Source organism: Melanerpes formicivorus, unplaced genomic scaffold (genome assembly GCF_026170545.1).
Source record: "Melanerpes formicivorus ecotype bairdi unplaced genomic scaffold, bMelFor1.0.p_v2 SCAF_58, whole genome shotgun sequence".
Taxonomy (NCBI): domain Eukaryota; kingdom Metazoa; phylum Chordata; class Aves; order Piciformes; family Picidae; genus Melanerpes; species Melanerpes formicivorus.
In genome coordinates, this window is record NW_027142410.1 from 2393718 (window position 1) to 2463182 (window position 69465).

At 54.3% G+C, this 69465-nt stretch overlaps 2 protein-coding genes across 8 annotated transcripts in view; one reads left to right on the forward strand and one right to left on the reverse strand.

Moving 5' to 3' along the window:
- LOC137452772 (transmembrane protein 263-like) overlaps window positions 1–14914 on the forward strand; it is a 308150-nt gene extending 293236 nt beyond the window's left edge. For 3 of the 4 annotated variants that reach the window (XM_068161461.1, XM_068161460.1, XM_068161462.1), the window contains one exon: window positions 9789–14714. In XM_068161461.1, coding sequence (XP_068017562.1) covers window positions 9789–10075 — 287 coding nt within the window. In that variant the 3' untranslated portion in view covers window positions 10076–14714. Of the gene's footprint in view, window positions 1–9788; window positions 14715–14745 lie in introns of those variants that run through there. The other variant, XR_010990165.1, reaches the window with a different exon arrangement.
- Window positions 14915–17339: 2425 nt separating this feature from the next.
- CHST1 (carbohydrate sulfotransferase 1) lies at window positions 17340–31336 on the reverse strand. 4 transcript variants are annotated; one of them, XM_068161459.1, is made up of 2 exons: window positions 31320–31336; window positions 17340–19454 (listed from the first exon to the last, which is right to left on the reverse strand). In XM_068161459.1, the coding sequence occupies exon 2, from the start codon at window positions 19408–19410 to the stop codon at window positions 18151–18153; it is 1260 nt and encodes a 419-aa protein (XP_068017560.1). In that variant the 5' UTR covers window positions 19411–19454; window positions 31320–31336; the 3' UTR covers window positions 17340–18150. The 4 variants fall into 4 exon arrangements, with proteins under 4 accessions (XP_068017560.1, XP_068017557.1, XP_068017556.1 ...); XM_068161456.1 differs by lacking the exon at window positions 31320–31336 and adding an exon at window positions 26690–26883; XM_068161455.1 differs by lacking the exon at window positions 31320–31336 and adding an exon at window positions 26261–26594.
- Between the last annotated feature and the right edge of the window lie 38129 nt (window positions 31337–69465).

Consider the following 69465-nt stretch of genomic DNA (forward strand, 5'->3'; position numbering starts at 1 on the left):
TACCTGAAGGGAGGTTGCACCCAGGTGGGGCTTGGTCTCTTCTCCCAGTCAACCAGCACCAGAACAAGAAGACACAGTCTCAAGCTGTGCCAGGGGAACTTTAGGCTGGAGGTGTGGAGAAAGTTCTTCACAGAGAGAGTAATTGGCCATTGGAATGTGCTGCCCAGGGAGGTGGTGGAGTCACCATCCCTGGAGGTGTTCAAGAAGGGATTGGACATGGCACTTGGTGCCATGGTTTAGTAGTCATGAGGTGTTGGGTATTAGGTAATAGATTGGACTTGATGATCTCTGAGGTCTTCCTGTGTGATTCTGCGTGTAATACTGAGAACAGAGCTGGGTCTCTGAGCCACATCATTTCTAGCAGACAATGCTGTCCTGCAACTCGTGTTTTTGTAGAGGAGAAAGAGCATTACCTCTGGGCTGTAGGCCATCCTGGTCTGCAGGATCACTAGAAACCATGTCAATGCCACCAGAGTAACTGAAGTCTTGTAAAGCTAGAGGGAAAATAAGGAATTAAGAATCAAAAGGGTCCCAGTGTATCCTCACTGGAGGAAGCCCTGCCTGTTCCTTGCAGGCTGTTACAGCTAAATAAAAGTGGTGTTTCTGGATCAAGGAAAGAGTTGTCTGCTGCAGGAGGGCAAAGCAAAGAGACTGCCCATTTTTCCAAGAATAAGAAAGCCACCTCAGGGCAGATCTTGGGTCTGGTGTTGAAAGCACTTGGGAAGGGAGAGGACAAGTTCATGTTCCTCCTCCAATTATCTCTTCTTGCAGAGCAAAACAGTTCAATGGAAACAGCACTGGGGGGCTGCCGGGGCCATTTAGCAGGCATGCGGCGGGCTGGGGAGTGTCCTTGGGCTGGCTCGGGGCTGGGGAGATGCTTTAACCGCTGGGGTATTAGCTCCTCTGAGGCTGATCTCCCTGAATTCTCTGTTCATTGAAAGATTCAGCAACACCACCACGTCTTTACAAACTGCTCCTGGTTTAGTGGCACGATGCCTCCCAACAAAAAGAGTCAGAAAACTCCCAGCCAACTCTAAGCCTTGCACTTAAGAGTCAGAGCTTCAGCTGAGTGTCCCTGAAGGCTCAGCTGAGGAAAACAAGCCACTCTAGATCACTTCTCGTTTACCCTCCTGAACCCAGTCTCTCAGTGCTTCGAGGTAGATGCTTCAGCAGTTAATACTGCTCCTGGGGCATGTGCAAGGAACAATTAAAGCTCGTTGTGCCACTGAAGAGCCCTGGGGTGAGGCAGGCTGTGGAGACAGCTGCCCCTGTTTTGCTGTGTGCAGCAGCTTCCTAAACAATCCCGGTGCAGAGGGAGGCGAGGATGTCTTGCTGATTGCAGAGTTAAAGGTTTAAAACTCAAGGGCTGAACTCAATGTGGCATTTCTAGGCTTTTTGCTGGTAGCAACCCTCCGAGTCTGTAGCATTCGGCACCCGGGCAGAGCAGGGCTGGGGAGAGCACAGCTGCTGAGCCTGCAAAGATGTTCCTAACCAGCTGCAGCAAGGGACTGGTGGCAGGAGTGAGGCACCAGTGTTTAAAGAGCAAACTCTTTGTACTGTTCCCTTGAACGTGTTGCCCGTGACACTGCAGGATCTCGATCTTTCATCCTAAAATGACAGAAAGGACATGGACAGCATTTCCTTCATCTTGGACATAAATCCTCGCTTTGGCTGTACCCTCAAAGATCAGCTAGGCTCTCGCCAGCTGCAGGCAGGAGGCTTGGAAGAGGGTGGTGTTGGTCAGGTACTGTGTCCAGTTCTGGGCCCCTCAGTTTAGGAAAGATGTTGAGATGCTGGAAGGTGTCCAGAGAAGGGCAACAAAACTGGGGAGGGGTTGGGAGCACAGCCCTATCAGGAGAGACTGAGGGAGCTGGGGTTGCTTAGCCTGCAGAAGAGGAGGCTCAGGGGAGACCTCATTGCTGTGTACAACTACCTGAAGGGAGGTTGTAGCCAGGTGGGGGTTGGTCTCTTCTCCCAGGTAATGAGCACCAGAACAAGAGGACACAGTCTCAAGCTGTGGGAGGTTTAGCCTGGAGGTGAGGAGAAAGTTCTTCATAGAAAGAGAGATTGGCCATTGGATTGTACTGCCCAGGGAGGTGGTGGAGTCACCGTCACTGGAGGTGTTTAGGAAGAGACTGGATGGGGTGCTTGGTGCCATGGTTTAGTTGATTAGATGGTGTTGGGTGATAGGTTGGACTCGATGATCTTTTCCAACCTGGTCTGGTCTGGTCTGTTCCGTTCCGTTCCATTCCATTCCATTCCATTCCATTCCATTCCGTTCCGTTCCGTTCCGTTCCCTGGAGAAGGATCTTGCTGGGTGGTGTACAGCAAGACTTTGTTTTTGCCCAGCAATCAGAGTGAGCTCTACCTGCCTCAGCTGCTTGTGTTAGAAGAGTATCACCCAAATGGAAAGTCTCAGCTTCAGAAGAAACTTCTGTGACCCCACAACAACAGCCCTAGAGCAGGGAGGGAAGCTCTTGCCTTTGAGACTTATCTGGAAATTGGAAGCCTCTCCAGAGATAAATTGGAAGCTGTCATTGGCATCTCGACTGAGAATGTCAACAGGACCCTGTCAGTGCCAGTCACGACGATACAAACACAATTTCCTCGTTTAAAGCACTGCACTAACTGTACCTAATTAACCTCCCTGACAGCACAGCAATGCAAGGAAATAGGGTTCATTAACTTCAGCTTCCCTCTGCAGAAGGGGGAGAGAAGCAGCAAGGCCAGCCCCCCTGCGTTTCAAATTGAGGTAGGCTCAGGAAAACCACAAGGTTAAAAAAATAGCACGAATCCATTTGGGGTGCTCAGAGCCTCAAGAACACACTTGAATCACACTTGCAGGTTTCTCTCCAAGAAACATCACCACTGGAAACTTCTCTCCCATGCAGGCTTGTTTGTCACTCAAGACAAGACTTAAAACAAAAAACCCTAACAGCCCACACGTTCTCAATCACAGTGGTGTAGAGGCAATAAAGGGCAGAATGATTTGTACAGTGTTGCTTAAAAATCAGCTGGGCAAAGCCGGGACCAGACTGTGTGAGTAGCTGACCCTCCAGCCCTCGCTTGTTCTTCCAGACCTAACATTTTTTCCAGGTGGGAGAACCTGCCTGAATCCACCAGTGGTCACTTAATAGCTGCCAGAGGCATATTTCAGGCTTGAACTAGTGACCTCATCCCTTCCTCTCAGCCTGCTGAGGGACAGACTGATGACATTGACTGTTTACATTCTGGTCTCTGAGCCAGCCCAGCTCCTTCGCCTGGGGCCCAACAGGGATAGAAAGGTCCTGAAGATGCAAAGGCAGTGCTGCTCCCTGACACTGCTTTCCTGGCTTGGGGCTGGTGGTGTAAGTCAGTAGGAAAGAACAACTTGTACAAGAGCTTTTTAAAGCAAAAGGTTCTTCTTGTTTGTTGTTATCACCTGCTGGTAGGGGCCAAGGGGAAGGATTCACACCTGTGCCACTTGTACTGGGCACCAGTGCAGGCTGTTCTACACAGAAAGAGTGATTGCCCATTGGAATGGGCTACCTGAGGAGGTGGTGGAGTTGCCATCACTGGAGGTGCTCAGGGGGAGACTTGACAGGGTGCTTGGTTGCATGGTTTAGTTGATTAGGTGGTGTTGGATGATAGGTTGGACGTGATGATCTTGAAGGTCTCTTCCAACCTGGTCTGGTCTATTCTATTCTATTCTATTCTATTCTATTCCATTCCATTCCATTCCATTCCATTCCATTCCGTTCCGTTCTATTCTGTCGTTCTGCTTCACCAGATAAATGCAGTGCAAAGTCCTGAGGAGCTGCTGTGGCAGCTTTGAAAGTTGTATCTGTTAGTACCAACAAACTGGTCTCACTTGTGCCCTGAGTCATAGATTCTGACAGGACCAGCTGAGAAGACCCAGGTTTGTCTGGAGCCCCAGCAGGCAGGACTCTGCTCTGGAGGGAAGCCAGTGGGGACTGCCGAGGTGGAGAGCCTGTTGTGTGGGGTGCCAGCCCCAGCCCACAGAGCTGGCATTCAAACAGCAGTGCATTTTGTTAATCTCTTCTCCTTCTGCGTCTGTTCTAAGTTGACATGAGGTGAAGTGAAGGTGAAGGGACCCTTGAAAAGGCCAGGGCATTGATGGAAAGGAAGAGGGCTTGGCAGATGCTGCTGAAGAGCTTTGCTGACAGCGTGCGCTGCGGCCGTCTCCAGGGAAGGGAATCATGCCCCTGCTCAGGCTGGTGTCTGTCTCTCTGATTATTTGGTGTATTTCATCCCTGCTGTCTGTCTCACCCTTAATCTGGGCTCCTCTGTGCCAACAAAATGCTTAGCTCACTCCATTGTCTGAGAGACTAATTTGCACTGTAAATCTGATGCTTATCTTACATGACAGCTTACTGTAGGGTTTATTGCAGTCCTGAAGACAAACTAACCAGGGAGAGCTAGAAAGCCCTCGACCCATCATCTGGAAGAACAGAACAAGTAAGACTTATCCCAGCTTGCTGCCAGGTTAGGGTGTGGCCCCTTGTCACTGGGGCCACGAGGGATTTCTCTTTTCATATCTATTCAAACTTGAGTTTGTTTGATTTGGGGGTTTGTGACGATACAGCCTCTGTCCTGGAGCTGTTGGAGTGCTTCTGGAACAGTCTCCCACCCTCCTAGGGCCATCCTTCCTGCTACCTGTGGAGTTTCAAGGACTGTGAGAGTGGCTGCAGAGCAGGTGCTGGCAGTGTGCAAGCACTGGTGCTCCAGTGTGCTGCAGCTTCATTGTCTGTGCCCAGGTTCATCAGAAAGAACCTTTGTCCTTGTCTTTCTTCGTTAGTATTTCCTGACACTTTCTGCGACGTCTTAGCGCTTTGCTGTCAGGGTAATGTCCCCCCTCGATCTCATCTGCAGCTGCCTCCTTCTTTCTGGTCCCTGGGCTATCCACCTGCAGGTATTCACATAGCCATCCAAGAGATTTCCACACTGGTGGTGCTCAGATAGCTGGGCAGCCCTAGGAGCCTAAGTCCTTCTACAGAGGAGCTCCATGTAGCCTCAGATGCAGGTTTACCTGGGGAGAGGCAGGAAGATTATTTCTGCTTTGAGGTAGCTCTTAGTTCTGCAGCTAAGTAGGTGTTTAAAGCCCAGAGCTTCTGCACTGCAGTCTTCTGGGGTCCTGCTTCTCTGAGAAGAATAGTGGGAACACAAGACCTGCCATCCTCAGAGGATGGTGTTTGGAGGACCAGTCTGACTTTCACTGAGTGGGGTCCTGCTTTACAGTTCATTTGCTTTCTAGACCCCTCTGTTCTTTCCCACCCTTGATCTGAAGACAAACCACAGAAATGGGCATAGTGGGTAAGCTGTGTGCAGGGAGGGTGACAAGCAGCTGAAAGTGGAGCCATGGGGTCTCTGTAGCATTGAGGGAGAGGAGAAAAAAAGTGCTTGGAGAAATTGTTGAGGATAGGCAAGCAATACATCATATCCTGGGTAAAACTGTAGCTGCTTAGGCTACACCACAAACTCTGTGCAGGCCCCTCTCAAACTCCATTTTACTGCCTAGATTATCAGACAGATGTGTAACCTAAGGCATATTTCAAGTCATCAGAGCTGGTGAACACCTTACAGACACTGTCCTGCCAACCTGCCCAGAAGAGAGCTCTGTGCAGCCTAGGAGAAGCTCAAGGGAAAACACAGGCTTGAGAAGACTCCAAAATCAGCAGAATTTTAAAAGAATCTGGGACAAAAGTACCTAGGAATGGATCATCACACCACCTAGTCCAGGCTCCTGCCTAGTCTGGGTAAGGCTGCTGTGCACAGCCTCCTCTGAAGAAGCCCCCTTCTCTTCCCTGCCTAGGAATAGAGTCAGAGGAGTCAGACCACCTTAAACTTGTGTTAAGTGCCTGAAAGTGAGCACGAAGAATTTGAAGATGTCTTAATTTGTTTCCAGAGAGGCCTGGAAAATTCCCCTTCCCCGCAGGTAACAGTCAGACAGACCCCAGGGGGAGTAGCTGGCCTCCCTTCTGCCCCAGACAGCAGCTCTCATCCGGTCAGCAAGGTCAGGTTGTCCTGCTTCAGCCTTGTGCATCCAGCACCCTGGGGCAGCTGGTGCTGCCAAGGAAACATCCATGCCCTGCTGCTGCTGCTGTGTAGTTTCTGTCAGACTTCTGGTTGGTTTGTTTAAAAAGGAAAAAGAGGGGGGGGAAGCTTGTTTTGCAGCAGCATTTAGAGACCCTACTGTGCTGCATGACACACAGACAAGGAGAAGATAGTCTCTGCTCCAGAGGATTCACAGGGTAGCTTGGCAGAATTACCCTGAATAGCAGATCTGAAGACACTGCATGAGACAAGTTAGTAAGAGGAAGATGTTTGCTTAGACTGACTGGGGCTGACATCTCCATCAGCCAGGGCATGCAGCCTGGGAAGGGCCCACAACTTGCTGAGCAGTTGGACCAGCCTCCCAACACTCCCAAGGTGTGTGCTTTCTGGCAATGGAAATCCACTGACTACATCAGTGTTGGCTCTAATCTGCCTGAAAATGAAAGTGGGTGAAGACATCAAAGTAGGGTTTCCAGGTAGAGTTTTCTGCTGCCTAGAATATTAATCAAGGAAGGAAGCTGCTGCTGGGCTGGCTAAACAAGGGACTTTCTTCTTGGGTAGCAGAGAGTTCTTGAGAAATGGGGTGGGGGAAGCTGAGAGTGCAGGAGAGTGTGGTGAAAGGTCTGGGATCCCAGAAGATGAAGTGCATTCAGCTCTCAGCACTGCTCTCAGCTACCTGCCATTAGCTGTATCAAGTTTGTCCACCTGCTTAGGTCAGCAGCACATCCCTTTGGGCAGCCCAGACTGGGCCAGCAGCTGAACTGGGATACTGCAGTTGGGATGTCTCCCTCTCCAGTCCCAGGGACAGATGCCAGGCCTGTCTCCATGCCTGTGCTAGGGCTGTGCTGTGCAGGCTGGCTCCTTCCTTGAGGTTCTGGTGGAGCCTCTGCAGTGCTCTGCTGTGAGGCAGCAGCTGAGACTGACACAGTCCCCGGCCTGGGCTCTCTGCAGATGTGTGACTGCACCACGTTTTCACGTGGACTCTGAGAAAGCCATTTCCACCCCTGTCATTTCCCCACTTCTCAGGAAACGAGGTGCACATTTAGCAGGGGCCTAAAGCCCTCCTGCTGCACCAGCATTGTGCAACTTCTCTTCCAAGTAGGTAATGAGTTAGAAGGGCTGCTGCAGCTCCAGAGATCCTGTATTCCCAGCTGGTGCCTGCTTTTTTTCCCTGCCAGGATGGCTTTGTTAGATATTTTTGCAGTTATTAGTGACTCGTCTCGTGCATGGAGCTGGCAGTGAATCAGAAGTCAGAGGATCCAAAATACCTCAGCCCACAAAGGGAGCAGCTCCTCCTCTGCTGCCTGCGCGCAGCATTGTTCGCTGACGCAAAGGCAGAGGGTGGTGTGGGGGCCAGCAGGAGAGCTGTCAGGTTTGAATCCCGTGAGGAGCAGCAGTTTCCAGTCAGCCCTCTCCTGAGAGGCGGCGAGCTGTGAACGTTCCGTCAACAGTGCCGCGTGGAGGTGCGAGGGCAGCTCGGGTGGGTTTGTCACGCTGGCCTCCACCCAGCTGGCGCAGGTAAGCCGGCAGGGGCAGCGTGCAGCTACTTCAGCACTGTCTTAACACTATTAACTATGTAGCCAACAGAGCTTGTACCACCCGAGGTGACGTTTGTGTCACTGTCTCTCCACTGGTGTTTGCTATCTGCGCTAGTGTGGTGGGTTGAACATTCCCTCCCCCCCACACACACATAAAATTGGCAGAGCAGCTCGGTTAGAAAGCAAATGAATCTATATTTACAAGCAAAACTGCAATCTAAATACGAAATGCAATGAATATGTACAAAATATACAGTGTTTATATATATGTACAATGTATAACCAGCACTAGAATCCCGCTGGACAAACCAGGGGGCTACTAATAGCTTCCCTGCTCCCTTCCCTACCCCGCTGTACACAGGACAAGAGAAAGAGCAGAGGGTTGCTGTTGGTTGGGTTGCTGTGGTGGGTTGAAAATTTCCCCCAATGTTACCACAGTTACTTAATCACAACAAGAATGAATTCATAGAATCAATAATGTTGGAAAAGACCTCAAAGATCATCAAGTCCAACCTGTCACCCAGCGCCTCATGACTAACTAAACCATGGCGCCAAGTGCACATTCAATCCCCTCTTGAACACCTCCAGGCATGGTGACTCCACCACCTCCCTGGGCAGCACATTCCAATGGCCAACAACTCTTTCTGTGAAGAACTTTCTCCTCACCTGAAGCCTAAACTTCCCCTGGTGCAGCTTGAGACTGTGTCCTCTTGTTCTGTTGCTGGTTGCCTGGGAGAATTCAAGGTCAGCAAAGCCAGCAGAAGCCAGAAGTTAGTATCTGCCAGAGTGAGGAAGCCAAAAAGACAGAAAGTTTGTTTATACATGCCAACTGTGTTGGTAGTCTGTCCAATGGGATTATTTAGAACTCAGCATGATTTTCCCTTTTACACCCAATGGCAATTTATTTATATTCTATCACTTTCTGCTCAAGATCTGTGGAAAATTTTTGGGATACAGCCTAAAACTACCACAGCTAGCTCCATTACGGTTCCCACAGACAGGTCTGTGCTGGGCCTCGGTCCACAGAGTATCATAGAATCAAGCAGGTTGGAAAAGACCTCAGAGATTATCCAGTCCAGCCTATTGCCTAATACCCAACACCTCATGACAACCAAACCATGGCTCCAAGTGCCACATCCAATCCTTTTTGGAGCACCTCCAGGGATGGTGACTCCACACCTCCCTGGGCAGCCCAGTCTTCTTTCTGTGAAGCCTAAACTTTCCCTGGCACAGCTTGAGACTGTGTCCTTGTGTTCTGCCACTGGTTGGCTGGGAGAAGAGACCAAGCCCCACCTGGCTACAACCTCCTTTCAGGAAGTTGTAGACAGCAATAAGGTCTCCCCAGAGCCTCCTCTTCTCCAGGCTAAGCAACCCCAGCTCCCTCAGCCTCTCCTCACAGGGCTTGTGCTCCAGACCTCTCACCAGTCTTGTTCAAGTGTCTCAATGTCCTTCTTAAATTGAGAAGCCCAGAACTGGACACAGTACTCAAAGTGTGGCCTAACCACGTCTCATATTGGCACAGACCTGCCTCCAGACAGATGCTCTTGAGGACCAAACCATGCAGCCATCAGCTGTTGCTGTCTGCAGTACATTGCTTCCCGTGCTGTCTCTGTGATTTACTGGCGTTAACCAGCACCAGGGGTAGGGAGCTGCATCTCTTCCTTTGCAGTGCAGCACTGAAGCCTGGGGGTTTGGGGTTGTAATTCAACCCCCTCCTTCCCTTCTCTGTCATGTGGGAAATTCTGCTCCCCTTCCCAAAGTTGTCTCCTGCTGTGCTGTACTCCTCGGGTCTGGAGCATAGATGGTTCCATGTGAAAAGGAAAAACTTTTCCACTGTGAGGGTGACAAAGCATGGGAACAGGCTGCCCAGAGAGGTTGTGGAGTTTGCTTCTCTGGAGACATTCAAAACCCACCTGGACACATTCCTGTGTGACCTACTGGAGGTGATCCTGCCCTGGCAGGGGGGATGGACTAGATGATCTTTCGAGTTCCCCTCCAACCTCTAATGTTCTGTGGCTCTGTGATTTCCCTGCTTTGCCCTTCAGGCACTGAGAGGTCTGGGGCTGCAAGGCACCATGCATACAGGAGCATATGCTGTGACAGACAACCCTGCTGGGCTGGCAGAGGTGCCCAGGGATAAGGCCTTCAGTGTGGACACTTCCAACTTTCCCTCTCTCTCTCTGTGTCTCTCTGCAGATGCCAGCAAGGACCATCCGCAGCAGCAGGCAGGGGTAATCTGGAGAGTGACCGGCGGCCTGTTCAGTATCACCCGGGGAGCGGTGGGGGCCACTCTGGGAGGAGTTGCCTGGGTGGGCAGCAAGAGCCTGGAGCTCACCAAAACAGCTGTGACCAGCGTGCCCGCGGCTGGCGTCGGACTGGTGAAGGGCAGCGTCTCGGCGGTGACCGGCGGCGTCGGGGCCGTGGGCAGCGCGGTCGCCGGCAAAGTCCCTTTCGCTGCAAAGAAGAAGGACAAGGCTGACTAATCCCCACCGCGGCTCCCTTCCAGAAGATCGACCTGCCCATACTCTCCCCTACACAGCACCTCTTTGAGTTGGAACCAGCCGCTTCAGGGAGGGTCAAGCACCCCAGCAGACTCCGGCTGCAGCCTGCTCAGCACCGCCTGCCTGGCTCAGAGCTCACAGAGCCGCTGTCAATGCCTTTCACTCCCATCACCTACTGGGAACCACCTTTACTCTGAGGACTTTAAAGGCATCATTGTCTCTGTCTTTCCGTTTCCTTCTTCCCTTCTTGCTCTTATAGGCACAGGGGATGGGAGAGGGTATTCATCTACCTGGAGGTGGGCAGGAGTAACAGGGGAGGGGGGAAGAATTATGCCTGGCTTGAAGTGTGGGTTGTGTAGTCAAATTCGACTTCAACTGGGAGGACAGTCTGTGAAACACTCCTTCCCTTGGCTTTGGGAGGTGTGTTTTGGGGGTCTGCCTGGTAAAGAACTGTAGGAAAAGGTCCCATTGACACAAAGGAGAGATACTGTGAAGAGGAGGAAGCCTCTCTCCTGCCCTGCACCTCTTACTTTTTCTTTGCAGGGCCCATCCCACGAGCTGCTCCAAATCACTTTCTCCCTGGCAGAATTGCACCCTTCAGAGAAGGATCCCTCAAGCTCAGCAGAGCAGGTCTGGGGATGATGCCACACAAGAATATGGTATGTGCTGGGCCATCAACTTCTGCACAGAGGTTCTTGGTGAGAGGCAGGAGAGTGAAAGCTGCTGTACATTCCCATTTGGGGAGGGAGGTGACAGTGGCATCTGCCAGGCTTCTGTGATACTGCAGCACAGGTAGAGATGCTCCACAGAGAGACACAGGCCTTTGGGTTTGAGCCTTGAAGCATTTGCAGTATCCCCATTTGCAGCAGGGGCATTTTGACTCTGGGCCACACTCTCATTCTCAGACATCACTGATAACCATGAGCAAGCATGTTCCCAAATGCCACCCAAGTTCTGCCACAGGGAAGGAGGCCAAGAGCATTGCTCCCCCTGTGACTCAGCACCCCAGGAGCTGCGGCTGGGGTGTAAGAGAGCTGTTGCTGTGTTGGAGAATGCTTCCCTGAGGTGCTGAGCATGCTCCAGCAGCAGCCAGCCTGCACGGGGACACCAGCAGCTCCTCCTCCACACGCTGCTCCTGGGGCTGCTCTAAATGACTGTGTTGCACTAAAGAGGCCACCCACGCTTGCTGTGCCGCAGAAACCCAGACACCTGCATCCATCTGGGACTCTCAGCCATCCTCAGCCTGGCCTGTGATGCTCAAGGGGCCATGTGGCATCACACACACACAGTTGCACACACACAGACACTCACCCCGAGGTCCCCTGCGACCCTCAGGATGAGGAAAGCCACAGGCTCCACCACTAACTCCCCTGCTCCCGCCCTTGCCAGGTGGTTAGCCTGGGTGGTTAGGTGTTGGATGCATAGCCAAGTGCAACAGTGCTTGTGCTGTAGCTGGTAAATGTGTCTGTGTTAGTGTGTGTCTGTGTCAGTCCACGGGCATGTCTTCAGCCAGGGAAGCAAAACTGTGCCACTGCCCCAGAGGAGCTTGCAGGCTCACCCTCAGTACTTCCAGCTTCTGTTTTTTTTAATATGGTAGGATCCTGGTCAAAACAAAAATCATGTTGTAGAGGATGCTTTCCCCTCTGTTGCCCAAGAGTGTAGTTTATTGAAACCAAAGGAATATGAACATTCATTCCCCTCTCTCCCATCTATGCTGTTTGTTTACCTTCTGCCCTATCTCTTGGACATCGAAGCCAACTTCCCTGATCTTCATTTCCTTTGGAGGTCGTCACACTTCCTGGCTGCTCTCTTGTGCTTAGGACTCAGACATCAGGGAATATTTAAGTACAACCCCACCACCACCACCCTGCTACCATTTCTGCTGAATGTTGTTGAGCTTGTGAAGCAGTTTTCATTCTGACCTTCATGAAATCCTCACTTTGGGCTAACATAGTCACTGTGTCCCTGTGTTAGTCACGGCAGTGTTAGTCTCTCTCCGTACCCTTCTCTGGGTAGTCCCTGCTGTTTGCAGTGGCAAGAAGTTGCTGATCTCCACAGTGTGTTATTCTCGATAGCATGAGAGTGGTTTAACCCACATCTTTGTTTCTGAAGAGGAAGCAGCATTTGGTATGTGTCTGCATCTCCTTGCTCTGTCTCTTTTGTTCTGGTGAAGGCCAAGCTGACCCAGACGTGTCGGGTTTGTCTCTGAAGGCAGCGGCTTCATAGAAAGATCAAGCCTTGATGTGTGCTTGCCCTTTGCTGGGATGCTCATGGCAGTTGGCAAGGCCAGGAGAAGCCTTGTCTGTTCTCCCTTTGTCTCAGATGCTCTGCAGAGCAGGAGGACAGTTTGCAATGCTCACTGCTCTCCCTAGGCACGTCTCACTTCTTGTTCCAGATCACAGGCTGCTGCTGCAGCCAGCTCTAACCCCAAAGCTAAAAGCTGCTTGTGCATAACTAGCTGTGCTGTCACCAGCCCTCTTAAAAAGATAGTTTCTTACTAATTGTGACAGAAGACAGTCTTCTTCCTAACTGCCTTTACCAGGCCTTGGGCAGGAGAGGATAGTATCTAAGGGGCTTTACTTCACCAGTGACCCCTGGGCTATTGGGAAGATCACCATGATTTTGGCTAGCCAGTCTCCCACACAGGTTCTTGCTGGGGGAGGCAATACCTCCTTCCCAAGCTGTTGTCTTCAGGCACTGTGTGTGCAGAGCAGGCATGGAAGATGGGATAAAGGTGCATTAAGGAAAGCCATAGGAGTCCTGAGGGTTTCCCATCTTTTTATTTCTCTCTCCTGTGCATCCTTGCAGGAAATGGAGTAAAGCTTCCACTTGTCTGGAATGGTTATTTCCTTGTGGGATGGCCTGGAGGACAGGAGAGGAGGTGTGAGGGGAATTCGCACCCTAAATCACTGTTCTCACAGCCCAGCTAACAGAGAACTTGTGAATCATAAACAGCAGAAGAGATCAAATTAGCAGGCAGGGGTAGAAGATTAAATCTACTCCAAAACCAGGGCCTCACACCGCTTGATAGGCATCCAGGAATCCCTAACTGCAGGACTCAAAGGCCTCTGGGATGTATGTCTCTGTCAGTGTGCAAGGCCAGCTCGCTTCATCCAGGTGACCCAGCCCAGGGCTGCTTCCCTGGGCCACTCTGCAGCAGAGCAGAAGGAAAGCAGGGTTGGTGATACCAATCTAAGAACAAAGGCATCTCCTGACAGCTCTGGTTGCAGGGTGGTAGGGTCTGAATCAGATGGGGAAGCTGTTGGCTCTGGACAGGCAACCTATCTTTCCTCTTCTCCCACTCCAGCCACTCCAGCCAGCTCAGAGGCCAGCTGGGCCACTGGTGCAGCTCTTCTCCCACCACCCCTTCATGGCAAGAAGGGCAAGAACTACACTGCTGACTAATTGCATAAATGCTGGTGGTACTGGTACTAGATGGGGGTGCTCAGTACCAAATAGGGGTGAGAGAACAACACCAAGGTAGGAAGGATTGATGGGAGATGTTACAAGGAAGACCACCTGTTTTCAGGTGACACGGAGAAGATGAGGAGGGAGTGGTGACAGGAGGAGATGAGTGGGGGAGCAAGAAAAAACATTGAGGGAATTTGTTTCTTAGGATGGGCTCTGAATCAGGGAATGAACACAATGGAGTTTGTCCTAGGGAAGAGCACAGAGAGAGAAGTGGATGTGCTTGGGTTGGAATGGGGGGGTGGTGGTGGTCTATGCTTGGCTGGTGCCCAGCTTCCATAGTAGTGATGATTGCTAAGGATTTCCATTTAGATAGATCAGTGTGCCCAACAGATGGTCCAAGCAGCATATTATCTTCCTCCTTACCACCACCCCCTCCTTCCCAGATCTCCTGCAGGCTGTTGCTATGATCTCCCTGTGGTGAGGCTGGGTCTTTCCCAAAGCGGAGGCGGGATGTGGCTGTCCATGCAGACCTGCCCCCACCATGGCTGGATGTTCCCTATGCCCAGGGTTTGTGCCCTGGCTGAGGGGATAGCCCACAGACACGTCCTGCCTCTTCCCTTTGCTCATCTCATTCTTTTTTATCCTCACTCCTGGAAACAAAGCTCTCACCAAGACCTTTGTTACAAACATCCACACTCAGGCTGGCTGAGCGGGCAGAGAGGCCAGCTCTGCCCCCGCAGCTCCCCTGGCGAGGAGAGATGCGCTTGTCTTCCGCCCCTCTCTGTCCCCTTGTGTTTGCCGTGTGGAAACTCTTAACCCACTGCTTTTCCTCTGGGTTCCCTTGTTGGCTCTCATCCCTGTGGGTGGGTCATTTCTGTGTCTCCATTGCAAAGTCATCCTGGTGAAAACAGCAGCCTGAGTGGGAACGTGGAGATGGCTGGAGAGAGCCGCAGAGCTACCGGGACGGATGCCAGGGACAGACTCTGCTTCTCTGGGGGCCTAAAGAGCCCTTTGGCAACCCAGAAACCGTCGCTGCGGCCACGCAGTCCCCTGCACGGTGCTGGGCTCTGGAGAACACTTTTGTTCTTTATCATTTCATTGTCTGTAATTGGTTTCCTACTGAATTTGTTTGCTTGGTTTGTTTTGCAGTGTGTTTCTGGGAATATTCTGCATCTCTGTATTTTAATTACAGTAAAATTTGAGGATAAAACCCCTTGGTTACGCTTGGCTCTTGTTTCCAGTGGGGCGAAATGAGGAGAGGAAGTGCAGTTGAAGGAAGATGTTAGAGATTCCTTGGGAAATCAGATCTCTCCCCTAAGGGCTCTACATGAGGCACCGAGCAGGGCTGAACCTCTGTCCCTGCTAAAACTAGGACATGGCTTTCAACCACGATTCAAAAGCCGTTTTGCTGCAGGCGCGTCTCCTGATCGGAGCGGTAAGAACAGTTTGGATAAGACTTCTAAACTCAGTTTCTTGTGTTGGTTTAAAGACCACTGCATGAGAGGACTTTCTGGGTGGGTACAGCTGGCCCAAGCCTTCAAAGTGGGATCTCAGCAGCTGAAGACAGAAAATTTTGCCTATGCAGCCACTGTTCCTTCACGCGGGTTTGTGCAGCTGCCTTTCTCTGACCGGGAAGCAAGGGCCAGCCCTGCTCCCCCTGCAGCAGCCTGCCCTTTCTGCAGAAGGCAGTGGGACAGCCCACCCCAGCGTTGCCCGGGAGCCTCACAGAGCAGCCAGAGTCTCTGCCTTTGCTTGCTGGTTGGTGGGCAGTGCAGATGTTGGGGGGGGCACAGCTGGCCACCCTGGTCACCTCACCCATTCCATGGGCAGTCTTGCACAGGGAAGAGCTACCTGATGCTCCTGGGAAGTCCCTGTCCCTGGGGACATTCAAGATCAGAGTTGATGTGGCCCTCGACAGCTTGAATCTAGCTGGAGGTGTCCCTGCTAACTGCAGGGGGGTTTGGACAAGATGACTTTTGAGGGTCCCTTCCAACCTGATGCAATCTGTTGCGTGCAGAGCCCTGATGTTGGGAGGACTGCAGCCTAATGCCAGGCAGTGTGGGACTGGGCCCCAGACAGGGTGTCCCTTTCACTGGGCTGAGGCCAGGAGCCAACAGCTCAACGTTTAAGTGCTGACAAAAGGATTAATTTAGTGACTAATAACAGGGCAATCAAGCCATTTATTTGGTTGACATTTTGCTGCCAGCTGCTTGGTCAGAGTGGCCTGCAGTGCGCTGATGAGGCTGGCTGCAGCCACCTCGGCCACCTGCCCCACTCCCCTCCCACCCTGCTCCCCTGCCACCTGCCCCACTCCCCCCCAGCCTGCCCCGTCTCCCCCCCACCTGCCCCACTCCACTGCCTTCACTTGCCGACACAGCTGGGACAGTGTGGCTTGGGAGGCCCTGAGCCAATGGCAGGAGCAGCAGAGGAGAGGTGAAGGTGCCTGGGGTGGGGGTCTCCCCTCAGAGCTGTCCCCATGCCTGCTGTGAGGAGGCAGATGGGGACAGTGCCCACCCCACAAGCACGTGTATTGTCACCCCATCCCTCCTCGCTGGCCACGCTGCCTTGCGGGCAGCACAGATGAATTACAGCTGCTCCAGCTGCTGGCCCTGAGGAGAGGCCATCAGAGACTCCAGCCCTGCTTGGCTTTTCTGCAGCCCAGCTGGAGCAGGTTTGCCCTGTTAAGCAAGCTGCCCCTCCAGAGGTCTTTAAAAGGGGAAAGGACAGTGGAAAATTGCTTGTAGTCGTGGCTTTCCCCTGCCTCACTCAGACAGTGTGTCCTGGCCCTCTGGGTGTGACTGCAGCACTCACCTTCTCCCAGCTTAGAGCTTGGTCTGGAAGCTGGTGGGCAGCAGACTTCAGAAGAGACTTTTGGAGAAGAGACTTGCCTAGGCAGGTGGGCTTGGGTGGCTCAAACACCCCTGTTTCAGGAGTGGGTCCAGCACTGGGAGTGTGCAGCTATGGTCACATCTTGCTATGGGTCCCTGTCCTGCCTGGCTCCAGGAGGAATGGAGCCAGGAAACTGCTAGGGCATTATTGTCCTCCAGCCCCTGGGGACTGGCCCCGGTGGCTTCCCATCTGCAGCTGCTCGTGGACTGTGGGACGTGCAGCTGGGCTCTGTCCCAGCGGGGTCACAGGGACCGGTTAGCTGTTCCAGCAGGCAGGGATCCAGCAGGCCAGCAGCACTGTGTGTCAGGCTCTGCGTGCCTTACTGCAGCGCAGCATCTTTCCCACCCTGCCTGCATGGCTTCCCTATCCAGCTGCTTGCTGCCCTGCTCGGCCCACAGACCCTGTGTGCCAGGGGCTCGCTTGCTGCCTGCAGCTGCCTTGCATGTGAGGGCCTTGTGGGCAGCTTGTGAAGAGAAACTCATGCACTGCCAGGTTTGCTGGCTTTCATTCCATCAATTTTAGGACCTGAACTTGGACCCTTTGGTTCTCCAGGGCAGGACACGCCAGCTCTGGCATCACCAGCGTCTGGTGTGGCCTGATGGGGCCAGACTCACCGTGCTGGTGCCACGAGCACCCTGGGGTTGATCAAGTCACAAAGTTGAGCACTTTGTCAAGTCCTGTGCCCCCATGCAGGCCGGCAAGCTCTCAGGTCTGTAAATAACCACAGGTATAACTGCTTGCATTTCAACACACTTCAGAGGCAAAGACACACGTGCCCAAGGAGGTGACTGCAGCTCCCTGCCACATGGGGAGGTCTGTGGCATCTGCTCCCCGCTCCCCTCTCCCCACTTCCTGATCCCAACCCCATCAGAACTGGGCAGACCGCAAGATGCTGCTCTTTGGCCACCGGTGCACGCATCCCAGCTTAGTCACTGTGGTCTTTCAGTTGAAGTTCACCCCCAGGTCAGGTTTTTATTGCACTTTTATTTACAGAAAACACAGAAATAAAGTATTAACTGTGTGGGGCTTTTACCAAACCACCCAATCACTTTTCTTATTTTTTTTTTGTGTGTGTCCCCCTCCCCTTTTGTTTTTTTTTTTCCTTTTTGTGTGTGGGGTTTTGGCACAAAGAACTGTTACAGGTGTTACCAAACAACCATGTGGGAGCAGCTGACCCAATGGCCCAGCCCAAAACCAGGACTTGAACAGAGAGAGAGAGAGAGAGAGAGAGGACTTGTCACACTGAGATCAAAATTGAGAAGGTTGTTCTGCATTCCTCTTCCAAGTCTAACCTGCTCATGGGGGTGGGCAAGGGGGGTTACTCTGGAGGGGGGAGGAGGAAGGAGGGGGAGGGGAAGGGGTGGGGGGATGTGACACCATTCATAAATTATATTCACCTCTTACATTGTAAAAGTAAACAGTGCAAAAGTACAGTACCCCAGGTACCCTTCGGTTTGGAAAGCTTTGAAGGTTGCTTTATACATTTCGTGTGTTTTGTAAACATTTGTTACCCATCCACAGTTCCAGCTCCGGCTTGGAGAGACCCACATCCTCTGGCGCCCGAAACGGATTGAGGAGCAGCCCTGGCTTCCCCTGGACTCAGCTGTTCTGAGATTCCTGCTCGAGGTTTAGTGCAAATTTTGGAGAGAAAAAGACAAGAAAACAGTTGGGGGGGGGGAGGGAGAGGAAGAAAGAAACAAAACTAATGAAAATAAGGCAACAGTTAGAAACAGTTCGTATCAAAACCCAGGGCTGCCTTAGGAGAAGGGCAGAAAGTCTCTCTCCTCCACCAGGCTGATGGAGAGGTTCTTCAGCTGCTCCTCGGAGGTGACGGTTCTGTAGCCGAGCTGTGCCAGCACCTGCCGGCAGGCGTGCTGGGTGAAGGCCACGATCTCGTAGGAGAGCCGGAACCGCCACTTCTCCGCCGTGGCCGCCGAGTTGCGCACCGTCCCGTACTTGTGCTTGGAGGAGGACCTGTCCCCTCGCGTGTTGTTCTGTATCCAGCGCTCCACGTTGCCGTCCAGGGGGATGCCCAGGAAGTCGTAGATCTCCTCCGTCTTTTTCATGGGGTTCCTGGCCAGGTCTTCGTACCGCACCAGCATGTACTTGCCCTTGAGCCACGGCGGCCGGTTGAGGCCGGTGGACACGGAGTTCCAGAAGTCCTCGCACACCGTGGTGAGCTGGGTGACGTCCAGGTTGTACGGCTTCCTGCCGGTGCCGTCCCAGATCCTCCACAGCCGGTAGGTGTCCCGGAAGGTCTCGCTCCGGGATGCCAGGATCCCCCTGGGGTCCCTCACCAGCTGGATGACCTTCAAGTTCAGCCGCGGGTCCTCCACCAGGGCCCGCAGGTCGCTGACCTCGGGCACCCTCACGGTTTTGATGGCCACGTGCCCGTGCTCTCTGCAGGACTCGGTGGCCAGCGTCAGGTTCAAGGTCCCGCACTTCTTCACGCAGTCTCCCTCCTCCAGGTGGAGGTCGACGCCTCCCAGAGACTCGCAGACGGGCGGCGAGCACAGGGCCTTGCTGGCTCCCCTGCGGAAGAGGCGGTCGGTGGTGTGGTTGACAGGCTGGGGCTTGATGTAGTTCTCCAAGAAGTAGAGGTCGCAGTCGTACAGACTCCTCAGCAGGTCTCGGCTGGCCCCCAGCATCACCCTCCTGTCCGTCGTGCTCTTGCTCTGGGTCAGCTTTGGGATCAGGGTGTACTGGACGTGGTAGAGGGGCTCAAATAAATAGAAGACATCGAAGTGCTGGTTGAACAGCTGCCCCACAAAGGAGGAGCCGCTGCGAGTCGTGGCCAGGACGAGGACGTGAGTCTTCCTGGAGAGGTTGTACGAGAACGTGGGGCTCTCATCGCACAGCCTCTCGGCCGCCTCGGCCTCCTGGCTTGGGCTGCAGTTCACGGGGCTGGGGATGGGGCAGCTCTGGAAAGACTTGGCAGTGAAGGTCCGGATTGCTGTGTACTGAATTGCAATGGATGCCAAGGCTAGTAGGAGGACAGCCTTCCAGGAACATTGCATGGCTGGTCACCTTCATGGGGCTTCTCCACAGGTCGTCTCGGTGTCTGCAAACCAACAGTCACAGGTTGAGCAAGAGCTGCCAAGGAGGACCTGAGTGTCCAACAAACACCCCCCCAGTACATCAGCTGTAACCACATGAGCCCCAGTCATGCACTACAGAGTCCTGTTTCAGAGGAGAGGAAGACCAGGCAGACACTGGCAAGCCTGGAGAGATGCTTCCAGCAAGATCCCTAGCCCCCGTGCCTTCAACAGCCAGTGCAGGAGCTGTGGGATGGAAAAGTCAGGGGGTGGTGCCAAGCACCACCTGGAGAGGCTTATCTCCATCCTTTCTGTCCAGCTGGCAGCACAAGGCATGGCCCGTCTAGGTTAATGTCCCTCTTCAGAGAGAGGCAACAGGTCTCCTGGAGCTGCAGACCTCTTTGCTCAGAGGTCTAACAGCCACACCAGATCAGTCTGTCAGCCTCTGGGAATAAGCAGCAGCCAGAGCTGTCCCCCAGGTGCCAGACAGATGTGGCCGGCCCTAGCATCAAGCTCATGGTGCTGGTCAGATCTTGCTCAGGTCTGGGGTTCAGGCTCCCCCCCTGAGCACCAGAGGGGAGAAAGCCATACTAGACAAGAGAGACATGAGAAACCACATCCCCTCCACCCTCTGTTGGCAGCAGTGCCAGTGGCAGGAGCCTTCCCCAGCAAAGATGAGTGCAGGGGGAAGCAGAGCTGTAGCCAACAGCTACAGCTGTAGTGGCTGTGTGCAAGCCAACATTCATGGGGCTAAGCCCTGCCTTGCTGCTACTTGCAGACGGGCAAGGGTAGGGGAAGCTGAGCAGGATGCTTGGGTGGGGTGTGCAGGGAGGTGAGGAGCAGCCCTGCCATGCCTGGGGAGCTGCAGCGCTGCTGGGAGGGGATGTAACAATGGTGGTGCATCAACATCTGCCCCTGTGCACTAACAAAATAACATTCATAGGCTGCCCTGCTGCTCTCCAGACCACAAGGGCTTCACATCCATGTGCTATTGCTCCTCAAGGCCAGTGGGGCAAGAGATAGCAGACTCATCCCAGAGGCCCCAAACAAGCCAAACCCCTTGTGCAGGGGAGACACCCCAGTATTAGCAACAGCTCCTCTGCACCCATCTTTCCTGGCCCAAATTCTTCCCATGCTGTCCTGGCTGCCCCCACTGCCCAGTGCAGTATGTTCACCCTCTGCAGTCACCTGCCCACCCTCCTCAGGCAAGCCAAAGGGACAGACCCAAGTATCTGAACTTCCCCTGCAGCAGAGGCATTCGTTCCCATAGCACCATCACTACCACAGCTTCTCCTCTTGCTCTTGGCATGTCCTCAGTGTAGTGAGCTGCCTGGCCCCAGCACACTGGCCACTGCAAGTGGGGAGGTCTCCCAAGAGAGGCCAATGGGCCAGCAACTGTTCCAGCATATGATGCCTGTCCAAGCCCAGAGCATGCTGAAAGCTCTGCTGGGCCTGGACAGTGTAATGCTCCTGCTGTGTGCTCCCTGCAGAGCCCGTGGCAACTGGCACAGTGTGTTGTTCCCATCTACTGAAGGAGTCCTGCTCCCCAGAGAGACCCTGTCACCAGGCAAGTGATGCCAGGAGGGCTGCTCAGGCCTGCAGGCGAGTCAAAAGCCTTCCTTTCTTTTCTTTTTTATGATGGTTGTTATTCAAGAGTTGCCCCAGCTGCTCAGTGCAGGCAGGAGGCTGCAGGGGCTACCAGCTCCAGAGACCTCTTGCTAGGAGTGGGGGCTCCAGCACAGTGAACTCCCCCATCCCTGCTGTGCTTTAGACCTGTGAGGATGCTTCAAAGGAGGATTGCTTTCCCTGGGCACTGAGGGATGCTCTTCCTTGTGGATGAGGGACTGAAGCTGCAGATTCTTGGCTAATGCTGTTCCTGGTTTGGGGTTACTTGCCCTGCACAGGGAAGGGAGACCTGGCCCAAATGTCCACAAGGGATATTCTGTCCCTTGGAGGAAGTGTTTTTCCAGGTCTGATCAGTCAGGACAGGAGAGGAGGATCTGTGCTGGCATCTCCTGGCCCAGGTGGCTCCTGTGTGCTGCCGAGGTGGAAGGTGCAGCAGGAACACTTTCCTGCTCTCTAGTGCTGGCCAGCCACACTGCATCCTTCACACACAACCTCAACTTCTACTCCTTGCTGCACTGCTGATGGGTGCTGGAGCAGGTGCAGCTCAGATTGTCCCAGAACGTGGCAGAAACCTGCTGGCAGGCCCCCTCCAAAAGGCAGCCAGAGCCTAGGTGCCTCCTTGGTCCCCGTTCCTGCTGGATCACTGGCTGTGTTTAAGGTTCTACACCCACCTGGGCCCTCTCCCTTTGCAATCACCATGCTGTGGAGGGGCACAAATGGGGCCTTGATTCACCCCCTTGGCAGAGCAGGTGTGAAACTACAGCCCAGCTTCAGCCTCACTGCCCTTCCTCACCCCTCACATGTGCCCTGCCCACCTGCTGAGCTGCAGATAGGGAGGGGCAGATTTGGGGAGAAGACTTCCCTCCCTGATGTCTCATCTGTGGTCTTTAAAGCCAGCCAGAACCTCCTCTCAGCTCCTGGCCAGCTCTCCCACCTCCTCCCATCGTTGCCTGTCTCCGAGGGGCTGTGTTTCCGTCTCAGCCCAGCCCAGGGCTTGAGAGGCAGCTGGGAGCTCCTGGGGAGGCTCCTGGGAGTTGCCAGCATGGTGGAGGATTGCTTCTACTCACTCCCCCTTGCTCATCTGTCGGACACAGCCAGGCTGGCGTGAAAGACCTGCCGAGGAGGAGCTGCATGTAGCTCTGCACTGCTTGGAGCAGGCTGGCTGAGCAGGGGCTGCAGCCAGCATGCTGCAGGAGGATGGCTCCTACACACATGCAGCAGGAGAGCTGCTTGCTGTCCCATCCCTGCCCTCGGGGACTTTCTTAAACTGGCCTGTTCATCTTCAGGCACTAATACTGGGGCCAGCCATCCCAAGCAGCAGCTGGAGAGAGGGCTGTGCCCCTGTGGGGCTGTATGTAAGAGTCCAGCATGAAGCACCTACTGGTTTGGCTGCTCAGCCCTAGACTGTGGGATGCTGTGACCATGGGAGCTGGCTGGCCTCACAGATGTTTCCGTGCTGTGAAGTGTTCCCAGATGAAGTCTCCCTCTGCTCTGCCTCCAGCTCCACCAAAGACGATGAGCAAGCCCAGTTTAAGGGCGGGAGCTGACTGCAGCAGGTCCCTCCAGGCAGCTGGAGCTATGAAAGGGAGGTCTGGGGTGAGGGCAAGTCACTCACAGCCCTGCCCTCAGCACTGCTGGCACTGCCAGGGGGCAGTGAGAAGGCATATGGGCTCTTTTTGTGTGGTGCTGGGGTCACCACTGCCCCTGTCCTGACCCTAAGCCTGCTGTGGTTGCAGATGATGATGCCAGACTGTGCTCCACTGCCTTGCCTGCAGTCACATCAGGACCAGGCTGCCCACGAGGGATGTGTGGCATCCAGCAACCAGCTCCCTGGCATGGGGACAGGAGCACTGTCTGTGGGAGGAGGAAGGTGCCAACCCTTCCCTCTCCTGTGCCCAGTTTCCTGCAGCCTTGAGCCCAGTGGAAGGGAGAAGGTAGGCACAGGCAACACAGCCTCTCCCAGCCCACGCACCCGCAAACAGCAGCAGGGGCATCGTCACCTGCCTTCCTCTTCCTCTACCTCCCCTGACTCCCAGCACTGCTCTGAGGAGAACAAGCAGGCGAGAAGCCAGCCGAGGCAGCCCAGGAGCAGCGGGGAGGGCAAGCAGGCGAGAAGCCAGCCGAGGCAGCCCAGGAGCGCCCGGGAGAAGGGAGGCAATGAATTAAGCTGAATGGCATCCGTGAGTCACCAGCGCGGGGAGCAGTGAGTGCGGCTGGGCAGCCGCAGCGCAGCAGAGGCCCGGGAGGAGATGCTGAACTCCTGTTTCGGGGCTGGTCCTCCCAGGTTTGATGGGAGTGACCTGCTTTGGAGCCACTCAGCAGGACCATGGCTCCGGAGGCTGCACCGGCGGCTGAGCTCAGGTGCTGCCAGGCACGCTGGGCTCGGCAGGGCTGCTGCGGGGACCAGCGCAACTCACACGCTTCTTCCCTTCCTAAAGCTGCCAGGTGCTCCACAGGGCAGTGCCTCGTGGCACGGTGCCGCTCTCACCCTTGAGGCGGGGCTCCTGCAGCATCTCTGGGCATGTAACTGCCTTGCCTCCTGCCCTAAGTCTTCCATACAGGTTCCCTTTCTGCTCCCCGGAGGTGGCCGTGTTTGAGCGACGTGGGGGAACCTTAGGCAGGAGACCTTGCAGTAGCGGATGCTGGCACTGCTGCTTCCACAGCTCTCTCACAGGGCAGCGAAGAAAACCTGCTCTTTTCGGCTGCATTCCAGGCTGTCGTCTTCTCTTGACAGCTCCCCAGAACTTGTGCCCTGGGCTCATCCTGGGCTCCCTCACCACTGCCAGGGAGATCTCTCTGTGCTCCCCTGCAGCAGGGAGGGAGGGAAAAGGGAGTGGAAGGAGGTGTGAGGGTCTGTGAAATGCAGGTGCCTGCTCCAGCCCTAACAGCCCCGATGGCAGGGTGCTGTGCCTGCGCACTGCAAGCCCTACCCTGAGGCCTGCCCGGTACCAGTCCAGCTACTGGCACCCTCTACCCCCCAAAACTCATTCCCGCCAGCAAGTCTGTTTCCATGGAAACAGCAGAGTGACTCAGGAGTTTGGGACCAGCTGGAAAACACAACTGTGAGCAGCGGTGCCGGGGTCTCAGTGTTAGGAAGAGAGCAGATGAACAGAGGGACACTCTTGGGCACACTTGTACCAGCACCGAGTGGCACAAGGGGCACCCCATGAGAGGTGAAGCCCACACTGGGGGCTGTAAGGCATAACCCCTCTCCTAACACAAGTGTGACCGCAGCACTTGAAAGGCATCACCACAGCACATTCACCAAGGGACACATCCCAAAACATGCCTCGTCGCAGAGAGCCCTTCATGCCCCCTGGGAGGGAGACACACACATCACCCACAGAGTTTGCAGCACCAACTTCAGTGGCTGCTCACAGCCCTGAATCCCTACCCCTGCCTGGCAAGCAGCTCCCCTGTGTCCCTGCCCCGGGAAGAGCAGACTGTTGGGGGATGAGCCAGGGAGGGGGGAGCCAGGACCCCGCGGTTCCTCCTTGCCCAGCCAGCCTGGCTCCTGCGGCCCAGCTCCCCTCCCCACCTCGCTGCCCAGGCACAGAAATTAAGTCACAGGGTTGCAAAACAACTCTGGGCATGGGCAAGGGCCCACTGGCACAGACCATGCCACTTCCTGGCATCCTCCCACCGAGCAAAGAGTTCAGCTTGCAGAACAACACATTGCAGCCACCGAGGCAGGGGAGCCAGGCTCCTGACAGGGTTTAATGATAAGCATCCCACTCGGTCGCAGTGGCTTAGTCATGCTGGTGGATCTGTGAAGCCAGGCAGATGCTGAGCACGCCTGTGGCCCACCCACCCTGGGTGCGGGCAGGCTGCACCCTGCTGCTCCCCCCCTACTCCCCAGGGGAAAGAGGAACCGCTGAGAGAAGCAGAGCTGAGCAGCTCCCTTTTCCCTCGCCACAGGCACTGTCTGATTTTGAGTACCACAACAGATGCATGAGCCTGGCTGGTCTCTGTCCCCGAGCCTGGCACTCCAGCAAAGCCACCAACATAAGAACCTGATGGGGTGGGAGCCTTCACCTCACCTCCTTTTTACGACTGGAGTTTCCCTACAGGTCACAGCTCTGAGGTCCAGCTGGCTACTCATGCCTGACCCCCTTTTTGGGTGAGCAGCACACCATATGCTGAGTGGAGATGCTTCATGCCCCAAGGCTTGCTCTGCTCTCACGTACCTCACCTCCTGGGGCACTTTCCCCCCAGTCCCCTCTCTCTGCCTATGCCTTCTGCATTTCAGAGAGACAGAGACCTGCTGTACCACCAGATTACTGCCTGCTTTGACCAGCACTTCAGTCACCACCACAATTTCAGCAGGGACTTCTGTTCGTCCCAACCGACACTCAGCAGTAACGTTTTGAGTTAATTAATCACTACCAAATAATGCCAACTCCAGACAGTCCCAGAGTTTTCTGACCACAACATCCACCTGTGCCTGTTTATCCCTCATCTGCCGAACCACATCCGTCTCTTCCCGGGAATGCGAATGCCTGGGTAAACCCGGCACAGCTTTTTTGCGCTCTCCACCCTCCCCGGAGCCATCCAGCAGCCTGGCGGTGCACGCTCGCTCCCTCCTGGAGCGCTCCCCTGGCAGGAGCTGGGAGGCTGTTTTGGGATGAACGAGCTCATTCAGCACCTCGAAAGGCTCTTTGAGACGCGCCCTACCCGCGGCCGCGCCAGGAGCCCGAGCAGCTTTCCCGCAGGACTGCTCCATGCCATGGCGTGCCTCAGACCCGCTCTGCGAGCTCTGCTCGCCAGCCTCACGGCGGCTTTACCGAACCGCTTTAAGGTCTGACAGCAAGCGCCGGGGCGTCCGCTCGGCCGGCTGGCGCGGCTCACAGCACCGGGCAGGACATCTGGCCTCCCGCGGCCACTTACTCACTTGTTCTGGCGGTAGCTCCTCACCCAACAGCAGCCCAAGTTTCGCCGCAGCCCGTTCCCCCCGTGGGTCTCGGGGTGGGCCAGGGCTGCCCCCACCCGGCTCGTGCGGCGGCTTGCCGGGCGCCGGCAGCCCGGGACGGGGTCCCGCCGCACCAGCGCTGGGGACCGGCGAGGCAAAGTCCCTTCCGCCGCTGCGGGCGATGCCTCGCCGCGCTGCGAAGTTGATGTCGCGGAAAAGCGTTTACGGGCGAGCTCCGGCCCGCCGCCGCCGGACACCGCCGCCGATCCGCGCTCCCTCTTCCCCAGCGCCTCTTACCTGGCGGAGCGCCGCGGCGGGATCCCCCGCGCATCCCCGGCCGGCCCCGCCGCGCTTCCCGGCGCGGGGGACACCGAGCCCAGCCCGGCCAGACCCCGGCTGGCGGCGGAGCTCAGCGGGCCGCGCCGCTGGGGCTCATCCCTGCCCTGCCGCCGCCCTGCCTGCCCTGTCCGCCCTGCCCGAGCGGGCAGCCGCCGCGCCGGGCCGCCTCTCCACGCCCCTCTGCTCCGCTCCGCGCCGGCGGCGAGGGGAGGGCGGGCAGGGGGGGGCTGCAGCCGCTCTCCCCTCCCTGCTCCGGCCCGCCCGGCAGCGCGGACAGATAGCGCAGCGGCGGCGGCTCAGGCACAGGCAGAGCCTCCGCGCTGCCCCCGCCCCGCAGCACTCCGCTCCGCACCGCCCCAGCCCGGCCCCGTCGCTCCCCAGCTTTACCGAGCAGGAAACTCTCCGTTTCCTTTTTTTTTTTTTTTCTTTTTTTGCCTCCCCAAGGCGGCCCGGACGGAGCCGGCGGAGCCCCTCCTGACGCGGGGGGAGGCGCCGGTGGGGCTGCCCCCTGAGAGAGGTGTGTCTGGTTCCCCCACCCCTACGCCGAGTGGTGCAGGGGGCACGATGATCCCTGGAGATCCCTAGAGATCCCTGGGGATCCCGAGGGTCAAGCCACCCGGCAGCCGAGGGATGGCTGCGGGGCGCAGGGTGCCCCACTTCCTCCCCGCTTTCCAGTGCCATGCTGCCCCCCACCTCCACCCCCGCCGGGGTCGGTAACGATGGCGGTGTGCGGTTGGTTGTTCATTCATTTTCCGGTAGCCTTTGCTCATCAGGAAAAATATTGCCATGGGGACTGGTCCTCCAGCGCCAGGAATCCTCCCTGCGCTGCCGGGGCCAGGGCTCACCGCCACGGCCAGGGCCCAAAAGTATCCCTCGCAAATACCGGGAGGTGAGGTGGGAAGGTGCCAGCCTGAGTGCCTGGCACAGTGGGCATGGGGCAGAGCAAAGGAAACTTGGGGGAATGTCAGGGCTGTTGAGGTGGCTGCGGTCTGGTGGCCCACATACCTCCCAGCTTCTGCTTCTGTTCGACCCTGCAGACTTTTGGCAACTTTGAATATCGTCCTTTTTTCGGGTGCTTGCCAGCTAAGCTGCGTTTATAGCACTTTAACTGCACCTCTGCTGCAATGGCAGCTGCCCACGACAGCCAGCTTATGATTCTGGAGTTGCTACAATAGATATTCAGGTTTTATATCGCAGTTGTACTTTGTGCATGTTTAGTGCTGCCTGGGCATTGCAAGGAATCACAGCAGCCTCCTTAGCATTCGTGTGAGCTCCTGATAACCCCCTCAAGGAGCTGCCTGGTCAGCTCATGGAATTCCAAACCTTCACCTCTGACTCGAGGGCTTGCAGAGTGCAACTGTGGGGCCGCAGCACCAGCGTCTTCACCAGCGGAGTGGAACAACTTCGCTTAGCAGCAAGCAGGATACGAGAAACAGCCGAGCCTGGGTCCCTGCGCTGCAATTGTGCCAAGAGGAAAATAAATCCCTGGGAACGGTGGTGTCGCCTCCGCTCTCAGCGCTGTGCCAGGCTGCGACAGCGAGTTCAGGGCTAGGAGGTTGCCTTTAAATCCCGGGAAGCACAAGAGAAGAGTCATCACTTTTGATGGTTTTAACGTTTTGGGTTTGCATTTGCTGTTTTAGGAGTACCCAGAGCCTGTGTGTCCCAAAATACTGGTATTTCTCCAGTCTTTTACAATATCCTGACAGCCCTAGTGCCCCCCACCCCCACCCCCCACCCCCCCACCCCCCCCACCCCTTCATCTAATTTTAGAAAAACTTTGTAGGGATTTTATATTTATAAACAGTTGGTGCTTAAATATTATTTCCCTCACCATAGCAACAGCTCCCCACCGTAGTGCTCGCTGTACGGTGCTATTGCACTGGTGTAGCCCTGCTCGGAGTCGGAAAGCCCCGGAGCCACTCTCTCCTGTGCCTGTTGAACAACACCGTGTGAAGGACAGGGACCGACTCCTGCCTGCCCTGACTCTCTTCCCAGAGCTGGGGAAGAGCCATACCACCAGCTGCTGCTGCTGCTGGAGATGAGCTGGTGGCCCTGGGGTTTCTGTTGTCAGCCCTCCTCAGGTGATGTGCCCGCTCAAGCCATCCCCTCCTGTGGACACGAGATGCTGATTCAGTCTGGAGAAGAGGAGGCTCTGAGGAGACCTTATTGTGGCCTTCCGGTATCTGAAGGGGGCTACAAGAAAGCTGGGGAGGGACTTCTTAAGGTGTCAGGGAGTGATAGGACTGGGGGGAATGGAATAAAAAAATAGAAATGGGTAGATTCAGATTGGATGTGAGGAAGAAGTTCTTCCCCATGAGGGTGGTGAGAGACTGGCACAGGTTGCACAGGGAGGTGGTGGAAGCCTCATCCCTGAAGTTTTTTAAGGGCAGGCTGGATGTGGCTGGGAGCAACCTGATCTAATGTGAGGTGTTTGTGCCCATGGCAGAGGGGTTGGAACCAGATGGCCTTTGAGGTCCCTTCCAACCCTAACAATTCTATGATTCATCTGCCATGCCCTTGCCAACCTCATACTTTTGGACCCACAGTACCTCTGCAAAAATCACACTGCCACCACTATGTGGCACACAGGCCTTTGAGCGCCCGTGATGTGCACTTCATGTGTACTTGTGCTTGCTTGGCTCCTCCAGTGAGCAGTGGGCAGGAGCTGGGAGTGAATGTCCATCTGGCCTGTGGCCATGGCTGTGCTCTGCTCCCACTGGAAGTGCACAAATGGCAGGATTTCAAGGACTTTGGCCAAGCGGGACATAAACCAGGCCAGGGACCAGTGCCAGGAGGAAATCAAGGGGCTCAGGGCAAGAATATGAGAGTGGACAGGCACCTCCATGCTCTTCTAAAGAGTGAGGATTTTCTCCTCTCTTAGCCACCATCCCAGAAACAGGCTGGGCACTGAGACACCGCCAAAGTCCACCTGCAAAAAAATCCAGGGTACCTCACAACATGGAGAAATCCCAGAGGTACTTAGACACAAGCCTCCTGGTGCTGAGGGATGACCCCCAGCTTGTGGGCCTGGAGAACTTCCAAATGCCAGTGATGTGCATTGAGTGTCTATGCAACCCCTGGGCTTAAAATGGTGGTGTCAAACCCAGGGCACAGACAGGGGCTGTCTCATATGAAGGAAAGAGATTTGACAGAACAGTGCAAAGGAAGAAGAATAAAAGTGGGGCTGAAGGGCAGAGAGGTGATTTGGATAATTTCAGCTGGGCAGGACCTCATTCACTGGTATTTTAAGCATTAATCTGGAGAGGTGCTGCTGGTTGGAAAGTTGACACATTATCATAGAATCAACAAATCATAGAAGCATTTAGGTTGCAAAATATCATAGAATCATAGAATCAATAAGGTTGGAAAAGACTTCAAAGATCATCAAGTCCAACTTGTCACCACAGACCTCATGACTACTAGACCATGGCACCAAGTGCCAAATCCAGTCCCCTCTTGAACACCTCCAGGGATGGTGACTCCACCACCTCCCTGGGCAGCACATTCCAATGGCCAATCTCTCTTTCTATGAAGAACTTCTTCCTAACATCCAGCCTAAACCTCCCCTGGCACAGCTTGAGACTGTGTCCTCTTGTTCTGGTGCTGGTTGTCTGGGAGAAGAGACCAACTCCCTCCTGGCTGCAACCTCCCTTCAGGTAGTTGTAGAGAGCAATGAGGTCTCCCCTGAGCCTCCTCTTCTCCAGGCTAAGCAACCCCAGCTCCCTCAGCCTCTCCTCATAGGGCTTGTGCTCAAGGCCTCTCCCCAGCCTCATTGCCCTTCTCTGGACACATTGAAGAGTCTCAATGTCCTTGTTAAATTGAGGGGCCCAGAACTGGACACAGTATCTTTAAGATCATCAAGGAAAATTCCTTATATGATCATGAAATCCATCCTGTCTCTCTGACTGGTGTGAGTTAGAATCTTACTTAGGCTTTGAGGTATATGTTTGTGGCCAGCTCACCTTTCAGAGGGGACTGCTGTGGCGGTCCCTCACCCTCATCAAGGAAACTTGCCCCTGTTTAAACAGCACAGCTTTCCTCCTGCATGGCTCTAGGTGGGGGAGCAGAGAGGCTGCTGGTGGCTTGGAGAGTCAAAAATCCTCACCTTTTCAACTTTTCACCTGAGCCCAAATGCAGTTTGAAAGCAAGCAATTTCCACGCTCTCCAGCAACAGATTCCTGCACAGGCTTTGTAGTTTCTCCTCCTGAGTTATGGTTCGGGGGGAAAAAAATATCTACCTTAACAACATAATCTGCTTGGGAATATGTGTAATAAAATACCAATGTGGCTGTTAAGTGGTATGAAGGTTACTGTTCTAATCACTCAGGGTGCAGCCAGGAGCAGTTACAACTGTCACCATGGCCTGGCCACGTTACACCCCCTGCACATCTTGCAGAGCGCTGTTAACATCAAGAGCAATGTATTAAGGCACATCAATTTAAAGGCAGACTAATAGGAAATACTATTTGTGTGCTTAGGCACAGCAGTTTGGAGTTGCCTGTGCCAGTCTGTACTGGTAGTGTCTGTCAACCTACCTGCATGCCACAAGGTTTTCTGCCAGGGGACACCCAGCTCTCCCTGGGCTGCAGTGCCCGGAGTGTGCTGCTCCGCCTGGCTCCCAGCCCTGTTGGAGGTCCTCTCCCTGCCTGGCCCAGACTTTTTGTGCTGCAGGGAAGCGCTGCTCAGGGCCAAGATGATAAAAAAAACCACAACTTTGCAGCTGCCCTGTGGGCCAAGTATGCAGAGAGGATGGTGAGGAACGTCTCAGAGAGGGAGCTGCTGTTTCGCTGGCCAGTGGCAGCTTGGCAGCAGCTTGGCTGTAGAAGGGTCACTGCAGAAGGGGGGGGAAGAGGGGGGGAGAGCAGTTGGAGGCTGTGCCCCTGCCCCATGGCTGCCTTAGCAGGGTTGTGGGGTGCAAGGCTCCCTGCAAGGAGTTTCTACAATCTGCTAGAGCCCCCCCACGGTGCCAAACCAGAGGAGTTTCTCACAGAGTGAGTTTTTGATACCTTGGTCTTACCGGATAGAGTCTGGAATCTTTGGGGGATGCTTGACTTTTGGAAAATGTCCTTTCTCGTTGACTTTCATGTGGAAGCTTTCACAAAAGCCTTTAGACTTGACGTCCTTCTGTAGTTCAGAAGCAGCGATAAACAGCTCACGCTGTAATCCCTTCTCCTGAGGAGCTTACAAACGCCGTGTGTGCAGGGCTGGTAATGTAGCCAAGGGTGTGTTTATTTAGCCCCGGCCCTTCGCTCCCCCTCCCTTTTCGGTTTCCCTTCCACAGAGCCCCAGCCAAGTCGGTAGAACACAGAACATAAAGGAAATGAGCGAGGACAAATGTAACATCTCGGTCTTAAATTGTTCCTTTGATACACTCACAGCAGCCGGGCTGCGGATCGGCTGTAAGCCGCTGAGGAGCGTGGGGGAGGAATGGAGATTCTCCTCCTCTATTAAAAAATAATAAATCAATCAACACAATCAACTATCCAGTTGTAAAATCACGGATTCTAGGGGCCAGAAAGTCTTTGCAGCTGTTCGGCCTTGCCCCTGTGGGTGACAGGCTGCTGCCTTCTACCCGAGAGAATTCCTGCCCCAGAGCCAGCAGCGGGGCTCGGGCACACCTTCATCTCAGGAGAGATGCCATCGCTGCTGAGGGTGAGCTGTTCCAGAGCTGGTGGTGCAATCTGCCCCTTATTTCCAGTCTGGAGGCATCGAGGTTTGGCTTCCAGCCACCAGATTGCATTATGCCTTTGCCTATTAGATTAAAGAGCTATCTACTATCTGAACTATTTCTCCTGTGTAGGTATTAATAGATCACGATCAAGGCACCTCTTAACCTTCTCTCTGAGAAGTTAAATAGACTAAACTTCCTTATCTCTCCCGATGAAGGGGGAGTTCCTGGGCCTTTTCATCATTCATGCCAGTCTCTCCAGCCTGCCTGATGTCTGTTTGGAAACATGAACCCCACAACAAGAGAGAGCCTGCTGGGACGGACTGCAGGAGCACCTGTGCTTGCCCCTCTCAGCTGAGGATGCTGCCTGGGCTCAGCACACCTGCTCAGCCCACTGTCATCCCCACAGTCGTGTCACCAGCCTGGGCTGATGGGCAGCTTAGCATCCCATTTTTCTCCCCAGAAAACTCCCAGGTAAAGGTCAGACCTTAAAAGCTCTTGGAGTCTGTGTTACTGAGGGAGCTGGGGTTGTTTAGCCTGGAGAAGAGGAGGCTCAGGGGAGACCTTGTTGCTGTCTACAGCTACCTGAAGGGAGGTTGTACCCAGGTGGGGGTTGGTTTCTTCTGCCAGGCAACCAGCACCAGAACAAGAGGACACAGTCTCAAGCTGTGCCAGGGGAGGTTTAGGCTGGAGGTGAGGAGAAAGTTCTTCACAGAGAGAGTGATTGGCCATTGGAATGTGCTGCCTGGGGAGGTGGTGGAGTCACCATCCCTGGAGGTGTTCAAAAAGGGATTGGACGTGGCACTTGAAGCTATGGTTTAGTTAGTCATGAGGTATTGGGGGATGATGATCTTTGAGGTCTTTTCCAACCTTATTGATTCTATGATTCCATGATTCCTAGCACAGAAAACAATGTGAATGGGACACAGGGTACTTCTCTCACAGCCTCACTGCTCAGCCCCCAGCCATGGTCATTCCTCCCAAGCCTGTTTCCACTTACATTGAGGTGAGGTCAATCAGAAAATCACCTGCTGATGGAGACCCAAAGCCAGTATCAAAAGTCTTATTGGACTTTCACATAGCATTGTATTTTTGCTTTCTCCTCCAGCTCCACAGTGTTACCTCGAGCTCCATGGTGTTAACGTGCCCCATAAATCACACTGTACCCAAGTCAACACTTTTATGTGGCCTTTATCTTTTGCAGCCCCGTTTTCTTGGGAGTTCAAAATGTAGTAGTAAATTTAATGCTGATTCTGGTATTTTTAATAATAATAATAATAAAAAAAAGCCATTCACTTGTTGTGAATTTAAAGCAGGGCTGGGTGGGTACCTGCTAAGAGATTCTGTGATAGGTGTCCAGAGAAGGGCAACGAGGCTGGGGAGAGGTCTCGAGCACAAGCCCTATGAGGAGGGGCTGAGGGAGCTGGGATTGTTTAGCCTGGAGAAGAGGAGACTCAGAGGAGACCTTCTTGCTCTCTACAACTACCTGAAGGGTGGTTGTAGCCAGGTGGGAGTTGGTCTCTTCTCCCAGACAAGCAGCACCAGAACAAGAGGGCTGGAGCACCTCTCCTGTGAGGACAGACTGAAGGAGTTGGGGCTGTTCAGTCTGCAGAAGAGAAGGCTCCGAGGTGACCTCATTGTGGCCTTCCAGTATCTGAAGGGGGCCTACAGGAAGGCTGGGGAGGGACTTCTCAGGATCTCAGGTAGTGATAGGACTAGGGGGAATGAAATGAAGCTGGAGGTGGGGAGATTCAGGCTGGATGTGAGGAGGAAGTTCTTCCCCATGAGAGTGGTGAAGCCCTGGAATGGGTTGTCCAGGGAGGTGGTTGGGACGCCGTCCCTGGGGGTGTTTAAGCCCAGGCTGGATGAGGCTCTAGGCAGCCTGATCTAGTGTGGGGTGTCCCTGCCCATGGCAGGGGGGTTGGAACTAGATGATCCTTGTGGTCCCTTCCAACCCTGACTGATACTATGATACTATGAACAAGAGGACACAGTCTCAAGCTGCGCCAGGGGTGGTTTAGGCTGGAGGTGAGGAGAAATTTCTTCCCAGAGAGAGTTGTTAGCCATTGGAATGTGCTGCCCAGGGAGGTGGTGGAGTCACCATCCCTGGAGGTGTTCAAGAGGGGATTGGATCACAGTATCACCAAGGTTGGAAGAGACCTCGAGGACCATCGAGCCCAACCTGTCACCACAGACCTCAGGACTAGACCATGGCACCAAGTGCCACATCCAATCCCCTCTTGAACACCCTCTTGAGGTTCCACCTCAACATCAGGAGGAACTTCTTCACTGTGAGGGTCACAGAGCACTGGAACAGGCTCCCCAGAGAGGTTGTGGAGGCTTCTTCTCTGGAAACTTTCAAGCCCCATCTGGATGTGCTCCTGTGTGACCTGTGCTGGATCCTATGGTCGTGCTCTGGCACAGGGGTTGGACTGGATAATCTTTGAAGGTCCCTTCCTATCCCTAGCATCCTATGATCCTATGATCTGTGTTTCACTGGAGTGACAAAAGGGGAGGTTGTGAATGTGTCAGTGAAACCCAGAGATTAAAAGTGGTTAAAGAGCAGTTTGTCTTCAGGGTCACCCCCTGTCCCCTTCCAGTCCTGTGCCACTGCCTCCCTGCCAGCCCCTGCTGACCTCGCCAGCTAGCTCACACAGGCAGAAACCCTTCAGGAAGCCATCTCCCAGGGTTGCTCTGTAGATCAGGTGCATGGGTTGCTATCATCCCATAATGAATGACGGAGCCATCCGAGCCAGCCACGTGTGCCACCTGCATGCCATTCCGTGCCAGGGTAAGGGGCTCTGCGGTCATACACTTGTGTGTCTCAAAAACTTCTGCAAGTGGCTGAAGGGTGAGGGCCAGTTAATCATGGGGCAAGGGGGAGGTGACTGCTACACAAAATCTCTGAGCAAGTTGGCTTTGCCCATTCATGCTCTCCCACGTGCAACCACCAAGACGCATGTGCCCGAGGGACCTTCAGGTTCTCTGTGACCCGGAGGAGAGGGGGTGCTGGTCACTGGATCCTCCCTGTGATCCCTGCACTGCTCTTGCCAGGCAATGCTGCACTTTGGGCTGTTCCTCTCTACCTGTTCAGAGTTGTCTTTTGCAATTATGTTCCTGCTGGGTTAACAGAAAGTAATAGCACTCTGGTGTCTTCTGCTAACACAGTGTCTGTGCCAGGGCTTATCAAGCACGTGCTTGGTGGAGCTCTGCTTGACTAACTGGAAATGCATCCTTAACTATGAATACAGCCCTTCTCCCAGCCCTTGTTCTGAGGAGATTGCATTTGTACAGCATCCACACCAGCATTAATATCTCCATTAAAAGCCTCTTTGAGGGCTAAGAAGGAGAGCAACCTGACATCTGCTAGGCCTGGATGCCAAATGTCCTGGGTGCAGGGGGAAATGAGAGCCCCTCCTTGCTATCTGCCCTAGGCTGGGATGCTGGGTGTGGAGGAGTATCTGCTGAGCCTTCAAGCAGGTTTGACCAAGTACCCAGGAGTTTTGCATCAGATTAGCTTCCCATTTAGGAAAAAAGAGGGATGCAAGGTGTTAAGTTTTGGGTGGTGCTGGTTGTTCTTATTGTTACTTGCAGTGCTTTGGGGGTTTTCTAAGTTGTCCTGAGGGTGATATGGATATGTCCACCACACCTGACAGAGACCCCCTTAGAGCAAAGGAACCTTGGAAGCAACTGGCCAGTCCTCAGGGAAAGTGGAAAGGCTGCTGGATCGTGCTTGTGGTGTTTGAGACTAGAGAAAAGTCTGTAGTTCTGTCCTGAGCCAGTTGTGCCTCTAGCCCAGCTCACACGTGGTGAGTGGCACAAAAGGGCATGAAGGAGCATGGTGCTTGCATGGTCAGGGGCTGCCTGCCTGGCCACAGAGCAGCAGGAGGCAACAGGACAGCCTGTGCACCCAGCCCTGACCAGAAGAGGCAAGGACTGTGGCAGAGGGCCCTGTTCAGTGGTACTCCATGCATCCTGGAGCTGTGCCTCTGCCGGGCATGACCCATGCCACCAGCACGCACGGTGCCTCGCTCAGCCTCCTCGGCCCTTTTGATGTGGCTGTTGGGCTTCTGCAGAGCCTCCAATTAACCCTCATTAAAGTCCCTGGGGAAGCAGGAGGCATCAGTGGAGTCTCTCATTTCATGCTGGATAGCCCAAATCTCACAAAGGCTCTGTGGGAGCCTGCACGCACCCAGGATGCACATGAATTGGTGCCGTCCACTCTGTGAGCCCACAAAGCATCCTGAGCATTTCTCTGTCTGTCTCTCTAAGGACAGACAGATTCCTGCCCATCCCCAGGGACACCCTGCCTCCTCCACACGCTTCTCGGAGGGTGCAGAAAACTGTACGCTGAAGTCCCAGGCAGTGAGCCCTGCTGAGCACCAGCCCCATGCCCCCTCCCCAAACCACTGCGGGATCCACACGCCGGGGAATGGAATGGAATGGAATGGAATGGAATGGAATGGAATGGAATAGCATAGCATAGCATAGCATAGCATAGCATAGCATAGCATAGCATAGCATAGCATAGCATAGAATAGAATAGAATAGAATAGAATAGAATAGAATAGAATAGAATAGAATAGAATAGAATAATAAATCAGGTTGGAAGAGACCTTCGAGATCATTGTGTCCAGCCTATCATCCAACACCACCTAATCAACTAACCCATGGCACCAAGCACCCTATCAAGTCTGGGGCTGCTTAGCCTGGAGAGGAGGAGACTCAGGGGTGACCTTATTGTTCTCTACAACTACCTGAAGGGAGGTTGTAGACAGGTGGGGGTTGGTCTCTTCTCCCAGGCAGCCAGCACCAGAACAAGAGGACACAATCTCAAGCTGTGCCAGGGGAGGTTCAGGCTGGAGGTCAGGAGGAAGTTTTACACAGAGAGAGTGATTGCCCATTGGAATGGGCTGCGTGGGGAGGTGGTGGAGTCACCATCACTGGAGGTGTTCAGGAGGAGACTTGATGGGGTGCTTGGTTGCATGGGTTAGTTGATTAGGTGAGTTGGATTAGTTGATAGAATGATCTTGAAGGTCTCTTCCAACCTGGCTTATTCTATTCTATTCTATTCTATTCTATTCTATTCTATTCTATTCTATTCTATTCTATTCTATTCTATTCTCCTCCTGAACACCTCCAGTGATGGTGACTCCACCACCTCCCCAGGCAGCCCATTCCAATGGCCAATCACTCTCTGTGTAAAACTTCTTCCTAACATCCAGCTTAAACCTCCCCTGGCACAGCTTGAGACTGTGTCCTCTTGTTCTGGTGCTGGCTGCCTGGGAGAAGAGACCAACCTCTACCTGGCTACAACCTCTCCTCAGGTAGTTGTAGACAGTAAGAAGGTCACCCCTGAGCCTCCTCTTCTCCAGGCTAAGCAACCCCAGCTCCCTCAGCCTCTCCTCACAGGGCTGTGCTCCAGACCCCTCCCCAGCTTTGTTGCCCTTCTCTGGTCACCTTCCAGCAACTCAACATCCTTCTTAAACTGAAGGGCCCAGAACTGGACACAGGACTCAAGGTAGAAGGGCAGGGCTGCCCCACCAGCAGGCACACATCCCCCCTTGCCAGGGCCACCCCGGGAGGGAGGGGGTGAGCCCACTCCTCAGCAGGTCTGTGCCGGCAAGGGTAGGGAACTGCTTCACCCTGCCCTGCCCGCCCCTGACTGCAGGGCTGGGACAGAAAATGTCCATCACCATCTGACAGGTCCCACAGCCAGGTGACCACAGAAGGGATATTCTCTCTCAGACAGTTTTGTGTGCCCTGGGGCGGGCGGGGGGGCATTGTCTCTTTTGCAGGGCAGGACCCAGCCTGGCCCCGTGTGGCCGCAGGTGTCGGCTGTTATCTCCGGATGCCTTGGGGCCAGCTTCCTCAGGGAAGGCGTCCTTCCTGCCTGCCTTCCTGCCTGCCTTCCTGCCTGCCTTCCTGCCTGCCTTCCTCTGTTTTGCACGCACACTGGTGCCTGCAGACGCTTAATGTGTGTTTACTGGTGGCTGCAGGAGCTGCTCAAGGACAGGAAGAGCTGGAGTCCTGCCACTGCTCCTTCCCCAGACAGGCTGGGTCCTGCTCGGCTCCATCCCAAGCACGGGGAGGGGAGAGGAGAGCACAGGGACCATCCAGCAGCCGCTCTGAGCAGCACTGGGATGGTGCTGGCCGTGCTGAGCAGAGCTGCAGCATTGCCCCAAGGGGCTGGTGCTGGGCTTACACGAGAAAGTCAGGTCTGGGGAGCCTGAAAAGCTGCAGTGCTGGTCTGGGGTGGGGGGGCAGGCAGCAACGAGACTGGTGAGGGGGCTGGAGGGACAGTTGTTTGGGGAAAGGCTGAGGGAGCTGAGGGTGGTCAGCCTGGAGAAGAGGAGACTTAGAGGGGACCTTATCACCCGCTACAGCTACCTAAAAGGAAGGTGTAGTCAGGTGGGGGTCAGGCTCTTTTCTCAAGCAGCCAGTGACAGGACAAGAGGGCATGGTATGAAGCTGTGCCAGGGGAGGTTTAGGTTGGACATTAGGAAGCATTCCTCAGAGAAAGGCTGATTAGGCAGTGGGATGGACTGCCCAGGGAGGTGGTGGAGTTGCCACCACTGGAGGTCTTTAAGAAAAGCTTGGCTGTGGCACTTGGTGGCAGGGTTTAGCTGATGTGGTGGTGCTAGGTCATAGGCTGGACTTGGTGATCTCAGAGGTCTTTTCCAGCCTCAAGAATTCTGTGATTCTGAGAAGAAGAGGGTAAGGGCTGAGGCTGCTCCCATTTGGAAGCTCCAGAAGCATGTGCCAGGTGCTTCTTCCTCCTGCAGCTCTGGGCTGCTGGCAGCAGGACAAACTGGCCTTTTCATGGGGGCCTGGGAGGTCAGGGCTGCCAGCACCTAGGCACAGGGCAAGCCAGCCCCTGCCACTGCCTGGGAGCCCAGGATACCAACTGGCCTCAATGCCTCCTCTGTCCCAGCCTCCACCACCACAAACAATGAATCCTTTCAGGCAGCCAGGGCCATTCCAGCCGTGGCAGCCCTGCCTCCAAGCACAGGCAGCAGAGGCAAGCAGCCTGCAGGCAGCATGTTCATGGGTACCCCTATGGCCCCCCAATCCTGCAAAACCAGGGGGCATCTCCCACCTCAGCTGTGCATCTCCCTCCATTCCTGGGCTCATGGATTGCTCAGTAACCACAGGCTTCCCCTGCAAACCAGGCTGGGAAGGAGCTCAAGAGGCTTGTGGCCTTGGCCAAGATGCCAACAGAGAGTCCTAGGGGGTCCCATGGGGGTGGGCACCAGGCAACCAAAGAGCCCATGGCACCATGGTGGGGCCAAGGCATTCCAGCTGGGGTGCTGGCTCCTGCTGTTTATATTTGAGCCCCCAAATCCTGGACTAGCTCTGTGATACAGGTTCAGCAGGTGACTTCTAAGGTCACCCAGCTTCCCAGGCCCTCCTGCTGCCTCACTGCCTCCTGCTCCCCCTGCCCTTGCTCAAGGCTTGTCCATGCTCTTGGCTGCAACTTTTTAGCCTCCAGCACAGGTTGCTCTGACAGCTCTGCTAGAAGTGTAACAGGAGAGCAGCTCTTATCACAGGATGTTAGGGGTTGGAAGGAACCTCTGAAGATCGAGTCCACCCCGAGCAGGAGCATAGAATCTAGCTCCCATGGGACACCTCTTCTGCTGAGCCTGCATATTGGTGCTGCTTCTCCTCCAGGTGTATCCCTGGAGCTAGTCCCAGGCTGCTGACCCAGCTCAGGGACAGGAGCAAGCAAGGGTGCTGGCTGGGGATGGGACACTGGTTGACCTCCCCAGAAAAGGGCAAGAAGACAGCCTGGAGCCTCTCTCTTGAGCCCAAAGAAGCGAGCAGGCAGGGTGTCTGGGCCAGAAGCCCTGTGCTCTCACAGGATCTGCCTGGCTCCTCCATGAGATGGCCATGGAAAAGGTTCAGGGGCTGCAAAAGAATGGAATGGAATGGAATGGAATGGACCAGACCAGGTTGGAAGAGACCTCCAAGATCATCACATCCAACCTATCAACTCATCCAACACCACCTAATCAACTAAACCATGCAGCCAAGCACCCCACCAAGTCTCCTCCTGAACACCTCCAATGATGGTGACTCCACCACCTCCCCAGGCAGCCCATTCCAATGGGCAATCACTCTCTCTGTATAGAACTTCTTCCTAACCTCCAACCTAAATCTCCCCTGGTGCAGCCTGAGACTGTGTCCTCTTGTTCTGGTACTGGCTGCCTGGGAGAAGAGACCAACCCCCACCTGGCTACAACTTCCCTTCAGGTAGTTGTAGAGAGTGATAAGGTCACCCCTGAGCCTCCTCTTCTCCAGGCTAAGCAACCCCAGCTCCCTCAGCCTCTCCTCATAGGGTTTGTGTTCCAAACCCCTCACCAACTTTGTTGCCCTTCTCTGGACTCATTCCAGCAAGTCAACCTCCTTCCTAAACTGAGGAGCCCAGAACTGGACACAGTACTCGAGGTGTGGCCTAACCAGTGCAGAGTCCAGGGGCAGAATGACCTCCCTGCTCCTGCTGGCCACACTGTTCCTGATGCAGGCCAGGATGCCCTTGGCCCTCTTGGCTGCCTGGGCACACTGCAGGCTCATGTTCAGCCTACCATCAACCAGCACCCCCAGGTCCCTCTCTGCCTGGCCGCTCTCCAGCCACTCTGACCCCAGCCTGTAGCACTGCATGGGGTTGCTGTGGCCAATGTGCAGAACCTGGCACTTGGATGTGTTCAATCTCCTGCCCTTGGACTCTGCCCATCTGTCCAGCCTGTCCAGGTCCCTCTGCAGAGCCTCTCTACCCTCCAGCAGATCAACTCCTGCCCCCAGCTTGGTGTCATCTGCAACTTACTGATGATGGACTCAATGCCCTCATATAAATCATCAATAAAGATATTAAAGAGCATGGGGCACAGGTTCATGTTTGTGCACTGTTCTTCAGCACCCTGCAGCACATCTCAGGACTGCCTCAGGGCCTGATCCTTCCCTGAGGACTGCAGTTAGATGGTATACAGTGGAAGTGGTAAGTAAACAGGGTCAAGGACAGAGAAGGAGGTAACAGCAGAAGAGGCAAACTGGGGCATGGGAGGCAATGCTGCCTTCCCAGGCAGGCTGCAGGGCACCTCTGGAGAGGGAAGGGGCTTGAACTCCACATCAGGACACCATGAGGACTCAGTACTGGACGTTTTATGTCTTGAGCACACATTTCAAGCCCCACACATTCCAAGCTCTGACTCTCTCCTTGCTGCTTCTCAGTGGCTTGTCCTGCTGTCCCAGCTTGTAGTTGGACTGTGGTGGACCACTTGCTTTTTCCACTTGTTCTTTTGTCGTGCCTCTTGAAGAGCTGTATTGATTTCTCTCTTTGCATGACTTCCACAAAAGCTGCTCTTTGCTCCCAGCTGGGGATGCTGCTTTTTGCCATCCCTTTGCTTCCCTCTCAGAAGGCTCGCCCTGCTAACCCCTGCAAGCAAGCAGACACCTCACACCCCTCGGTATGGAGAGATGAAAGGCCTGGATGGAGTCCCCAGTGGAAATTACAGCAGCTTTGGGGCTGCTGCAGTTGAAACAGTGTCCTTTGAGCTGGCTGTGCCTCATCTACAATCCACCCCCATCCTGCTGGAACTGGTCCAGAACTGGTGTCAATTTGGTGGGATCCAAGGGGCTATAGAGAGGGGAGATAGAGTCCATCATCTGTAAGTTTGCAGATGACACCAAGTTGGGAGCAGATGTTGATCTGTTAGAGGGCAGAAGGGCTCTGCAGAGGGACTTTGACAGGCTGGACAGATGGGCAGAGTCCAACATGATGACATTCAACAAGTCCAAGTGCCAGGTGCTGCACTTTGGCCACAACAACCCCATGCAGTGCTACAGGCTGGGGTTAGAGTGGCTGGAGAGCAGCCAGGCAGAAAGGGACCTGGGGGTACTGGTTGATAGTAGGCTGAACATGAGCCAGCAGTGTGCCCAGGTGGTCAAGGAGGCCAATGGCATCCTGGCCTGCATCAGAAATAGTGTGGCCAGCAGGAGCAGGGAAGTCATTGTGGCCCTGAACTCAGCACTGGTTAGGCCACACCTTGAGTCCTGTGTCCAGTTCTGGGGCCCTCAGTTTAGGAAGGACATTGAGACACTTGAACTCCAGAGAAGGGCAACAAGGCTGGGGAGAGGCCTTGAGCACAGCCCTGTGAGGAGAGGCTGAGGGAGCTGGGGTTGTTTAGCCTGGAGAAGAGGAGGCTCAGGGGAGACCTTCTTGCTGTCTACAACTACCTGAAGGGAGGTTGTAGCCAGGTGGGGGTTGTTCTCTTCTCCCAGGCAACCAGCACTAGAACAAGAGGACACAGTCTCAAGCTGTGCCAGGGGAGGTATAGGCTGGAGGTGTGGAGAAAGTTCTTCATTGAGAGTCATTCGTCATTGGGATGTGCCGCCCAGGGAGGTGGTGGAGTCACCATCCCTGGAGGTGCTCCAAAAAGGATTGGATGTGGCACTTGGAGCCATGGTTTAGTTGTCATGAGGTGTTGGGTATTAGGCAATAGGTTGGGCTTGATGATCTCTGAGGTCTTTTCCAACCTGGTTGATTCTGTGATTCTGTGTTTTGGGGTTGATGGAACTGCCCTTTCCCAAGGAGTGCACTGGCTGCCAGCCCATTTCACTATGGCTTTCACCTCCCCACATGCTGCTCTGGGACCCAGAAACACATCCTGGAGCCTTCTGGGAATAGAATCAGATACTATCATGACACCTGCTGGGGCAGGGTTTCTGCTGACCTCCTGTAGCCTTTGGGGAGGCAGAGGTGGAAGTGGGAAGCTGCCATGGGCAGGGACCCCTCACACTAGATCAGCTTGCTCAGAGCCACATCCAGCCTGGCCTTAAACAGCTCCAGGCATGAGGCTTCCACCACCTCCCTGGGCAACCTGTGCCAGTCTCTCACCACCCTCATGGGGAAGAACTTCTTCCTCACATCCAATCTGACTCTACCCACTTCTATTTTTTTATTCCATTCCCCCCAGTCCTATCACTCCCTGACACCCTAAAAAGTCCCTCCCCAGCTTTCTTGTAGCCCCCTTCACACACTGGAAGGCCACAATAAGGTCTCCTCAGAGCCTTCTCTTCTCAAACTGAACAGCCCCAAGTCTCTCCTTGAGGTCCCTTCCAGCCCTGACCCACCTATGATCTGTGATTCCATGGATTATCTGCTGCTGTCTACACAGCCCACAGGTAGATGCACATCCAACAGGAGCATGCACACCAGCACAGCAATTCAAGAGCAACTCAACACTGGGGCAGGGTACTCAGCATGAATCCAAAGTGCTTCCTATTTCTGCACAGCTGCTCCCTGTGTGTGTGCAGTGAGGTATTTACACTTGGGGCACCTATTGCTGCTGACTCACATTGAACCATGTGTTTATCAGAGTTGGTTTCTGATGTAAATAATACACCACAAGGAGCTGTAGCTCTTTTCAGCCTCCCCAAATGTATATTATTGTTTTGTCCCCCCTAGTTAACATGTCTGTGGTACTGGGTCAGCATGGATCAGATCCTTGGGGGCTCTTGAAATAACCATCCCACCTCTTTCCCCGCATGCACATCCACTGTGCTGGCTCAGGATGTGTCATGGGACTCTCAGAGGTGGAAGCATTGGGATTTCCCTGCTGTCATTTGTGTGCTGGGTCAGTCAGAGGGAATGCTGTTGTGAGTATACAAGGATGATTAAAGGGCTGGAACACCTCTCCTGTGAGGATAGACTGAGGGAGTTGGGGCTGTTCAGTCTGGAGAAGAGAAGGCTCTGAGGAGACCTTATTGTGGTATCTGAAAGAGGCTACAAGAAGGCTGGGGAGGAACTTTTTAGGGTGTCAGGGAGTGATAGAACTGGAGGGAATAGAGCAAAACTAGAAATGGGTAGATTCAAATTGGATGTTAGGAAGAAATTCTCCCCCATGAGGGTGGTGAGACACTGGCACAGGTTGCCCAGGGAGGTGGTGGAAGCCTCATCCCTGGAGGTTTTTAAGGCCAGGCTGGCTGTGGCTCTGAGCAACCTGATCTAGTATGGGGTGTCCCTGCCTGTGGCAGGGGGGTTGGAACTAGCTGATCCTTGAGGTCCCTTCCAACCCTAACAATTCAATGATTCTGTGATTTCTTTGCTGCACTCATGTGGCAGAGCAGCAGGAGTTTGGTCACTTATTCCTCCACCAGCATGTGCCCATCAGCACAGTGGGCAGTGGGGGCTAGAGCTGCTCTGGGGGACCTGGTGGCCAGGGAAGGATGGACTGTGAGCACAGAGTATCAGTAGGGTAGCTCCAATGCTGACTTCACTGCAGAAGAGTTGTGCAGCAAGGCTGTGCCCTACCCCACTGCTGGGCAGAACTCCAAGGATGGGGAAAATACTTCAGTGACACCTAGGGAAAATTGCAGAGTAAAGAATAGGCTTCAGCCTCACAAACTATATGGTCTCAGGCAAAACCATTCAAGCTCTGGGCAAAAGCCAGCTTCATCCTCTCTGGAATACCTGTGCCCCAGGGCTGGGCATTCCCAGCCTTCCCACTACCCTTGGGCAAAGACAGGGCACTGCACCCCCTCCTGGCAGTGTACAACCCAGACTGCAGCCCTGGGGGTGCCAGCCAGGCCATGGCCACGAGGATGAATTTAGCTGCCTGTGGTCCAGCACAGTGGTATTCAGACTGCCCTGTCTGCTGCAGCTTCTATCCCCAAGGCTCCCAGGTGTTGCTCCTGGTGCTGGGTGCAGCACAGAGCTCGTTGGTCTTCAGGGAGTTTGAGTCAGCAGAGCTCCAGCCACGCAGATCCAAGGTGAGAGTGTGCCCAGGAGTCAGTGGAGTAACTGCTGTGTCCCAGCTGCCTTCCTCAGCTGCTGTCTGGAGAACTGAAGGCTAATGTGCTCAGGCAGTGGCTGATGGATGGCAGGGCAAGTTCGGAGAGGAGAAGACAGATTGTAACGTTTGCAGAAGGAGTGGGAGGGAGGGAGGGAGGCTGAAGGGCAGGGGCAGCCTGCAGTTGCTGGGGCCATGCAGAACCTGCCAATGCAGGGGTTACAGATCCTTGGTGTTGCAGCAAGGTCCTGGGAGGCTGGAGGTGTTTGGGAGAGGCATGGCCACGAGGTGGGGAGGAGCTGGAGAAGTAGAGTTACTTGGGTTGAGTTACTTTTTGCATCTTCCACTCCCTGAGAGGGCAGGATGGGGTGGAAAAGGAAGCAATACCACCACCCTGTGCCCACTGCTGCCCCAGGGAAATAGGCTGCTGTGACCTCCACCCCTGGGTGAGTTATTGCCAGGTTAGCTGGGAAGCAGCAGCTGCCATCCACCTTTGGAGAGAGCTGAGCTGGCAAACCCCAGTGCCAGCTCCCCCAGCCATCTCCACACTGAACCCCGGGGGCAGGAGGAAATCCCAGGGTAGAGCATGGCAAATCATCTCTGTGCACAGACCCCTTGGAGCCTACACCTCCTAATTTCCTTCAGGAATGATGGCACCTGGATGCAGCACCAATTAGGAGAAGTAGAAATAGCTGAGAGCCTGCTTGGAGACCACTCCCAGCATCTCCTTGTTGGGAGACACTGGAGTCAGCAGCTGCCCTACAGTTCTGCTCCATTCTCACCATCTCCAGCTGCAGAGAACAACCTCCTGCCACAGAGGTGGGTACAAAAACATCATCACATTGGGAAGAGAAAAGGTGGAAGCCTGAACTGCCTCCTCAGGTAAGCAGCAATTAAAGCCTGTGCTGGGAGGACAGGGAGAGGTGGTGTTTGCTCCCATGCAGCCCACCTTTAGTCACAGGTGAGGCTTTACTCTTCTTCTGACTGGCAAGGAAGCACAAAGGAGCAGCTTCTCTCCGAAGTGTTGGCAGCTCCTGAGCCTGCCTCCTGCTTGTGAGCTCTCTTTTCAACAGGGTTACAAATCAGATGGTGTTTGTCAAGGCAAAGCGAGACAGGGAGGCCATTAGTGTCCACAGGACACCTGCTGTTTCTGTCGTTTCTAACCAGGACCATGAAAGGAGTGAGTGGGAGAGTCTCATTTCTGTTTCCCAACAGCAGAGACAAGTGCAGGCTGTATCCAAAGAAACGGCAGGGAAGAAACCCCAAGGTGTCCTTCTCCTCCTCCTCCTAGCTAAGGGCTGTGCTACACCTCGACATATGCAGCTAGCTCCCTTCTCAGCCACGGGGGAGCTGTGGAAGGACAAGGAACACACAGATGTGCCCAAACCTACCCCAGAGCAAACTGCTATCCCCCTCTCTCTGGGTCACCCAAGAGGGAGGAATGCTGCATGCTGAGACCTGGAGTTTCCAGGAGCATCATCTCCTGTTAGAGGGTAGTGGTTGAGGTTTTCGTTTGTCCAAGAGGGGAGAAGCAGCCCCTGGGAGCCACAGTGGCTAGCATAGGTTAAACATGAATCCACCTAAGATGGAAAGTGGATCAGGGAAGTCTCTCCTCAGCTCAGTAACAGGTTAATTTGAGTCCTCATTTATTCAGAGCAGAAGGAAATTGTGGGCTCCAACTCCCACCCTTCCCTTTGATCTGCTGTGGTTGCTGCAGGCACTTGCTTCTTTCTGCCAGGACTGGATTCTGAGCCCCAAAAGCTGCTGGGGGTTTCCAAGGCAAGATGCTGGAGTGGGGCAGGGAGGCACTTTGGGGATGGGTTTGAGAGAGGCCCCATGCCTCAGCAGGGCAGAAGTGGGAGAGGAGTTTCATCATCCCCACTTGGTTCCCATCCAGCTTGCTCCTCCCTCATCAAGGCCAAAGCACTGGCTGGTGCTGACCTTGCCTCTGGGCTGCAGCAGCAGCTCTCCAGGGCTCATCATTGAGGGCACTCAAGCATTGCCCTGCAAAGTGCTGTGATGGAGCTGGGTCTCCCTCTCCCCCAGGAAGCACAGCAAATTCATAAAGATCAGTGCTAAAATAACCTGCTGACATCCCTGCTTCCAGTTCTGTTATGGCCAAAAGGATCGATGGTATCCTGGGGTGCATTAAGAGTGTGGCCAGCAGGTGGAGGGAGGTTCTCTTCCCCCTCTCCTGTGCCCTGGTGAGGCTTCATATGGAGTATTGTGTCCAGTTCTGGACTCCCTAGTTCAAGAGGGACAGGGAGAGGGTCTGCTACTGGGATTATTAGAGAGGCCAGGAGTATGATATAGGGACTGGAGCATCTCTCTTTTGAGGAGAGGCTGAGAAACCTAGGGGTCTTGAGCCTGGAAAAGAGAAGGCCAAGAGGGGACCTTATAAATCCATACAAATATCTAAAGGGTGAAGGCCATGAGGATGGGTCCAGGCTCTTCTGAGTGGTGGCCAGTGATGGGACAAGGGTGCAATGGATGCAAACTAGAACACAGGAAGTTTCCCTTGCAGAAAAATGTCTTTGCTTTTTGGGCAATGGAGCACTGGACATGTTCCTGTGTACCTGCTTTAGCAGAGGGAATGTGACCAGATGATCTCCAGAGGTCCCTGCTGACTCCTCCTGTTGTGTGATGCTGTGGTGGGAATCCAGGCAGGGGATGGGCAAAGGGGAAAGCCATCACACACACACGTACCCCCAGGCTGATGGAAAAGAAGCTCCCCTGCTCACCTAGAGCCTCGGAGAGCAAAGAGCAGCATGGTGGCACCTGTGCCTTTGCAGCCTGGGAGCTGCTCAGTAGAGAGGCTGGTGCTGGTCTCTTCTCACAGGTAGTTAGTGACAGAACAAGAGGGGATGGCCTCAGGCTGTGGGTGGGTAGGTTTAGACTGGACATTAGGAAGAAAACTTTCACAGCAAGAGTGGTCAGGGATTGGAGTGAGCTGCCCAGGGAGGTGGTTGAGTCACCAAGCCTGGGTGTGTTTAAAGGTGGTTTGGATGTGGTGCTTGGGGATACGGTTTAGGGGTGACCCTTGTAGAGTAGGGCTAATGGTTGGACTTGATGATCCTGAGGCTCTTTTCCAACCTGAATGTGTCTGTGACTTCTCCCATGTGCTGCAGCTGCCCTCAACTTGGCCATCCCCAGCGTGGGCACCGCGGCCGGGCTGCAGCTTTCCATGCTGCAGGCTGTGGCTGTGCAGATGTGGGGCTCGCCTAGCCAAGCCCTGGGCAGCCGTGGGTCCATCTGTCTGTCCGTCCATCCATCCTGCTGCTGCCAGGGCTGCTGCACGTGCTGCTGTGTGTGTGTTGGGGGGGATGGGGGGGTGATGTTTGGAGCGCAGCCATCCGAGCATTGTTGGTTTATTTTGCAGGCGACGATGACAATTTTCTGCCTGCTGCACACTCTTTAATTAACAGCTCAGAGGATGTGGGGCGAGAGGCGTAATGAGCGCTCCGTTTGCATATCAAAAGGCAGCATCATTAATATCCCTGCGCTCGCAAGAGCTTGCTGAAGGCAGGCGGGTCGCAGGCAGGGCCGGCGGCAGCCACCGGGGCTGAAAGCCCTGCTTGGGTGTGCGAGGGGCTCCGGGTGGTGGGCAGGGAGTGGGCAGCTGCAGCCTCGGGGGGCACAAGCAGAAGGGGGCTGGGTAACGGAGCCGTTTCTAGGCAGAGGGGGAGCTCAGGGAGGATGTTTGGCTAAGTCGCCCGAATTCAGCAGCGGCTCGGGCTGCTCAAAGGAGCTGCTTGACTCCTCTGCTGGGCTGGAGGAGCTGTCCCCAGGCAACCCCTCTCTGGCTGGTGCCGGTGGCCCTGGAAGGCTGAGCTGAAGTGGCTGATTGTTCAGATAAAGCTTATCCTGTTACCCAGGCTGTTTGTTGCCATACGGCATTTGCACAGAGAAGTCCCTGTAGGTCTCAATTTGGCCATGCTCAGCCAGCAGGATTAAATGTTCCTTTGCTTCTGTCTCCTGCAGGAGAAAATCAGCTGCCCGGGTGATGGTTTGCTCCTGCACATGCACTGTCTTTCTCTTAACTCTCCCCTAATTAAATGTAAACATTTCCCAGGGGATGGAGAAGATGGCATGCCAGAGCATCCTGGGCTCTCCCTGCCAGGCCAGCCACAGCGTGCTTACTGGGAGCCTGTCCTTGCTGTGCTCCTGAGGCGTTTTGCCAGCCAGGGGCTTGTTCTGGCTGCTTGGCTTTGCTCATCCACTTACCCACAGGCTGGCCCAGGCAGGACTGGTCCAGCAGGCGCTTGTTTTCCCAGCTGTAAAGCTGGAGGAAGTCTCTGTGAGCTTTGCAAAGTCCCGGGATGAGGAATGTGATGCTCAGGATTTCTTCTGCTCTGCTCTTACTTTCAGCTTTTCAGCTTCTGCACAAGCTGTATTTGTGTGGGTAAGTTCACCTAGGTGGCCTCAGGGAGATGAGGATTTGCAGCCTCTGGAGGAAAGGGCTGAAAGAATTCTTGGAGCCTGATTGGTTTTTTCTTTCAGTTAGGGCATGTCAGATAGTGAGAGATACAGGAAGGGGCTGCATGCTGCTGCACACCAAGGAGGGAAAAAGGAGTTGGTAGAGGTGTAGTAAATGCTTGACTTTCTCCTTGTTCAGCCACACTTGGAAATGCTTTGGGTGGAAGTGGCCATATCTAAATAGAAATAGATTCAGTCTCTCAGCTGAGAAACTCCTACCTGGAGTCACTGTCACTGCCTGGCTCAGCAGCAGGCAGCTCTGCTTGAGCCCCACCACGGCCAAGGGAGAAATGAGGCAGGCTTTGAGGGGTACAGAAGCTCTGGTTTGGTAGCAGAGCATGTTAGCAAAGGGTCTCCTGCCCCCCAAGTTCATTATCCATGCTGACAGCCAACAGAACAAGCTGATTTCTGTGCTCTGGCCTCTCATGCAAAGGCCAACTGAGCACAGGTGCACTTAAGTTGAGCACTTTACAGGGCAAATTTACTACCAGGTTCCTCCAAGCCAGTTAGAGCTGGAACACCACAATGATCAAATTAAGCTCACAATTAAGATTAAATTGATAGGTCTGGATGTTCAAGTGCCAAGTGAACACAGCAGGTAATCACATCAAACACTGAGGCTGATATGAGAAAGGATGACATGGTGTTCATCTTCCTTGTGCTTTGAGAGTCGAAGGAACAGCTGAATCCCTTTCAGATGGAGCTCCAGCCAGAGAAGGAACTGTGGGACACACAGGTCCCTATGATCAAGCACTTGCTGCTAAGGGTCCTGGCTCCTTACCTCCTTGAAATTGAAGCCACACAGGGCAGGCTGGTATGGAAGTGCCACCAGACCGTTTGCCTCTCGGATGTGGCTGTTGAAAGGGACACATGCAGAACAGCACAAATAGGTTTAAATGAACATGAGTTTGTAAAGCTCTTGATTTGGCCTACCAAAGACTTCCTGGGATTGAGTGGTCTTTTGTGTATGGACAACCACCACTTGATTTTTATCACTTTCATCCTGTCTTGCAAGCCAGGCATGTGCTCTCTGACATGTTGCCTTCCTCATTTGGCTGGGATCAGAGCAAAACAAGGCTGGCACCAGCAAACTTTCCTGGCATCCCAAGAGATCTCGCCTCCTTCTCCAGAGGGCCTTCTTGGATTTGTTTTGTTCCTTCCAGCAATGCTGCTCTGTCCACAGCCCTTGCCCTTGGGAAGGAAAGGAGCTGTTGCCCATATCCCACCATAGGAAGGATGTATGGCTTGCATGGGGCCCGTGGCAGCTTGCAATTCACAGCAAGTGTTTCTTTGGTGAGCAGATGTCTGAGAGGAGGAGGCCAGGACCTTCCTTTACTGGCATAGCAAGGTCTTGGTACACCTCCTGTTTCAGAGGTCTCTTTACTGAGCAGCATTTGGCAACTTGTTTGTGCAGCAGGAGAAAGGATTAACCATGGGCATCATCACTGGCACGTCTGAACAAAAACCAACAAGCTCTCAACATTCAGACTCAAAGAGGAGAAGCAATTAACAATGTGGGTCCCACTCAGGGGCTGGCTGGTCCATCCTTCTGTCATAGTATCAGTCAGGGTTGGAAGGGACCACAAGGATCAGCTAGTTCCAACCCCCCTGCCATGGGCAGGGACACCCCACACTAGATCAGCCTGCCCAGAGCCTCATCCAGCCTGCTCTTAAACACCTCCAGGGATGGCGCCCCAACCACCTCCCTGGACAACCCATTCCAGGGCTTCACCACTCTCATGGGGAAGAACTTCCTCCTCACATCCAGCCTGAATCTCCCCACCTCCAGCTTCATTCCATTCCCCCTAGTCCTATCACTACCTGAGATTCTGAGCAGTCCCTCCCCGGCCTTCCTGTAGGCCCCCTGCAGATACTGCAAGGCCACAATGAGGTCACCTCGGAGCCTTCTCTTCTCCAGACTGAACAGCCCCAACTCCTTCAGTCTGTCCTCATAGGAGAGGTGCTCCAGCCCTCTGAGCATCCTTGTGGCCCTTCTCTGGACACCTTCCAGCACCTCCAGATCCCTCTTGTAATGGGGGCTCCAGAACTGGCTGCAGTACTCCAGGTGGGGTCTCACCAGAGCTGAGTCCCTGCCTTTTATTTACCTGTGCTGCTTTGGGGCCCCATTCCCTTTCCCACGGGGGTTCAGGGGCAGCCAATCTCACCTGTGGGCAGCGCTGGCACACACATTGTGTGTGGCATCAGGTGAGGGAGGAGGCTCCTTCCCTGGGGCAGAGGGGGGACGCAGCGTTTGGGGTGGCTGGCCCTGCGTGGCTGCTTGGGGGAGAAATCCTGATCATCCTTGGGTTCCTGCCAGGACAGTATAATTGAGTTTCCTCAGGGAGAAGCATCTCCATCTAATTCAGCTCTTAATTAACCCCGTGCACCCCAAAGAGGCTCTGCAACCACTTGTAAATTAAATATGAAAAGCGTTATTTATCTAGGAATAGCAGCCTAATGGCTGCAGCTCTGACGTTTATAGCTGCTAATGATGATGGATCTGGGAGAGAGGATTTGGGAAGGGAGTGGAGGGGAAGAGTTTCTGTTTAAAACAACAACAACAAAAAAAAAAGGGCTACAGAGCCAGATGGGTAAGGGATGTGTTCCTGGGGCGCCAGTGAACTCTTCCTTTGATTAAAGATGAGTGTGAGAGGAGCACGGGGAGGTTTGGGAAGCGTACTCCCAGTGCAATAACCTGTGTCCTGTGCTGTGCTTGGCAAGGTGAGCCCCCGGGGCTGGTGTTCACCAGGCTAGGGAGGGAGAGGAAAGGAGAGTCTGCTTGCTGCGATGGGAAATAATTTTGCAGCTGATAGGAGCCGAAGAGAAATGCCAGGAGCCTTTTGACTCACCCTGAGGAGAGGGGGGGGGAAGAGGGAAGGTGCCAAGGGCTAATGCAGTTGCCTCTCACCCTTGCAAGCCCTTCTCTGAGTCTGGGTTTCACCCCCAGCAGGGTGGCTGCAAGGTTCACTCACTTAACACAGGCTCTGCTTGTTGACCCCCTCATGTCCTCAAAGCCAGGAGGGAAGGTTCAGAAGGAGAGAAAAACCAGGAGAGTGGCAGGTCAGGCTGAGATGTGTTTGGGCTGGCTGGGAACCAGCAGGCACAGCCACGGGGCCGGGATGCCAGGGGCTGCGTGTGAGCCGGCTGGGGCTGCAGCTGCCACGGCAGCCTCCGAATCAGCGTTTCCTTAAGGCTTTCCACTTCCTGTTCTGTCTCCACTCGAAGGTTTTTGTCCTGTTTTGCGAAGCTGCCAGCCCTTTCAGCAGGTGCTGGGGCTGCAGCCAGCTGCTGCCTTCTCACCCAGCCAGGTTTCCTCCCAGTGCTGGTGGAGGCTATTCCCAGTATGATGTTGCCCTGGGGCTCAGCATGGCTGGAGCTGCCAGGAGGGCTGCCAGGAGGGCTGCCGGGTGTGCAGCTGGCATTCCAAGCACGACAAGGTGCAATAGTGCAGATGGGGCAAGGAGAGGCAGGTTTGGGGCAGGTCTCCTGCTATGGGCTGCTCTGTGCTGAGAAGCCTAAAGATTCAAAAGTTTGCAAGTGCAGTGTATCAGGAAGAAAATCTCTCCTCCTTAAGAGCTTTTCTGAAGCCACCTTCCCATTGGACTATCAGCATCCTGTTCAGCATCTCCTGCTAGTGAGGTCTGGGCAGGTAGGACAGTATCACCAAGGTTGGAAGAGACCTCGAGGATCATCGAGTCCAAACTGTCACCACAGACCTCATGAGAATTCAGCCTGGACATGAGGAGGAAGTTCTTCCCCATGAGAGTGGTGAAGCCCTGGAATGGGTTGTCCAGGGAGGTGGTTGAGGCCCCGTCCCTGGAGGTGTTTAAGCCCAGGCTGGATGAGGCTCTGGCCAGGCTGATGTAGTGTGGGGTGTCCCTGCCCATGGCAGGGGGGTTGGAACTAGCTGATCCTTGTGGTCCCCTCCAACCCTGACTGATACTATGATACTATGACCAGGCCATGGCACCAAGTGCCATGTCCAATCCCCTCTTGAACACTTCCAGGGATGGTGACTCCACCACCACCCTGGGCAGCACATTCAAATGACAAACGACTCTCTCAGTGAAGAACTTTCTCCTCACCTTGACCCTAAACTTCCCCTGGCACAGCTTGAGACTGTGTCCTCTTGTTCTGGTGCTGGTTGCTTAAGAGATGAGACCAACCACTACCTGGCTACAACCACCCTTCAGGTAGTTGTAGAGAGCAATGTGGTCTCCCCAGGTCTCTCCTGTCCAGGCTAAACAACCCCAGCTCCCTCAGCCTCTCCTCACAGGGCTTGGGCTCGAGGCCTCTCCCCAGCCTGATTGCTCGTCTCTGGACACGTTCAAGAGTCTCAATGTCCTTCTTAAATTGAGAGGCCCAGAACTGATCATGGTACTCAAGGTGTGGCCTAAAAAGTGCTGAGTCCAGGGGCACAATGACCTCCCTGCTCCTGCTGGCCACACTATTCCTAATGCAGGCCAGGATGCCATTGGCCTTCTTGGCCACCTGGGCACACTGCTGTCAACCAGTAACCCCAGGTCCCTCTCTGTTTGGCAGCTCTCAGCCACTCTGACCCCAGCCTGTAGCTCTGCATGGGGTTGTTGTGGCCAAAGTGCAGCACCCAGCACTTGGACTTGTTGAATTCCATCCCATTGGACTCTGCCCATCTGTCCAGTCAGTTGAGGTCCCTCTGCAGAGCCCTTCTGCCCTCTAACTGACCAACATCTGCTCCCAGCTTGGTGTCATCTGCAAATTTGCTGATGACTGACTCAATCCCCTCATCCAGATCATCAATAAAGATGTTAAAGAGCACAGGGCCCAGCACTGATCCTTGGGGCACACCACTGGTGACTGGCTGCCAGCTGGTTGTGGCACCATTCACCACCACTCTCTGGGCTCGGCCATCCAGCCAGTTGCTTACTCAGCACAGAGTGTTGCAGTCCAAGCCATGAGCTGACAGCTTAGTCAGCAGTTTGCTGTGGGGGACAGTGTCAAAGGCCTTGCTGAAGTCCAGGCAGACCACATCCACAGGCCTCCCCACATCCACCAGACGGGTCACCTGATCATAGAAGGAGATCAGGTTGCAGAGTCAGGACCTGCCCCTCCTAAATCCATGCTGGCTGGACCTGAGCCCTTGGCCATCCTTCAGTGCACAGTTATTGCCACCAGGATAATCTTCTCCATCATTTCCCTGGCACTGAGGTCAGGCTGCCAGGCCTGGAGTTTTCAGGTTCCTCCATCCAACCCTTCTTGTGGATGGGGACCACACTGGCCAGTTTCCAGTCACCTGGGACCTCACCGATGAGCCAGGACAGAATGTCTTCCAGACAGCTGGCCTCCAGAGCTGGCAGAAGGAGCCAGGGAGCAGCATAGTTTTCCACTGTTCCAAAATGGGGTAGTTGGTGATCTGCTCAGCCGCCTGATCCCCACAAGTCCATGGGACCAGATGGGATCCATCCTAGGGTGCTGAGAGAGCTGGCAGATGAGCTGGCCAAGCCGCTCTCTATCATTTTTCATCAGTCCTGGCTCACTGGCGAGGTCCCAGAAGACTGGAAGCTGGCCAACGTGGTGCCCATCCATAAGAAGGGCCAGTTGGATGAACCAGGGAATTACAGGCCTGTCAGCCTGACCTCAGTGCCAGGCAAGATCATGGAACAGGTCATCCTGAGTGCAATAACACAGCACTTAGAGGATGGCCAAGGGATCAGGCTCAGCCAACATGGATTTAGGAAGGGCAGGTCCTGCCTGACCAACCTGATCTCCTTCTATGATCAGGTGATCCACCTGGTGGATGTGGGGAGGCCTGTGGATGTAGTTTACCTGGACCTCAGCAAGGCCTTTGACACCGTCCCCCATAGCAAACTCCTGGCCAAGCTGTCAGCCCCTGGCTTGGACAGCAGCACTCTGAGCTGGGTTAGGAACTGGCTGGAGGGCTGAGCCCAGAGAGTGGTGGTGAATGGTGTCACAGCCAGCTGGTGACCAGTCAGTAGTGGTGTGCCCCAAGGATCAGTGCTGGGCCCTGTGCTCTTTAACATCTTTATTGATGATGTGGATGAGGGCATTGAGTCCATCATCAGTAAATTTGCAGATGACACCAAGCTGGGGGCAGGAGTTGATCTGCTGGAGGGTAGAGAGGCTCTGCAGAGGGACCTCGACAGGCTGGACAGATGGGCAGAGTCCAAGGGCAGGAGATTGAACACATCCAAGTGCCAGGTTCTGCACATTGGCCACAACAACCCCATGCAGAGCTACAGGTTGGGGTCAGAGTGGCTGGAGAGCAGCCAGGCAGAGAGGGACCTGGGGGTGCTGGTTGATGGTAGGATGAGCATGAGGGGAAATTCAGGCTGGAGGTCAGGAGGAAGTTTTACACAGGGAGAGTGATTGGCCATTGAAATGGACTGCCCGGGGAGGTGGTGGAGTCGCCGTCACTGGAGGTGTTCAGGAGGAGACTTGACAGGGTGCTTGGTGCCATGGGTTAGTTGATTAGGTGGTGTTGGATGATAGGTCGGACGTGATGATCTTGAAGGTCTCTTCCAACCTGGTTTATTCTATTCTGTTCTATTCTATTCTATTCTAAAATGAGGGAGAGCAGCAGGTAGAGGTAGAAGACATCTCACTGCCTCTGGATCGATGCAGGCTCCATGGCATTGGCTGGGGCAGGAAAATTGAGGCTGGCAGTGTGGGTGTGGAGTGGTCCAGCCTCCCAAGGCATCAGGCAGACAGGGTAGCCAGGACCCCAAGCACAAGGCTGCCCATCCCTGCCATGAAATGTCACCAGTAATAGCAGTGCTCTGGGTTTCTTTGGCATGTATCTAATCCAGTGCTGAATCTCACTGAATTTCTGGTCTCATACAGCTCTTTCCTGGGGAGAAGCCACTGCGGTTCCACCTGACATCAGGTGAGGTGGCATTTTCCTGAACAGCCTCCTGGTCTCCTGCTAGGTGGCAGGGAAAACTGGGCTTTCAAAGAATGGCTTGGGTTGGAAGGGACCTTAAAGATGATCTAGTTGCATCCCTCTGCCGTGGGCAGGGACACCTCCCACTAGTCCAGGTTGCTCAAAGCCTCATCCATCCTGTCTTTTCTCTGCCAATTGCTGTATTATAAGTTTGCCTTGCCCCCTCCTTCCTGACTGTTGGTGTCCCAGTCCCTCAGGCTCCCCACTGCTCTTGGTGACACCCACAGCTCTGCAACTTCGTGCCTGTCCCCCAGCCTCATGCCCATTCTCATGCTACTTGCCACGTGTCACTCAGCCCATCCCAGCTGCATCAAGGCTTCACTGGCTCCTGCTGTGCCTTTTCCAGGGAGCATGGACCCAGCTATTCCTGGGGGCCCCCTCTAGGGATGTTACTAAAACCCTCCCAGTTTCCAAACCCGGCAAGTTTTATGCTGCAAGGTGCATTTCTTTGCCTTTATCAGCACCAATACAATTTGTCACTGTGGTACCCATCCATACAGTACCTCTGGGACTCTCTGAAGCTCTTTGCTGTCTCCTGTGCTCATGAATCACCTGAGGAACTTTGCTCTTGCTCCTATCTCTGCTCCTCCACCCAGGCCATTAATAACATCCCTGTGCAGCAGGCAGCCTAGCACGCATCCCGACTTCTCCACGCTAGCCTTTTGCTGTTGTAAACCCTGGCTATTTATCCTCTCTGCTTTTGGGAGCGCTTGCCAGCTTCCCATGCAGGTGAAGATGCTGCCTTTTGCCTCCCCAGCTAATGAGGGTTTTTAGCAGCCGTCTGGACAATCTTTTGTCAGAGGAGCTCTAAACAAATAGCCACTTGCTTGCTCTGCCGCCGCCGGCGGGCTGATACCTTCAAGGAGATCTGGGATGTTAGTGAGCCGTGGGTTTCCTCCGAGGCAGGCACACTGGGCTGTATTATGAGATGTTCTGGTTTTAATTATCATTCCAATCAATTTGGTGCACACAGATGTGCAATTTACTGATCTGTAATTCCCCAAATTACCCCTGGAGGCTTCATTTTCACTGTCAGCGTAACATTTGCTACCAGCTCTCTGTTGTTTGGTTTGGGGGTTTTGGGTTTGTCTTTGGAGTTTTTGGTGTTGTTTTGTTTGGGGGTTTTGGTTGTTGGTGGTGGTGGGGTTTTTTGGAGGGGGGGAGGTTGTTTTCTTATTGTTTTGTTTTGTTCTTACACCTTTAGCCATCTGCTCTCCAGAAATCCATTTTGGCTCTTTCTTTTCTTCCCCCCCCCTTCCTTGTTACCTGCTGTAATTCCTTGTTGCCAGGTGAGGTTTAGATTTCTCTGCCTGGGAGTAACCCCAAGCACTGAACTGAGCTGCAGGAATCTGGAGTCTGCTGCCAAGCCTTTTCTGCTGTAATCCCATCTGGGTTTCCTCACCACAGCAGGCAGACACCAATCCCACGCCAGCTCCAGGTATATGGCTTAATTAATTAGAGCTTGTAGAGCACAGACAGGAGGATCTGGGAAAGATGATCGTATCTTAAGTGCCCTCTTTGCAGAGATACACCTTGCAGGGTGGAGGTGGCTCACAGGGCTGGCACAACCAGACCCTCCACAGGGAGATGGTTGGTCAGCTGTTTCTCCTTGAGGAGACACAATTTCCTCTAAGGAAATGGGAGAACAAAGCCAAGAAACACAGCAGGAGTCTGCATCTGGCCAGGGAGCTGCTCTGCTACCTGGGGGCACATTCCCTGTGGGGCCAGGTGCCAGCCTGGCAGATCCCTCTCCCAGCAGTCCCCAGACTTGGCCATGCCCCTGCTACTCAGCAAAATCTTCTGTGCATCCCAGTCTTGCATCTGTGTCCCCAAGGCACCCCAGCCCCAAGTGGTCCTCCCTGTACCACCCCATGACACAGCTCACTGGCCACGTTTTCAGCACTGATGTCTTCCAGGACATGCTTCATTGTGCACTCCTGGGATGCCCCAGGTCCTGTGGGGTGCTGCAGCTCTCCTCTGATTATCCTCTGTGGGTGCTTAGTTATTAATAACAAACTCTTCCAGCCCTGCTCTGATGCAGAGAGCTGCAGACAAGCTTGTAGCCCATTGGGTCCCTCATATGGGGCCAAGGCAAGAGACATGGAGGAGCTTTAACTCCACCCCCAGTGACAATGAGGGACCTGGGCTGCCAGCACTGCAGGGGGCTGCTGGAGAGGGAACTTTAACAAGCACAGTGACCTGGCACTGGCAGTGCATGCTAGGCTGGAGGTAATCTCCATTTAATTCTCTTCCAGATAATCCAGTCTCAGATGTGGTCCCATGCTTTCTGATGCCTTAATCCTATTGCTGTGGAGGCTGCTTAATGGGGAAGCTGGTGAGGGCTCTTGTGAAATGGCTTGGGGCATCCCCCTGGCCCCCAGCTCTTTGTCTACTCCTCTTGCCTTCCCCATTCCTGCCTGGTACAGATCCAGCACTGATACACCCTTTTCTCCCTGTGTGGCCTCTTCCTAACTCTCCTTCATCCCCTCTGGCTGAGAGACCCTCAGCTGCCCAGAGCAAGGAGCAGGCAGGGCAAGAGGGATCTGGTTCCCAGACACATTTAGCAGGCAACTGCAAGGTGATCCAAAGCTGCTGCTTTGGAAAGGGTACAGTGGGGAGAAGAGCATCAAAGCAGCCCATCCTCACACCCTGGCTTTTGGGTAGAAGGCTGGTGAGTGGGAGAGCACCCAGACTGCAGTGGTAAGGAGGTTGCTGGGGGGGAATTGAGATTGTAAAATGCACAGAATCCATCCAGTTGGAAGAGATCTCAATTATCATCCAGCCCAACCTTTGACCCAGCACTGAAGGGTCAACACTAAACCATGGCCCTAAGCGCCGGCTCCACACACTGCTTAAACACCTGCAGGGATGGTGACTCCACCACTGCCCTGGGCAGACCATTCCAACACTTGAGAACCCTCTCTGTGAAGAAGTATTTCCTAGCAATCAGCCTGAACCTCTCCTGGTGCAGCTTGAAACCATTTCCTCCAGTCCTGTCTCTTGACACCAAGGAGAAGAGGCTGCCCCTCCTCGCTCCAACCTCCCTTCAAGTAGCTGCAGAGAGCAATGAGGTCTCCTTTCAGCCTCCTCTCCTCCAGATTGAATGACCCCAGCTCCCTCAGATGCTCCTTGAAGGCCATGTGCTTCAGGCCCTTTATGAGCCTCATTGTCCTTCTCTGGAGATGCTCCAGCACCTGAATGTCCTTCCTGTAGTGAGGGGCCCAGAAGTGAACACAGCACTCGAGGTGTGGCCTCACCAGTGCTGTGTTCAAGGGGATGATCACCTCCCTGTTCCTGCTGGCCACTGTGTTACTAATACAAGCCCAGGTCTGATGGAAAGGAAGGTAGGTTTGTGGTGCATCATCTCTTAGCTGGTTGGCTTGCCATGCATGGCATCTCTGAATCAGGGACACCTCCAGCTGTGTCCCCAGGGTCAACACTGGGTGTGGAGGAGAGGGGACAGCGGTCACCAAGCCCTTGCCTTGTGCCCAGGGCTCTTCCAGATGAGTGATAAAAGTCAGTTTTCAGCCAGAATGTTGCTCTTTGCTAGAAGTAATACTTCACTTTTGTTTTTCTGTAGGGCAAAAAAAGGCAACCAAAGCCCTGCTGCCATCCTCCTTGCTAGCAAGCAGCTCACCCATCCTGGGGCCAGAGCAGAGCACAACCCACCTGGGCTGGGCCCCCCTTGCTTTGAGTGCCTGGAAGCACAGCCATGCCTCCAGCTTTTCTTTGCCTTCCTGCCAGTGCTTGCACTTACTCACAGGTGTTTACATTCGTATTTCCAGGGAAGCAGGGTTGGAAATGTTGACCCAGAGGGTGTGGATACATCTTTCAGCTGCTGAGCGTTACTCAAGTGCTTTCCTTGGGTGCCTGGTGAGCATCCTGCTGCTCAAACCCTTCAGCTGGGATGGGTTATCTCTGCAAGGGATCCATGTTAGCTCAGCCGAGGGGTGCTGGCTGCATCCTCTGGTGATTGGTTTTTTTCAAGGGCTTGCTGGGTTGCTGCCAGCCCATGGAGGACTCTGATCCTCCTTTGTGGTTGTAAAAGCTATTCATTCATGAACAAGCTGTTCCTGGGAGGCACTCAGTCAAGTGGTATGCTCCTCTGGGGAGAGGAGCCATGCCTGACTGACAGCCTCTACTCCCTTGCTGGCTTCCCACCATCGTCCTCAGAAAGGCCAGTGGGACTTGGATGCTGCCATGCCCCACAGGTTCCCAGCAGGGGCCTTTACCCCCTGCTGAATTTGGGAGTGAGAGCACAGATGTTCAGCTCCTTGGAGCCAGACAACAGGGAAACAACCTGTTCCTGTTCCTCTTCATGCTTCTATGGGCTGACATTAAGGACAGATTCAATCACCTTGGGCCTGGGTAGGAAGAAGTGAAGTGTCCCAAATTGCCTGAGAAGAGCCACGTCTTTTCTGCATTGTCCATTGTGCTGCATCCCATTCCCCAGCAGGAGCAAGGCCAGAGAGGAGACAGGACCACAGTGTAGGCTTCGAGCAGACCCCACTGTGTTTTTTCCTGTCAGTTTTGGACTCCCCAGTCCAGGAGGGACAGGGGTCTGCTGGAAAGAGTCCAGTGGAGGGCTACAAGGATGCTTGAGGGACTGGAGCACTGCCCTGTGAGGAAAGGCTGAGAGCCCTGGGGCTTTTTAGTCTGGAGAAGAGAAGGCTGAGAGGGGATTTAATCAATGTTTATAAATATCTGAGGGCTGGGTGTCAAGAGGGAGGGTCAGGCTCTGCTCACTTGCTCTCTGTGATAGGACAAGGGGTAATGGATATAAACTACAGCACAGGAGGTTCCAGCTCAACAGATGCTGTCTACAACTACCTGAAGGGAGGTTGTAGCCAGGAGGGGGTTGGTCTCTTCTCCCAGGGAACCAGCACCAGATCAAGAGGACACAGTCTCAAGCTGCACCAGGGGAAGTTTAGGCTGGAGGTGAGGAGAAAGTCGTTCACAGAGAGAGTTGTTAGCCATTGGAATGTGCTGCCCAGGGAGGTGGTGGAGTCACCGTCCCTGGAGGTGTTCAAGAGCGGATTGGATGTGGCACTTGGAGCCATGGTGTAGTAGTCATGAGGTCTGTGGTGATAGAATAGAATTGAATTAACCAGGTTGGAAGAGACCTTTGAGATCGAGTCCAATCTATCATCCAACACCATCTAATCAACTAAACCATGGCACCAAGCACCCCATCCCATCTCTTCCTGAACATCTCCAGGGATGGTGACTCCACCACCTCCCTGGGCAGCACATTCCAAGGGCCAATCACTCTTTCTATGAAGAACTTCTTCCTAGCATCCAGCCTAAACTTCCCCTGGTGCAGCTTGAGACTGTGGTTGGAGGACTTGACAATCCTTGAGGTCTTTTCCAACCTTACTGCTTCAGAGCAAAAGCAAACCAGAAGAGGGACCTCCACAGTTCCCTGTGGTAGGACAAGGGGTAATGGATATAAACTACAGCACAGAAGGTTCCACCACAACATGAGGAGGAACTTCTTCACTGTGAGGGTCACAGAGTACTGGAACAGGCTCCCCAGAGAGATTATGGAGACTTTCAAGCCCCACCTGGATGTGTTCCTGTGTGACCTGTGCTCCCAGGCAACCAACACCAGAACAAGGGGACACAGTCTCAAGCTGCGCCAGGGGAGGTTTAGACTCGAGGTAAGGAGGAAGTTCTTCACCGAGAGAGTCATTCGGCATTGGAATGTGCTGCCCAGGGAGGTGGTGGAGTCACCATCCCTGGAGGCATTCAACAGGAGATTGGACGTGGCACTTGGTGCCGTGGTCTAGTCATGGGGTCTGTGTTGACAGGTTGGACTCGGTGATCCTTGAGGTCCTTTCCAACCTAAGTGATACTGTGATACTGTGTGGATTCTATGCTCCTGCTCTGGCAGGGGGGTTGGACTCGACAATCTTCGCAGGCCCCTTCCAACCCCTAACATCCTGTGATCAGCTTTTCCTGCAGACCCAGAGCCCTACAGAGGTGGTGGGGGGGGCTCTGCTAGAACCATCCTTTGAACCTGCAGCCTCGTGGGGAGACACTTCATCTTAGGCTGCCGCCTGCATGTTCAGGCAGGGAACGCGCTGCTCCCCGAAGGTGAAGCGCTGGGATATTAATTTTCTGAAGTTCTGGATAAGCTATTGAAGATTAATTTTCGGGAAAGCCAGGGGCTATGATGGATTGGAGCCCAAGCCTGCTTAAATATGCAATATTAAAAATTGATCGTTGTCTCTCCTTGTCATACACCCTGCCCTGCTGTCTGGGGCGATCCCCCAGCACGACGGAAAGCCAGCAAAGTACTCCACAAGCCTCCTGCCCAGCTGAGTGCAGATTTTAATAACTTCTGTTGCCAGCCCTTCTTCTGCTTTTTTTTTTTTTTATTATTATTATTATTTTATTTTTTAAAATCACTTTTATGAGTTTATTCTGCTTAATGCCTGCCTCTCTCGTGTGGACTGGCAGCTGAGAGCTTTATACAATCTGAGGCCCCGTCCCTGGAGGTGTTTAAGCCCAGGCTGGATGAGGCTCTGGCCAGCCTGATGTAGTGTAGGGTGTCCCTGCCCATGGCAGGGGGGTTGGAACTAGCTGATCCTTGTGGTCCCTTCCAACCCTGACTGATACTATGATACTATGATGATAGAATTGACCAGGTTAGAAAAGACCTCGGAGATCATCAAGTCCAACCTGTCACCCAGCACCTCATGACTAACTAAACCATGGCTCCAAGTGCCACATCCAATCCCTTTTTGAGCACCTCCAGGGATGGTGACTCCACCACCTCCCTGGACAGCACATTCCAATGGCCAATCTCTCTTTCTGTGAAGAACTTTCTCCTCACCTCCAGCCTAAACCTCCCCTGGTGCAGCTTGAGACTGTGTCCTCTTGTTGTGGTGCTGGTTGCCTGGGAGAAGAGACCAACCCCCTCCTGGCTACAGCCTCTTTTCAGGTAGCTGCAGGGAGCAACAAGGTCTCCTCTGAGCCCCCTCTTCTGCAGACCAAACAACCCCAGCTTGGGAATCCTCTTCCACTTTCTGGGCTGTGAGGTATCGCTGTCCAGCACAACCTTCTTCCCTGTCCTTCCTGCCATGGCAATGATGCTCCAGGAGACCAAGTTGCTGTGCAGACCATGGTGGGCTCTGGGGGGGAGGGGGCTTGGCAAGCAAGGCCAGCAGGTGTAAGGGGCTGGTTCATCCTGGAAGAATGCCAGGCACTGCTCTTGCTTTAGAGGCTTCCCCAGATCTTTGAGTGCAGCAGGGAGAGGTTGTGGCATGAAGGGCAATGTGCATCTCTCAGTTTTGCCTTGCTCTGGGGCAATTAATCTTTTTGCATCCACATGATCTCGTTGGCATTGATTCTGACATTTCTCAGTTGCAGAGAAACAACAAAGTCTTGGCAAGGTGCTGGAGTTTAACAAAGCAGTGATGAACTCTTAGAGGTATTTTTGAGGCTGGCTGCACAGTTAAGGTCCCTCTGCAGTGTAGGACCCAAGGTGACTCCTTCAGGGCACTCAGCAGCAAGAAGAAAGCTCTGTGGTATTCTCCTTCCTCCTCATGCGGCCGAGGGGAGTCCAGGCAAAGTTCACCTGATCCACCCTGATCAGAGAGCAGCTGACATTTTTTTTCCCCCTCCCTGCGGTTAATGACTGCAGGAGCAGGGATTTGCTGGCATTTGCATTTCAGAGAGAGCTGGGAGGGGAGCGAGCAGGTCCCGCAGAGGGTGCAGGGAGAGCAAGAGCCGCGGTGTAATCCGGCATCAGGCTTTTCTAGCCATGTTCCTTCTCCTGTGAAACCCAGCAGAGAAGCAGCGCAGCGACAGAGAGATACTGCAGTGACTGACGGGACATAAACGTTCTGCAGGGCCAGCCTGACCACTCGGCCGCTCCTTGCCTGTCTGTTGGGTGTGAGTGAGTTGCAGCTGGGTTGCAGAGACGTGTGTGCCCCCGAGGAGGGGGCAATGCGACCCCTCTCCCAGCGCACCCCTGCGCCGGGGCGAGCAGGAGGAGCCGCAGTTGAACGCAGAGCAGCACACTTGAGCAAAGAGCAATTATTTGCCGAAGGTCCAATCTTCCCTGATTTGCACTCGGGCTGTAGTAGCACTTGTCCTAATGATTCATCCGTGCTCTTCATGGCAGCGGGCTGACAGTGAGGGATGAGAGCGTTTCTGCAGCTCCCGGGGGTGCGCAGGCTGTGCTCTCACTGCTGTGCCCCTCGTTAGCAGCCCCTGCAAAGGGATGTGTTGAAAACAGCTGCCTGGCCTGCGCGGCTGCGGTCAGCAGCGGCCACCTTCCCTGCCTCCGCGTCCACGGGAGCAGGGATGGGGAGAGCCGGGAGAAAGCCAGGCTGAAGGGGGCAGCACGCCGGGAGCAAGCCCTAGCTTGAACGGGCGATCAGCAAACGGCCAGAGGCAGCGACGCGCTGGCCTGCACGCTGAGGAGCGGTGGCTCGGTCCCTGCTGGTTACACTGCTGATGATGCAGGTGGCTCACATGGTCGCTGATGTTGGGTTTGCTGCATCCTACGTGGGGCTTGGAGTGCCGAGGTGGTGGCCACAGCCACAGGATGATATCCACAGCAGTGCTTGCTGCTGATTTTGCTGGGTCCAAGATGGGTGACTCTGAGGTGGAGGGATCTGAGCACTTGTCAGAAAAAACCCACCTCTGAAGGGGACTTAGAGTTGCCCTAAATGCACTTCCAGCCCTTGCCAAGATCTTTTCAAGGGATTTTGGAGCTCCTCTGGCACACATATGCACTGCATCTGGGTCGAGGCAATCCCAGGCACAAATCCAGGCTGGGCAGGGACTGGCTGGAAAGCAGCCCTGAGGAGAGAGACTTGGGAGTGCTGGTGGACAAGAAGCTCACCAGGAGCTCTCAGTGTGCACTTGCAGCCCAGAAAGCCAATCAGATCCTGGGCTGCATCAGGAGAAGTGTGGCCAGCAGGTCGAGGGAGGTGATCCTCCCCCTCTACTCAGCCCTGGTGAGACCCCACCTGGAGTACTGTGTCCAGTTCTGGAGCCCCTATTACAAGAGGGATGTGGAGGTGCTGGAAGGTGTCCAGAGAAGGGCCACGAGGATGATCAGAGGGCTGGAGCACCTCTCCTGTGAGGACAGACTGAAGGAGTTGGGGCTGTTCAGTCTGGAGAAGAGAAGGCTCCGAGGTGACCTCATTGTGGCCTTCCAGTATCTGAAGGGGGCTACAAGAAGGCTGGGGAGGGACTTCTCAGGATCTCAGGTAGTGATAGGACTAGGGGGAATGGAATGAAGCTGGAGGTGGGGAGATTGAGGCTGGAGGTGAGGAGGAGGTTCTTCACCATGAGAGTGGTGAAGCCCTGGAATGGGTTGTCCAGGGAGGTGGTTGAGGCCCTGTCCCTGGAGGTGTTTAAGGCCAGGCTGGATGAGGCTCTGGCCAGGCTGATCTAGTGTGGGGTGTCCCTGCCCATGGCAGGGGGGTTGGAACTAGATAATGCTTGTGGTCCCTTCCAACCCTGACTGATACTATGATACTAGGGATGTGGGACAGCCACCCTTATGGGATTGGTTACTCCTATGCAAAACTGAATTAGGACCCAAAACGTGTCAGCTGGCTTGGAGCAAGGAGTGAGGAATGGTGTTGGGCATGGATGTTACACGGGCAGTTGTTCCAGGTCACTTTGGATGGCACTAGCTCAGGACACCACGTTTTTATGATTACATTTAACGATGCAAGAGAGAGCTGATGCTCTGCAGTGTGACCTCCTTGGTACCCAGCAAGTTGGGCAGGCGTGCTAATGATGTGCTCCTGCACAGATGAAACTGAGCACCCTGCAGAAATATCAACTCTGTCCTTGCATTAGCAGCTGTGGGACCAAGTGCAGAGCTGTTTTCCACCATTTATGAGGCCAGGGAAAAGAAGAAAGACAAAAGGAAGGGGTGAGGGGTTGTTCAGGGTGGTTGTGGTTTTTTTTTCTCCACCAAATGCAGTTTTATTTCTGTGTTAAAAATTTATGGAGCCCTTCATTTAATATTTATAAAGCAAGTGTCTTGGTGATAAATTGCTAAGGAACACAACAGGGCAGCCTTGCTGCTGGTGTAGGAGTGCCCGATGGGGACTGGGAGCTCCTCTTGCATCCAGTTTGCCTGTGCCCATTGTCCAACATCCCTAGGTGATGGCTGCACTTGTGGGACTGACAGGGGTGGCTCCCTGCTTTTCCCAGCCAAGCTTCAGGGAGGTCAGATTAAGCTGCTTTCTCCCAGGGTGGTCCAAGAGAGGCTGATCCGTCACTGTCTGCTGTGAGCCATGAAGTGCTGTGAGAGACTCTGGGCTGGGATCACAAGGGGTTCCCAGGCATCCTGCAGCACCTGCTGGGGACAAGGCAAGTAGGGCTTGAAGTGAGACTGGAGAGCAACCATGAGGAGCTCTGACTAGAGAGAAGCTGGGCTGCCACAGGCTAAGGTAACAGGCATCTCAAGGTGACCTGAGCATCCTTTGAAAACTGAGCTGGATCAATGCAATCGATCCTCCTAATCATTTCCTCTCTGTCAAAGCACAGAGCAAAACCCCTGAGCTCACAGGCAGCCCAGGAGCCTCATGCCACTTTGTCCTAGGGACCAGCTTGGAGCCCAGGGATACCACCTCAGGAGAAGGAAGCCCTACCTGATGGATGGGGGACCTCTGGGACCTCTCTATCACCTTAGTGGTGTGCCAGAGCTTGCACCTCTTGGGTAAGGGGCACAGAGCAGTGTGGTTTTGCTTACCTCACTGCTGAGGAAAGGACATCCCATCCATGCTGCTTCTTCCCAAGGTGGGTTTCCTGGCCCAGGGCAGTGGTGCTGGCAGGAGAAAGCCATGACATGTTAATAGAATTGTTTGAGTTGGAAGAGACAGGTTCACAGGATGTTAGGGGTTGGAAGGGACCTCCAGAGATCAAGTCCAACCCCCCAGCCAGAGCAGAAGCATAGAATCTAGCACAGATCATACAGGAATGCATCCAGATGGGTCTTGAAAATCTCTAGAGAAGGAGACTCCACAACAGAAACATCCAGGTTGGAAAAGAGCCTCAGGATCACCAAGTCCAACCAATAACCCTACCCTACAAAGTTCACCCCTAAACCATATCCCCAAGCACCACATCCAAACCACCTTTAAACACATCCAGGCTTGGTGACTCAATCACTGAGTCCAATGCCTGACCACTCTTTCTGTGATTATTTTTTCCCCCCTCAATGTCCAGGCTCTGGGGAGCCTGTTCCAGTGCTCTGTGGCCTCATGTTGAGGTGGAACCTCCTGTGCTGTAGTTTATATCCATTATCCTTTGTCCCATCACAGGGAGCAAATGAGCAGAGCCTGACCCTCCCTCTTGACACCCAGCCCCCAGATATTTATAAACATTGATTAAATCCCCTCTCAATCTTCTCTTCTCTGGACTAAAAAGCCCCAGGCCCCTGCTACAGACAGGGACACCTTCCACTAGACCAGGTTGCTCAAGGCCCTGTCCAAGCTGGCCCTAAACACTTCCAGGGAGGGGGCATCCACGACTTCCCTGGGCAGCCTGTTCCAGCATCTCACCACCCTGCTGTCCCACCACAGTGCTCCCTGAGCCATGTCCTGGACCTTGCACATGGCAGCCACCCGTCCCCAGAATTTCCTGCTGCAGGTGTCAGGTGCCCAGGCAGCACAAGGGTGAAAGCACCAGCACAGGCAAAGAATCAGCAGCTACCTGTGTGTCAGCTACAGAGTCGACAGCAGCTCAGAATGGGGTGAAATGACACTTCCCCGGGGCATTTTAGGATCATTTTCTCCCTCACTCAAGCTCCCTAACTAGCCCTGAGAAGGCAGCGAGGGAGAGGAGGAGGTGTCCGAAAGCAATTTCAGCCCTTCGAAAGAAATAACTGGCGTGAAACAGTGACAGGAAATTGTGCAATTAGTGCAACAGGGCAATGTCAACAAGCTCTTAACGCCAGTTGTTATGGCAACACCAGGGAAAGCGATGCTGGTGCTGGAAAAATCAAGAGACTGGGAAATAATAACAGCAGCGGCGGCGGCGGCGGCAGCCGGGATGGCCCCAGCCTCGCTTGAGGGGGTCTGGCGCAGGCAGCATCCCTGCAGCAGCATGGGGCCACGGCCACCACCTGGCGGCCACCCCCAGCCTCGAGCTGTGGGGATGATGGGCAGAGGTGAAGCGACCTGGTCCAGCAAATGAGAAGCAGGAGCCATCAGCAGGGAGTGGGAAAAGCTTTCCCACCTGCAGCCCCGGCAAGATCTGCCCTGTGGCATCCTCGGCCATGAGTGCAGAGCATCGAAAGGCTGAGAGCTGACAGCTCCACCTCAGCTCCTCATGCTGATAAAGTAGCATCAAGTGAGTTGTGTTAGAAGAGTGAGTGGTTTTTCTGCTGGAAACATGATGGTGCTTTGTGTCTGGCAGCACATCCTGGGCAAACACAGGGCCAGGCGTGCTGACGAGGTGTGTCTTGGGTGGCTTTGTGGTCAGCTGGCTCCTTTGTGTCCACGCTGGGCATGGCCAGGTCTTTGTAGCCTCCCACGGGCCTCCACTTTAGTCTGCCCCCCTGTCTGCTGTGCCCATGGTAGTGACTGGTGCAGAGAAGAGACTGGAGGTAGAAGGCTGCCCTGGGAGCAGCACAGCTCTTGTCCCCTACCCAAACAATGCTGCAGCTGTGCCCACACCAGCCCATGCACCCTGACCCACTGGCTTGGTTTTCCAGCTTGAGCCCAGACTTGCCTGGTGATGGCTAGCTGAGATTGTGTCCTCTCAGTGTCACCAGCCCAGCTTTGCACCCCTGGGGTTCCTGTAGTTGGATGCTCAGCCATCTGGAGAGGCTGTCGTTTGTGGGGTGCACACAGAGAGGGTCTGTGGTGCATGGGAGAGAGCTATCAGTGCTGGAGCTCAGGGTGTATGGGAGCTTCTGCCATGCTTAGCAGTAGAAAGGTGAGGAATTTCTCAATGTGTACAAAATGTGTCTCTTGTACCCTGTCCCAAATATGTCAAAATGGAAAGGATTTGTTTTCAGCTTACTGGGGCATACAGCAGATCCTTCCCTCCCTCTCTCCCTGCGCTCCTGACAGCCAGGGCAAATCCCTTGGCAGCCAGGGCAAATCCCCAGGAGACATCCAGGCTCCTCTCTGGTTGTGCCCTCTGCATTGCCCCAACACAAGCCAGCCTGTTCTCCTTTCTCAGCATCAGCAGAGCTCTCTCAGGATGAAATTTGGAGCCTACAAAGCTAAGCAAAGGATTCAGGTTACTCCCAGCTCCCTTTTATGTAATGTTAGATATCTCCTGGACATAAAAAAAACCCCAGACC

Coding starts and splice junctions, on each gene's coding strand:
- CHST1 (XM_068161459.1), bottom strand. CDS start 19,410: ATGCAATGTTCCTGGAAGGCTGTCCTCCTACTAGCCTTGGCATCCATT.